The 60,948-nt window shown below is 38.1% G+C and overlaps 1 protein-coding gene across 1 annotated transcript; it reads right to left on the bottom strand.

The window, feature by feature from the left end:
* Positions 1-12,691: 12,691 nt before the first annotated feature.
* On the bottom strand, positions 12,692-50,008 carry LOC145764605 (uncharacterized). Its single transcript, XM_082576235.1, is given in 55 exon segments — positions 12,692-14,085; positions 14,727-14,854; positions 15,216-15,279; positions 15,777-15,950; positions 16,379-16,527; positions 16,917-17,052; positions 17,452-17,632; positions 18,084-18,272; positions 18,584-18,774; positions 19,182-19,310; positions 19,579-19,761; positions 19,838-19,999; positions 20,174-20,266; positions 20,592-20,607; positions 21,021-21,098; positions 21,457-21,636; positions 21,919-22,075; positions 22,481-22,602; positions 22,973-23,112; positions 23,526-23,660; positions 23,852-24,006; positions 24,193-24,307; positions 25,497-25,578; positions 26,234-26,371; positions 26,864-27,054; positions 31,274-31,365; positions 31,662-31,801; positions 31,998-32,134; positions 32,623-32,773; positions 33,496-33,659; positions 34,012-34,152; positions 34,959-35,143; positions 35,681-35,789; positions 36,127-36,273; positions 36,592-36,734; positions 37,229-37,382; positions 38,089-38,220; positions 38,432-38,609; positions 38,910-39,058; positions 40,184-40,366; positions 40,792-40,936; positions 41,148-41,230; positions 41,637-41,801; positions 41,993-42,128; positions 42,279-42,459; positions 42,832-42,967; positions 43,170-43,235; positions 43,351-43,486; positions 44,124-44,341; positions 44,816-44,967; positions 45,892-46,001; positions 46,454-46,611; positions 48,484-48,635; positions 49,507-49,616; positions 49,881-50,008. Coding segments are annotated over 55 exon segments (7,644 nt in total). The 5' UTR covers positions 49,923-50,008; the 3' UTR covers positions 12,692-13,924.
* Between the last annotated feature and the right edge of the window lie 10,940 nt (positions 50,009-60,948).

The following is a 60,948-nucleotide window of genomic DNA, read 5'->3' on the forward strand; positions in this document are numbered from 1 at the left end:
AAGCAGCCTCGTATTGCGACACTTTCACAAACCACTTGCCAATTTGTTTCGCTTTGCTTCAAAAGAATTTATACTGTCTGTGCGCTTACATTTTAATTGTAAAATTTACTCGCGATTGCCGATTGCAGTAAAACAACAAGAGACTTATTGCATGCATTTCATGGCATTGCAATTTGCAACTCTAAAAATTATTGTGTTGTCAGGGCCGTCGCTGCAGAAGGCGTGCCCCCTCCTTTGACAACGACCTGTGCACATACACCTCAGGCACTGAAGAAGAACTGGTTTTAATGTTAGTTTCATTAACTAGGTGGCTAGTAAAAATATCACTTTTCATGGTCTTTCCACTTGTGCGTTGATCCGAAATAAAATTTATCGGCAATAATCAAATATTGCCTTTGGCGATAACGATAAATGAAAAAATAATTGAGCGATAACGATAAGCGATAATAATTTATCGCCGATAATTATCGCCGATAATGCCCATCACTGCATCCATCTAACAAGCTTGCAACTCCACTTTCAAAAGTGGACTTTGATTATGGGACAAAATTGGAGTTCTGTGTGTAACTATGTTGCCACATAATTTCCAGATGCCCGTGAAATGTAATCATTTAAAACAGCTTTACCACAAATACTATCCTGTTTGCTTGAAAAATCTATTCTAACGACTACTCCCGAAGAGAGCTAGACGAAAACGTTCGCTGGACCCCTTTTTTAAAGCTGTTTTCTAGGCTATTCTATGAGACAAAGTCTGCATTTTTTTAAAGTTTTATTGAATATTATTATAGCTAATTAAAGTAACTTGCGCTCTTCTGGTGACTATTTACTAGGTTACTTCCTGATGTTAAAGATGATAACTAGCTTTTTGTATTTCCGACGTTTTCTCAGTCAGCACGACTGACTCTATCAAGGTGACTAAAACAGGTTAACACAACCTGTTCAGCAACGATGGCACAACACAAAAACATACTGATAGAATGAATAAAGTTTAAGCAGCAAGAATCAGAGTTAAAACACGCAACAAGATGACTGCAGGTTTAACTGAATACAGTGAATGCCTAAAACCAGTAGGCTACTTTCCAACAGCGTAAATTTATCTATCTATAGGGCCACCATCAAGAAACGTTGAAAAGACATCAGACAAGACAGAAAAAAGGATTAGCAATTACCATCGTAGAGAAAAAGCTCTGAGCAAAGGAAAAAATGAAGGTAAAGTTAAAGTAATTTTTTGTACACAGAGGGGAAGTTTTGACCATCTTTCTGGTTAAGATTTTAGTTTTGGAGTTATGGCAATTTTTTTGTCTGCAATTTGGGGGGGCCATGCGCGAGTGAAAGGGGGGTTCCTAAACAAAAAAAAAATTTTGGCTGAATTTTTCCTGAAGTGGAACACACTTCTCAATGTTATGAAACCAGTTTAAAAAAAAGCGAGAGACAATGCACCCTACTAAACATCTTAAGAGGTATATAACATTAAACAACAAGTAGAGAACTGGATCGGTAGAACTAAAGTGATCAAAAAAGCCAATGCGCCTGATCATGCAGAAACACGCGTCCATGAACGAGCACTTCTTCGTGTAAAGAACTCTAGGAAATAACAATTTAACTTCAGCGGAAAGGGTGACACTTTCTATTCCCACAAGTCAAACAAGCATAGTTCAGCAATCAGCATGCCCAAACACTTAATAAAAAACAGCGGCAATTGCTGAACAACAGCGGCAAAAGCATACGGCAATTGCCGCCGCAATCCAAGGTTTGTTGATTTGGCGACAGCAATGTTTTTGCCGTAGTAGATAGAAGCTAATTTCGAGGGCTGAAGTTTTTGCTTATTGAAACTATTCTCACTTACGGTAACTACGGTACATTGTGAATGATGTCTTGCAAGCTAGTAGCCTACAAAAGCTCCCAAATTGCATTAAAAAATTAATTGAGTACATTTAAAACAGGTTTAGGGAAAACTTTACAGTTTAATTATTTATACAAAAAGTGTAACAAAACAAAAACACATCAGCCTACTGTGGGCAATTGGGCAACTACGGTCAGTGCTTCCACTTTTGACAATTGATAAATCCTCTTCAGTTTCCTTTTTTATCCTGAAAAATCCCTTTTTTCTCAGTCGGAAATCCTTCAAAATTTCCTTCATAGGCGAGGTTATTTTTGACGTTATTTAAGTTAAAAAAAGTGCCAATACAACTTTAAAGTTATTTTAATCTCACCTAAGTGTTACGGCCAATCTCTGTACAAATCAAACGTCATATAAAACCGTTCAGGTCTACTGAATCTTACGTCATGGAAATTCCTAAAACCTGAGCAGAGATTGCACCATCGTTTGTAAGACCTGATGAAACATTGCATCACCACCTTTGAACACATGTTGAGGATGGCTTCATAATGATTATCATTATTACGTCACAGTATGAAAGTTATGCGTTTGAGATATTGAAATCTATTCTCGTCATTTTAAAATTGTTGATTCGAAGGTGGTCGCATATTTAACTGTTTGCTTAGTGCTTGCCAGCTGGACGAAAGTTCCGTCTTTATCTAAGTGGTTTGGATTGTAGTGACAAGTTTTTAGTGGTGTACCGGTGTTGCATCCCAATTTCGACAGCCAGGTGGCTAATTTTACAGAAATACAATTTTGAATAGACGTTTTCAAAGGAGTGTTTCTTTTCGGTCATTACATACAGACGAACGGATCCGGGAACTTTATGTTACAATTTTCCCACGAAGAGATTATGGTTTACCGCTGTGACCACTAAGTTACGTTTTAACCTGAAAGAACAGAAAATCAGTGAATTGAAGAAGTGGTACAGTATTCAAATCGCTACAAAAAACAAAACCTTGCAGGCAGTAGCATGGCTGATTGAGTTGACAAACCCAATCTGATACCATAAAGTTGCTGAATAAATTACAAAGGTTAGCTTGATTTTTTTCAGTAGGTAGCAACGGTATGTCGAAGCAACGCTGTTTTATTAGAACAGTACCGTAGGCTACACAAAAGCAGCACATATTTTATATACAAAACATGGTTTACTTCCTTTGTTCACTGTCCAGCCAAAAAACTGCTTGTCAGTTAGTCGGTTCTGGGATATTTACCACCTGGAGTCCTGGACATCATTTACCAATTACCACTCTCATCTTTCCCACACGGACTCTTTAACCTATCCCTAACATCAAAAATATACAGGTGGTACGGTATATAAATGTGCAGTAACGAATTATCCATCAATTAACAAATTTATTTTTGTGTTTAGTTCGGTTTTCCTGATACGCTAACTTGTTCAACTCTATAAGGCGAGGCTATCTCTTTTTTCTCCTTGTCAGTAACGTCTTCACAATCATCTGAGACTGATGAAAAACTTTAGGATACTAGGCCTGTTCATGATACTGACTCAGTCTAACTGTGTACACCATACGGTACAATTATACATGTCGTATACACAGCCTAGCTAGCTCTATTATGGGTGCAACCTAATTCGTACCTTGAACACTTGGTACGGTACCCTCATTTCGTACCCTGAAAACTAACTCACTCACGTCAAATTCCCAAAATGGCGAGAATAGAAATCAAGCGACGAAAAGGCGAGAATGGGAAAGAGAGTGAGAGGAGGTTTCGGATGGCGAGTGGCGACGACGGAAACCAGCTGATCATCGTTATTCCAGTCGTTTTTAGAACTTTTGGATGGAAATATTAATAAATTTTCTTTAATATTGCTAAAAACAACAATTCCCTTTTTAAGACAAAATTTCCTTGTAAAATTGTTAAAAATCCCTAAAAAATCCTTCTGATCTTCATCTCCTTTTTTTATCCTTCGAAGCGTTGAAAAATCCCTTTTTCGGGATAAAATCCTTCAAAGTGGAAGCACTGACTACGGTATCGGCTAGAAGAAAAATGGAGAACGCACCTCATTCTGATTTGCTTGGATTCTCAGACAGAGTTGCCAGATTTTTTTCACAAAAAGTAGCAAAATGGATTTGAAAGTAGCCCAATTTCTGCACGATGTTTTTCTTTCAAGAAAAATTGCATTTTGTATGTTGCATAATTTTCCAACATGTCCCAATTGTAAGATTTTGCATAGTATATCAGTTCCTATTGTACAATTAAATTTTACAACCTTAAATTACCTGAACAGAAAAAAGATTATATTTACAGTCAGTAATCGGAAAGATCACAAGAACTATCAAATACAAGAGCAGAAATATATGCAAAATAATGCTTACACCAACAATAAAGATTAACAAGAAAAGTTTAGCGCTGGGTAGCGCTAACCAGAGGAAAACTGGTCACAAAATTAGTTTTATTGTCACTCTATTAGCTTTATTGGTATACTATATATACTTTATTATATAAAGCTGGTATACAAGCCCCCTTGGTAACTCATGACAAAGACAGGACTTGACCAAACATATAGGGTGAAACTACTTTACCTTTGCTTTACTGTTCACACACTTCAATCCACATGTTTTGGTCAATTCCTCTTTGTCATGAGTTACGAGGGGGGGACTTTTATACCCGCTCTCTTTATTGTGCTACCATTGTTGCTGACTTAAAATATTATAAGACTGTCACAGCTAGCCTACATTAGGCTAATAAGATTTGCTACATTACTACCCACTAGCCTACACCTCTAGTCTTTGTTTAATTAAACTATACATATCTTGCCTAATGTTTACTAATTCAAAACTAAACCCAACTCTTAACTACAAAAAATAAGTTTACCACAAAATTCACTCTCTTAATCTAACAGTAGCAACTACTTACAAAAACCCCTGGGAAACTTCTGCACTTTAACAAACGTATAGAACCGGATAGAGGCTACAATACTCGGCCAACTGGGTAACTCAGCAAGTCGCCCATTGGCTAGGAACAGTAGGCTACACCTGGTCACGTGGACGTGGTTATCACGCCATTTTTACCAAAAAAAGAGAGAAGAGAAAAACGTAAAAACGCTCGAAAGTGAGAGACGTGATGCAAGTCGATTGTTCTGTGAATCTTTCCACTTTCATCTTTGTTAGGCATTGGGAAGTAAAAAGTAGCCCAAAAAGTCGCAAATGTCAAAAAATCGCAAACCTTCAAATTCAAGTCGCGAAGCAAATTAAAAGTAGCCCAATCTGGCAACTCTGTTCTCAGATTGAAACCCAATCTGGTGTTGCCAGACTTACTTACAAGAATTTACTCTCATCCGCTTAAAAAAGTTCCGCGATATCATTCACAATTTTTCGTCATCAAAGAGTCCGTAACATTAAAAAAATATACCAGTACCACTAGCTGCAACAGTTGAAATAACAGCACGTCATTGAACAGGAAAAAATGGCAAAACCTTAAAAGGTTTAAGACATGCTTGAATAGGAGTTTATGTAGGCTAATAGGTAATTTATAGATCTGCAGCTAGCACGGCTACAAAACCATCATATCACAGAATTTTTTTATATCTTTTCAAATTTTTTTTAAGTTAACACGATCTTTAAAAACGTTTTTACCTTTTGTAGATGGGATCTTGTACGTTCAAGTTCCAATTACATTCATTTTTCTGTTCAGTTGTTTTTATATCTGACCATCACTGCAAAATTTTTTTTTTCAAAAACCGTTGCTGTGCCTCAGTTAATGTTTGTCAAGGTATTTCAAGCTTTCTAATCACAGGGGTTGTCCACATAGTCGTAAAGATTTCTAAATTGGAAAAACAAATTCCACATCAGGCGAGGTTGTCTCAAACTTGAAGTAGGCTACGGTAGCCGGGGTTTCAGGACATGTAAGTCCACCTCTGATAGAATCCGAGGCTTGGAGCTTTCGCTAATGTCGGAGTAGAGCTGGATTCTGAAGCAAAAAAAAGAAACCGGATTGGAGCAGGAGAGTAATTTTTTTATCAGTTGTTAGCCTACTTTTACTGCAGAAACATTTAGGCTGCGTTGTATTTATCTCAAACTGCTTTCGCAAAGATAGTTTTGTGGATTTTTAATTTGTACTAAAAACGGATTTTTCGTTTCGTGTATTTACTAAAGCAGAAGGGATTATTGTCTACTAAAGAATCCGCTACTTTGCTTGCTAACCAGAAGTTTCAAGGTGATGTGTAGTTAATGCTGGTTGTGAAAGTATGATCAGAGCCACTAGTAATGTAGGCCTACGATATGTAATGAAAATAAGGTGATAAAAATTCGCGACTTTACTATGTCCAGGAATCTATAGGCCTAATTCATCTAATGTAGGCTACTGAAAACCCGAATAACAATCCACAAATTTTATTGATAAAAACAAGGCTGTTGAACAATTGAAAGGCTACTTAAGGAATAAGCGGCGTGTGGATGAGTTTTCCATTGTTAAGACTAGGCCTACAATGCCGAAAGTAAACACAGCAGGCTAACTTTAACTTGCAGAGCTTGTTTTTTGCAAAGTGGGCAAGACACCTTTAAAACACGACCGCAAAACAAAAATTTCGTAGATATAAATATAACCCATTTGTTGTTTTTGTCTTTCTTTTATGTCTCTTCGGGCAGTAAGCTATAAATTTTTCTATTTTAAAATGTGCTTTTTATGTTTTATTTCGGACTACAGCTAAAAGCAAAAAAAATCGTAGCTTAGGCTATTAGCTTACCGGTAGACCTGCTTGTCTTGAATACCATACCAGGGGTCTAAAAAGAGGTAGGCTGCGGTACAAGTGATAAAACGCAAACGTTAAATCGTGTTCGATACTAAAATGATTTTTAATAGGCCTACTATATAGTAGGCTATAGGCTACAAGGGTTTGGCAGGGTCGCAAATCAACATTTTGAGCTGCATCAACACTGTGCACAGGCAACTTTTCTGATAGATCCTCAATCCTCATGTAAAAAAAAAGTAAAGATGGTCTCATACCTACTTGATTAAAGTGTTGGAAGTGAGAAGGTAAAGGTTCTCATTGTACTTCGGCACTAAGGAGAGTAGGGTGGCCAGTTCTTTTCTCTCTGCCGCCTTTACTTCAGCAACAGCAACGCCCACCCAATTTATTACACCCTGGGTAGAGGTGAGCGGTGTTTTTCAACAACCAGCTTTGCCGGGAGTCAAACCAGGTTTGCATAATTGGAAAGCCAACGCCTTATCCGTTGTGCCATCCCATTGCCAGAAATCTTCATGTAACATTCAATAAATCGGTAGCCTACTGTAGCGATCCGTTATTTCATCATATAAATTCCCTTTCTTTAACTAAATGAACCATTTCAAACCATGCGTAATTTCCTAAAGAATTGTAATTTTCCATTGAATCTGCTCCCGAAGTCAATAAGAAAAAGGAAGCTGATGATTATAAAATGACTTGTTCGCATTTGGCGAGAGCTTGATCACATCAAACCAGCTCAATTAGACAAAGAGCTCTATCAAATTGGACCAGCTCTATCAAATCGGACGAGTTCTATCAAATCGGACGAGCTCTATCAAATCGGACCAGCTCACATCAAACCAGCTCAGTTAGACCAGTTCAGCTCTTAGAAAAACATTAAGTTGATTGTTTAATTAAAATGTAATAGCTCGTGATAATGTTTCACTATCCTGTAATTTCATTATTCTGTACTGTTTGAATTCAAATTGTGTTATAGACCTACAACATTATACGAACACCTTCTGATAACTTAAAATTATAATTCGAATAACAATTGTGTGGAAATTAGATAATGGAGTCAGATAGCCAAACTAGATAAATTAGATAGATAGAAATTTCATCAGGCAGTTAGACAGCCTTCATCTTAATTCAATTTATAAACAAACCATTCTCATACTTAAACTTATACTTAAATATAATAATAATAAATGTTACCACATTGGTGACCCCGTACGTCAGTAGGTTTTAAAACAGAGCATTGGTAAGTACTTGTTTTCCTTATTTCTGTATTAAAATTGTCGCAATATCTCTTGTTGTGTATCTTATAATTTAATTGTAGTTTTAGCCTTGTATAATCTATATTATGGCCCCAAGAAAATCTCGACCCGAAAGCGAATATCGCAAACCCTCTGCTCAAAAAATTAAAATCTCTCCTGGCGAAAAGTTTTGCGACACTTTTTGGAGAGATACCCCTAGGTTGTGGTTTACGATTTTAGAAAATAGATTCACCACTTATCAGATTGATTGCCAACGTCTGAAAACAGACAAACTTGTATCGTGTCTGCCTTACGATATTATTGTAAACATACAAGACTTAATCAGCGCCGGGGCAGACTACGATAAATTAAAGGAACGCTTACTTCAGCGTTTCGAACCGACGTTGAACGAACGTATCGCTGACGTCATGTCACTGTCTGAAATCGGCGATCGACTGCCCTCCGAAGTGCTGGCCGAGATGCGAGCAAAACTTCTTTAAAATGTCGCATCGACGGAATTAATTCGGGAATTGTTTGTAAATAAACTCCCGAATCAAATCAAACTTGTTTTGGCCGGCAACCTCGAAATGTCATTAAACGAATTAGCAAAAGCTGCCGATCAAATGTCAAAACTAACAAACGTTTCCCATGCCACAGTAAACGCAGTGCAGCATACCACAGAACAAAATCCCAATGCCCAACTAATGCAACAGATTGATCGCTTACAACATCAAATGGAACACTTGTCGGCAAGTGTGTCTAATCTTCAGTCTGACCGAAGCCGTCAACCTGTTAATTCCTTCCCAAACCGATATCGCACATCATTTCAGACGCCCAAATTAAACGTTCCCCAAAGACAACAACCTACTTGCTTTTATCATCAAAGGTTTGGCCACGCCGCCTTTAAGTGTCAATGGCCATGCTCATGGAACACAGCACGGCCCAACAACCCCCATTCAATGCAAAATAACAGACAGAAACCAAAAAACGAGGTGTCGGCCCTAAGGTAGGTATATCACACTTAGGGCCAGGTTTCAATAACAACATGCTATTTCTTGAAGATCTAAATTCCCAACAGCTATTTCTTTGCGACACCGGTGCTGCTGTGAGCTGCGTGCAACCTACTCGATTAGAAAAAAATTCTATTTCATTTTCCAACGACATCTTGTTTGCAGCCAATAATACTAAAATACCGACTTACGGCAGACGTACCATGGACATCAAAATTGAGTACGATCAAATAAAGACTTGGACATTTATAATCGCCGATGTAAAACAAAATATTATTGGTCTAGATTTTTTACAGCATTTCAATTTGTCAATTAACCCGAAGAATAAATGCATTATTGATGAAACCACGAAACAACGTCACGCACTGCAACATTTACGCAAACAAGCTAGTATCGCACCTATATCACTGACAAAGTACAACGAGTTTTCAGCAATATTGGACAAGTTCCCCGAGCTGACAGCACCACGAACCGCTGAATATGCCGCACGAGTTCCGGTGAAGCACAAAATTGTGACGTCGGGATATCCATGCTTTGCGAAGTGTCGACCGCTACCGCCAGAAAAGTACAATTGGGTGAAGTCAGAAATCAACAAATGGATTACAGATGGAATACTGGAGGTAAGTGAATCAAACTATCGCAGTGCACTTCACCTCGTTGCTAAACCAGCTGGGAGCGCTGATCCTTACAGATTATGCTGTGATCTACGCAATTTAAACAGGCAAACTGTCCCCGATCGCTACCCTATTCCAAAAATAGAAAATCTACTTCACCGTCTTGGAGGTTCAAACTATTTTTCTAAATTAGACTTTTCCAAGGGTTACTGGCAGATCCCACTCGACGAAGAAAGTAAAAAGTACACTGCCATGATTTCACCTTTGGGGTTGCATCAATTTAAAGTTATGTGCATGGGTTTAAAAAATGCTTCGGCCACTTTTCAACGTTTCATGGATTTCATTGTTCAACCTCTACCCCACTGTATGGCCTATTTAGACGACATTATTGTGTTCTCGAAGTCTAAACAAGAACACGCTCATCATTTGCGTGAACTTTTCGCTCGGCTGAGCAAGTATGGTGTTACCCTGAATCAAAGCAAATGTGTCCTAGGCGAGTCTGAAATTCAATTTTTGGGTCATAAAATAACACCAGGCGGCATTTATCCACTGAGTGAGAAAATTGATGCTATAAACAAGTTTCCCTTACCGAAATCCATCAAACAACTTCGAGGTTATTTAGGATTGATCAATTATTATCATGCCCACATACCCAAATTAGCAGAATGCCTTGCTCCATTGACAAAATTTTTAACGAAACAGTTCAGTAAAATCAGAAAAATTTCATGGGATGCCGTATCTATTAAAGCATTCCAAGACAGCAAGCGCATCGCGGCTGATGCTACCAAGCTCAATTTCCCTCAAGCGGGGGCACGACTGATTTTACAAACTGATGCGAGCGATTTTGCTATTGGGAGTTGTCTTTTTCAAGACATCAACGGTGAGTTACAACCACTTGCTTACCACTCAAAAAAATTCGACTTGTGTCAAACTAAAAAGCCCACCTTTGACAAAGAGTTATTTGCTATATTCGATTCCGTAAAAAAATTCAGGCATTATTTGGAACTTCGTGACGTCAGGCCCGGATTTAGGGGGGGGCAGAGGGGGCAGTTGCCCCGGGCCCCCCGACTTTTGAAGGGCCCCCCTATGTGGAAAAAAATGTGATTTTGTGTTATTTTTTTCCTTTTGGCCTTTAAAGTTTCTGCAAAATGCTGTGCAGTACTGGACTGATGCTACTGTAGACGTAGAGATGGTTTTTCGCGCCGTAGGCTTAAAAATTTTTTTTGCACGGGGGCCCCCCGATCTAAAAGTGCCCCGGGCCCCCCATCAGCTAAATCCGGCCCTGCGTGACGTCACCATTTTCACCGATCATAAGCCACTTGTTGCACGTTTTCATTCCCAGCATCAATCTCTCATCCCACGCCGAGCTCGTCAGTTATCCTTCATCAGCGAATTTACCAATGACTTATGGCACATCGACGGCAAAAACAACAGCGTTGCAGACACCCTGTCGCGTATAGACATCAATAATGTACAATACGTACAAGGGTTTGATTATGCTGAGATGGCAAATGCTCAGCGCCACGACGCTGAGATTATCAAGTTGTTCAATTTGCCTGATGAAATTTCTATCTATCTAATTTATCTAGTTTGGCTATCTGACTCCATTATCTAATTTCCACACAATTGTTATTCGAATTATAATTTTAAGTTATCAGAAGGTGTTCGTATAATGTTGTAGGTCTATAACACAATTTGAATTCAAACAGTACAGAATAATGAAATTACAGGATAGTGAAACATTATCACGAGCTATTACATTTTAATTAAACAATCAACTTAATGTTTTTCTAAGAGCTGAACTGGTCTAACTGAGCTGGTTTGATGTGAGCTGGTCCGATTTGATAGAGCTCGTCCGATTTGATAGAACTCGTCCGATTTGATAGAGCTGGTCCAATTTGATAGAGCTCTTTGTCTAATTGAGCTGGTTTGATGTGATCAAGCTCTCGCCAAATGCGAACAAGTCATTTTATAATCATCAGCTTCCTTTTTCTTATTGACTTCGGGAGCAGATTCAATGGAAAATTACAATTCTTTAGGAAATTACGCATGGTTTGAAATGGTTCATTTAGTTAAAGAAAGGGAATTTATATGATGAAATAACGGATCGCTACACTACGCCTGTAGGTTAAATTCACTATTTCAAACAAGCCGTTTGCAATTAAACTCAGATTTATTTTATCCTTGCAAACGTGCCAAATTGCCCACCTCACTATCTTTTTTGGACTTCAAACACGTATTCTCCTTTACGTTTTGTCGTTTCTACTTTATTCTAGACTTCTATTATGTTGGCATGTAGGTAGGTAGGCGAGCCAAACCTATCGTTTTAGCTGTGGTGGTCAGAAATAAAAACAAACTGAACTGAAAACTGATTGATTTGAATCTTTATCCTCAGACTGAGAAAGCTTCTGGCAGAGCTTAATCCTGGCAGTTTCGCATAGCCTAAGTTACTTGTAGCCTAGAGGCTTTGAATCACTGACGCAGGCCCAGTCACCGAGATTGGCAGAGTGAAGTTTCCGATTGTTGAAGTCTTGTTGCCGGGAATTATTCCATCCATTAGGTGCCGCTGAATGGCGTTGCTCAAGCACACACCCCGAGAGTCGAACCAGCGATGCTTGATCATGAAACTTCTTTGTAGGCCTATAGCCTACCAGAAGTCACGCGCTAACCAACTGAGCTATCGGGGTGGGCAAATATAGTGCAAAACCGTAGTTAGACTACTTTAAGTGCAGTAATTCTGAGAACAATTTGCAACAGCAAAACAGAGCTTAGACCTATCACGTGAATACCTGCACCAGATAGGCCAAGCTAAACTGGCTGCCTGTGTTGCCTAGCCTACCTATCTGCGATAGCCTACAAGGATTTATTGAGACTGTTGTAGGTTAGGCTGTATATTTTCTGTCAGGTCTGTTGCATATGAATCGGTATAGTAAGCTACAGTAGTTTGAAAGAAATACAGAAGAAGGGTTATCGGACATTAGTCCACTGGGTCTTCTGGTGATGGTTTTGAATTTAACTCAACGGTTCCCTATCTTTTTGATGCATTCCTTCTTTTGCTGATTTTTGAACTTTTCAAGCTATATCATTCATGCAGTTGCGTTAATTAGACATGTTCTTATTAGAATAACTAGTTTTGCTTTGAAACACAATAGTGAAACAGTAAACGAATATCAAACCTTTCTATTGGGTGCCCAATAAGCTGCATTTGTTGCTTAAGCCTTCCTTTCGTGAAAATTTTGGATAGATTGGAATGTACAGACAACTTTAATGAAAAATTGCACTTTTCGACGAGTACTCTTACAGAACAAACAAAATGATTTAAGCCAAACAAACGGAAAAAAGAACGCGTTCACAGTTTGCAGGTTACAAACCAAATGAGATACACGAATCCATTGTCAGTGTTTCTTTTGGGTTATGGAGTTAAAAGGGTACCATGAGAGTTTGAAGTTGTATCGATTAGTCATCAACATTCATGAAGTTGTTGGCTATAGTGAATTATATAAACTTTTTTCGAAATTACTTGACAAAAACCTTTTGTTTATTAGATTCCGTCGGAAATTAACCACCTAACTCGACAGAAAACATTTTTTCTCTCGTTTTTCTATGTTTTGGCTATTTTCTTTACAATCGTTCATTTACGTTTTGCAGATTTTGTGAAAGCACAAGTGAGTGATCAGAAAGCCACTCAATTTGATTAAAGTGCTTGCAAAGGTGGGCGAAATTTGAATTGAATACATACATTGTCAACGTTCTGCCATTCTGTCCGTTCTGTCATACGTTCTGCCACCCAGATTATAATGAACTTGATTAAGTGCGCTACCAGGTGTCATGTCAATTGACATGGAAAACTAAAAGAAAAATTTACTTTGAAATGAAACAAAATACACAAAGATGGATTGTCACATTTGTGACAACCATATAAAATTAACACAATGCAAAGGAGTAAAATTATAAACAATGACGGGTTTAGTGTCACAATGAAATAACATGACAAATACTGTAGGCTAAATGCAATAAAGCACTGTTCGTGCAGCTAGACAGGGCGCATCTTACAGTAAGTACAAAACACAATCAAGTAAGTAGCCAACGGCTAGAAAAACAAACAAATTTTAAAGAGCATAATGGTTCAGACTTTGCTACACGTGTCCTTTTAGATCTTCCAGTATAACACTCCATTGCATGAAAGAAAAGGCAAGTGGTATGTCTTATCGGCCATTGCTACTATAACTAACGGTTTGATTGTAGCTTCGCAAAGTTAATCCAAAAGTGAAACAAGAAAGCATGAGGCGAGTAGCCAGTTTTTTAAGTTTTTATGTCAACAATGAAATATGCCAATACAAGAAGTTATTCCCAGATAAATTTCTTTTATGCATTGAAAGAAATGTTTTAATCAATCTGTTAAGAACTTTGAAAATATTTCGGTTGCTTCTATTGCTCCATTGGTGCGAGTTTATGGTCTATCGTTGTTCCTCAGATGGTTAGGCCGTGCTGTCTCCCAAGGTAGCGCCAGCGTCCTTCTCAAAGTGGACGTTGTCAAATCCGGCCTGGTTAGATTTCTTTTCACTTGATGTCGCCATGTTACCGGTCACTGAGTAGAGCTTGTTGACGATTCCGGAAGAGAAGTCCGACGCATCATTCGCTGGATGAAGATAAAAACTTTGACAGTACGCGCGAAAGCAAGGTTACCCCATTTTAATTTATTTTCGCTTGTGCTACACTTCCATTTTACTTTTTACGTTTAAGTTAGGAGCAAAGCCGTTAAGAGATAATTTGGGCTCGGTAGCCTATCGATAAGATTCTTGGGCCCCAAATCGAGGCACTTCTAAGAAAAACGCACTATGTCGAAAGAATGCGCGGTGGTTTATTTAAGTTCCTGGATCCCTTGGAAAGAATAAGGACCACTAAAGTCAACTCGGGTTGAAAGGTACCTTCTGGACCCATGTAAACGGTAGGTTTACTGGTTAGCAATGTAGACTAAGAAAAGCTTTGCTAACCCTAACACTATCAGAAAGCTTTGCTTGGATCACTCAAGTACTGGTACTAGTACCACTTGTAGGCCTACAGTAGATAAAGTTGTTTGGTTTCCCTGTCTCTGAGTTTGTAGGTTTAATTTTAAAGTTTTCTTTTATAGAAATCGAGACATTATTATGCTAAAATATCCCGTTAACTGATTCCCCTTCGAGGCTGTAGTTGATGTGGGTTGCTCAAGTTACTAGGCAAGCATTCGATTCTTGCAAACTGTCACCACCAAAGCAATCAAGAGTTTTCATGAAAACTTACTTAGTTTGGACACGCTTGGCCCGTCACCTCTCGTGCAGTAGAACGCCACACCAACGACGACAACTATGAGTACCAAGGAGCCAATCACTGCTCCTGCTATCACGCCCGCGTTGCTGATTTTAGCTGCAAAGTAAAGAATGTAGAAATCAGGCAAGCAATGTTGTTATTTTATGATTGAGAAACGTTAAGCGAAAGTTTTACAATGTATTAGTAAAAATACAGAAAAACTACAATTGGTAGGCTTTTATTTTAAGATTATATTATTAGTATTTTACGAAATCATTTCTTTTTATTTTCTGTATGTAGTTCAAAAACAGGTTTTAAAACAAACTATTTACAAAAATTAGTCAATCTCAGACATTAGTTTGAAAAAAGACGACAACCGTATTTCAGTAAATGTAACGCTGTGATTCGAACAACAGTCTTCTTTGGTGCAAGAGCACCAGCTTTTAACGAATCTTAAATAATCATGTGAAGTTTATCAATTCCTTACTTTGTGTTGGAGCAGGAGAGGTGTAATGGATAATATTCCCGTTTTCGTCGGTTCCGATAACTAAAACAACGAAGCAAAATTGTTGTACAAACGTTGTTTTAAACCAAATAGCTGGTGATATTTAATTAAAAATTTAGCATATGCAACATTCAGTCAAATCATCAACACAGCCAATACAATTGATCTAGACCTGAGATCTAGACCTACGTAGGCTACATGTCAATATTCGTGCGTCTTGATGTGCCACAAGTACTTTCAGTAAGTTCTGTCTTATAATTTTGGCTTAAGCTTTAAGATTTTAATGGTGGTGAGTCCTATGGTTTACGGACATACTTTTCACAACCCGCAGGTGGCCTTGATCTTAAGGTAATATTTTTTCTGCAACACTAACCTTTCTTCTACTTTATTTTTGGGCAAAACTTTCAAAAAAGGAGTGTTATAACCTACTTACAAATGCTATAAAATGAATAAATACAAATACAACAACTGCACAATGATGACAAATGTCTATCCCATTTAATCAGAAAACATTTCACAACAATAAACCCATCACTCACCTTTTGGCACTCTGCACAAGTATCCCTTCTGATTGGCACAGTTGAGATCATTCCACTTCCCAGAGTCGCCATACATCTCTACGCAATCCTCACCTTCTTCTCCCACATCGTTCGGCTCCCCATTTGACCAATACGTGAAACTGACAGGTCGGTAGTCTGTCCACGACCATCCTCCTGAAAATGGTGGAGTAATGTTAAACTATTGATTAAGTTTGTATTCTAACACTGTGTGACGAATTTGCATGCTTGAGCTTGGAACTTTTCCAAAACAAGACTTTAAACAACTGCTTATACTAAGATTTGATTCTTGCAAGTTTAAAAAGTAAATTTGCGATACTTTTGGCGTTCCTTACATAGCGGCCAGAAAACATTACTGGTGTGAAATTAGCAGACAAATATGTTCCTATATTCCTTCGGTTGTCATAGTAGAATGACACTGTGTTGTTTTACGTCAAGGAATCACCAGAAAGTTGCTTTAGGAAGTTTTGAAATATTCATTAGTTGTGTTGTAAAACTTGCAGACCGCCACTCTGCAGTAAAGGTTAAACTACAGAACAAATACGTTTTTAACTGTTCAGGCAAAACTTTGTATTGGCTTTCACCTTGTCCGTTATCTTTCAGGCCGATCCACACGGACTCGGTACTATTGAACCATTCCAGGATCGCCTCCAACTCCAACCTGGAGGTGAAGCTGGCAAGGTTACCGGTCTCCAACTTGCACATTTCTTCAGCATCTGTCCACGTTAATCCTCTGCAGTGAAAGAGTTTGTTGGTTTATTAAATTGAACACTTGAAATAAAACATCGTGCAATAAACTACTTTTGTTGTTTCAATGAAAATAATTTCCAAGTTAATACAGAAAGCTAATATTTTAATACCAGCGATTAGCAATTTATATTTTTAAACGGTTATTTAAGGTCAGCATGTCATGTTTGTTGGTTTATTAAATTGAACACTTGAAATAAAACATCCTGCAACAAATCGCTTTTATTGTTAGAATCAAAACAAAACAATTTCCAAGTTAATACAGTAGGCTAATATTTTAACACTAACGGTTAGCAATGTGAATGTTTAAATGATTGTTAAGGTCAGCATGTCCTGGCGATCTTTTCTAAGTATTAATTTCCTAAAATATCACACGGAAACTGCTTTTCAACTCACAGCTCTGCATCATTTCCATCCGTAAGGAAGGAATAATAACAGTATCCCCCGTACGCGTACCAGGAAGGGTCTCTACAGTCGCCCTCAACGTAACCAGGGGTGGTCGGGATTGACACTGCAAAAGTAAGCCTGTCGTTGCACTTCTAGTAGATTTTTAATGTTTTCTTTCATAAAAACATAATAATAACGACGATCATCCAACCAAGTATCCTACAATGATTCAAAAAACAACTAAAAAGTGGTAAAAGTTTGTAATTTTTTAAGTACATACTGTACGTAGTTGCTAGTTTGATACACAGAAAGTTATTATTCCACAATTAGCGAAGTTGCTTGCTGAAGCCAATGCTAGATATCAATGCAGGCCTGTTATGTTTTGCCATAGTAGGATATTTATAAATTCTTGAAGTGCAAATAAAAAATTGTAAAAAGCGACAAAATCATTGTCATCAATGAAAGCTGCAGCAACAAAAACTACAGTTCTCCTGCTGATAATAATGTACGGATGATCTCCTACCTGTCGATGTCTTGCAAACAGACATGTGTTGCTCTCCACAGTTGGCCGTAATCCATTCCGAACCAAGAACAGAATCTTTATTCAGAACGCAGTTTTTGGTTGTGTCAGCCGACGGATTGCCTTCTCCCCAGTTGGTTATCCACACGGGCCAACCATCCATCCACATCCACTCGTAAGTATCCTGCATCGACAGCATCAGAGCATTCGGTTAAGCATGGAACTATTAGGTTGTTAAATGTTTAAAACAGAATTGTACTGTAAACATCAAATGATGATGGTTCACTTCTTGCGGGTGTATCGCACCTACACACAGGCCTCAATCAGCACTAACCAGGCTGGAATAGCTTACATAAGTAGTGAGCCTTTGATAATTTCAAATTTTCAAGTGTCAATCATGGTGATCTTCCCTTGTGAGTTGATTAAAATCTCTACCTACAATTATGAGAAACTACCAAAAGCACTCGTTTGTAGGAATGGAACCCTGGACATAATCAGGCTAAGTAGTAGATGAAAATGAAAGGTTCGTTGTAATTGGAACCAATAAGAAGTTGCCTACATTAAACGATCAAGAACAATTATTAAATATTTTAGAAATCTCATTACATTACGAGCCTTCAAGGCTCAAAACTCACCGGGTTCAGTTTCATGCCCAGCCAGGCTGTCTGATCAGTGATGTAGCTGGTCAGGAATGCCTGATCGTACATGGATTGGAGGCTCGCCAGGTCTGCACCGTTCTTCTGGCAGTTGGATCGAGCGTCGTCAAAGGTTCGGAGTTGGGTGTCCAGGTAGAAACACATGTAGTCGTTTCCAATTGTGTCGAACTAGACCAAAGGAAAAAAGTTTTATAACGATAGAAAAAAAAGTAAAAAATATATATGTTGCAAATCTCAACTGCAGTTGTTTCAATCATTTTGGAGTAAAATGGTAACCTTCTCTATACGAAGAAGGAAGTTATAATAATAACTGAAGAAAGCTATCTACATCTATATCAATGGCATGCCAATTAAAATAAGCCTAAATCAATAAAACATGGAGTAAGTCTATCTGTTTTTGTGAATTTGCTAGGGTTTGTCAACTTTGAGGTCACCTTTGTTTCTGTTACAACAGCCTACAACAAGAATCTCAGTCTTACCTGCATCCAACCAGACTTGCACTTCTTATTATTGTTTATTTGTTGTCCATCTGCGACGTTGGGATCCTTTCTCATTGAGCAGACAAATGGGATGTTATTTTCACACCGATTATCGTTCCATCGGCCTACAATCGTTTCCTGGCGATACAGCTCAACACAATCTTCATTTCCATCGACAGAGTTTGGTTCCCCTTTAAAACAGAACGTCGTGAGAAGCTGCGAGAAGCAGGCAGCCATAGTGTTCATATCAGGACACACGACAATTAGCCCTTTCCAAAATAAAGCTGAAGTTAGATGATACCATTTGAAATTTATTCAATGCCAGATAAACGTTTTCTGTCAATTCTCAGCCTACTATAATTTGTCGTTTATAAAACTTTTCAGCAACTGTCGTGAAATGTACCTAATCACTATCCCCTTACGGTAATCCTACCCGTCAGCATTTGTACGATGCTAGGTTTTTGATAAGTAGCCTACATTAGTTGGTTAAAAATAGAAAATTATACTGTTTAGTGTTTGATTATAAATACTTTACTTATATCTTAAGTCTTTAAAAGCAAGAAATGCACAAATTGAAATCAGAAATCAAGGATTTCACCTTGATTCCAATTTGTATATGTGACTTCATCTCCGTTTGCCCACACAAATGGCTTGCTGTGCCACATAAAGGAGCTCAGGCCTATCCACATGCTGTTGTAGCTACGGAGGGTTTGGGCGGCGACGAAAGCTGAAACAGAGATGAAAATGTTAATGGATTGAACGGGAAAATAGTTCACATAAGTTGTATGCAGAAATGAAAATTTGATATTAAGTTAAGTTAAAAATGTAACAACCATCCGAGTTTCCTTTTTGTAAAGAGGACCTCTTGACCTTGCATATAGCCAGAAAGAACGCTCCCTTCTTCATAACGAGATCTAGTTGATTGGACGCAAAAGGTAATTTCACTTGTTTCAAAGCTTTTTATAGATCATGTTTTAGAAAACAGTCCAGCTTACCGTTTTCGTATTTGTTATGAATGGTAGCAAGACTCCCTCCCAATTGTGTGCATGTGAGCTGGGCAGTCTTCCAGTCCGCAGAGCAGGATGGGTCATCGGTTACGGTAGGATCGCAAATGTTGACATCTCCATGAACTTGGAAGCAGTAATTGCCATACATGAGCCAATTAGATGGGCAACCACCTGATGAGAACGAGAAGACAGGTTAGATGCCGCAAGGTATGCGATACGTTTTGATGTATGGCGGAATGATCTTTACCTGGAGCTGGTGAAGTGGGTTGGGGATCAATAGGGGGTCCACCTGGATACTTCTTGCAAACGAACCCTCCATACTTCATCCCACAATTTGCGTCATTCCATTTTCCACTGTCTTGGTACATCACCACGCATTGTTCCGATCCCAAAGAGTCGTTAGGCTCTCCTGAAAAAAATGAATAACCGTTAAGTTCTGATTCGAAAAATATTATCTCAAAAGAAATCAAGCAAATAAAAACATTTTTTAAACCTATTTTTTATGCTCTTTCTTCTTTAGATTAAACTGACACAAAACCTGGAATCATCAAAAGATATCAATGTTGAAAAAAAATCTACTCACCTGGATTCCAATAAACAAAGTCCACTGCTGTTCCATCAGTCCACATATACTCTCCATTAAAACCACCCATTTCTTTGAGACCAATCCAAAACCTGTCAGTGTACAGCAACCCGGCGTCGGTCTGAATCAAAAAGTAGAGCATTATTAAGCAGCCATCGACTAATAGCTGAAAGCATGCTTGATAACAATCATACAATAATAAAAATAATAATCGTGTTTTTATTTACGCCCATTGCGATAACATACAGTACACTGCGATCACAGATGCGATACAACAGACTACAAGAAGCAGCGAAGTGACATATAGACTTCGAGTCAGATGCTCCCCTTATTTTGGCTTGCCATGAAGTAGTGTCTTTGCCGAGACACTGCGATTTTGAGCGGTGTCGAACCCACGTCCTTTCGAACGTCGCGCAGACGGTCTCACCACTCGGCTACGCAGCTGGCAATAGGAAAGTCCAGTGGTGTAATGCACAGTAAAATAACCGGCAGCTTCTTTGAAATCGGTTAAGCGTGTTTAAAAAGGCTTTATTGGCCAATTTCAAATATAAGTCTAGCGGTCTCGATGTAATAGTCAATGGCATCATACATCATATCTATTTTGCATAGAGTCACTCTAGTTATATAGAATCCAGTTTCATTTTTCAGACTGCCAGGTTAGATAATTAATCTTTCTTTTGCTGTAAGCCTACGCCTGCCTAAGAAAGTGCCGGTGATAGAAACCATAGAAGCCAAAACAAAAGCCAATACACTTTTACAATGTAAACTAAAAACACACGTTTTTAAAAATCTTATTTGAAAACACATTCCCCTTCCGCAGATAGTCTACTACATTATAGAAAATCACCTTGATCACATTGTTGATGAATGATTGTTCAGTGGGGGAGTGGATTGAAGCGAGTTGTCCCCCATACTGTTGGCAGGTCTGCAAAATAAACGAAGGGTCATAAACAAAAACCCAGGGGACATATATGTTTTTCACGGTTCATACAATAAAATAATAAACGTAAGTAAGCTAAATGTGATTACAATAAAATTAATTAGTTTCGTCTGTCTACACTATAAAAAGAAAATGAAACATACAGGCTAATCATTTCTCGTTTATCTATTCATTTTTTATTTCAAAGGTTATAAGACTCTGTGCAAGCCACAACTATTAATAGCCTACATGTGTTCATAATAAAAAAGAATTAAAAACCTTTGATCTTGCATTGTAGGTATAAATGATGTCACAAAAAATACATGTCATGCAAAAGCAAATATACAATAATTAAGCCTTTTACCCTTTCAGCCACGTAGACGTCCACAGCTGTTTCATTGCTAAAGAAGTAACACATGCTGTTGTACTTCATCCATACTCCTCCGATTGTGCTGCCACAGCTTGGGTCGACTACTCCTGTTGGAGGTGAAGTCGGTTCAGGAACATCCACACCTTTTGGGACTTTGCAAATCCAATCTAACCCCTGCAAACCCAAGGTTTTGCACACTTGAATTGCTTGCCAAATCATCGTAAAGTCAAAAGCTGGACAACTAACTTATCATGTCTTTGAATTAAAAAAGTGCATTAGACTCTTTAATACAATTTGTATATCCACTCTGAAATAGCTACAAATTAGTTTTAAAGCTTACTTGAAAACAAAACACCTCAACAGATTCAATGACATTAATTGAAGTATCCTATAATTGCTTGAAAACGTTTTGGTAAAAGAAAATCATTGGATAAGTCTACATCTGTTTATGCTGACCTGTTGACAATTCAGGTTGTTCCACACACCGGTACGAGTGACTTTATCGTACTTCATGGACACACAATTATTGTCAATGGCTGATGAGGGGTTGCCGAGCCCCCAGTTCAAGTACTCAGTCGGAGACATGTCAGACCACTGCCAACCAGATCCCCCTCTGTAATGAAAGCAATATGAACCATAACAATTATGGTTTATAATAATCAATCAATTTCAACTTCAGAAGTTGAAAGTAAAACAAACCAAGTAAACGATTTGGACCCGGAACGCTGATATTCCAAGTTAATCATGTTTGAACCTCGTTTAACTTTAAAAACATGAATAAACCAATTTAACAACCTTGCGTTTCCATCAATCTCGAAGCTCACTGGAAAGTCTTCGTGATGTAATTCACAAACAGTTATTCCGACGTAATAGACATCAAGCGCAATAGCAAAAAAAAGTATTAACAAGATCTAGTGTGGCCAGATCGATAATGCTCCAAGATAAAAGTGTTGTTTAGTGGATATCCATAATCAGAAAAGTGACCCAGAGATAAGACACCTCTAAAAAAACACTGCACCTGTTACTGAGACCAATCCACACAAACTCTGTGCTCAGGTCCAGTTGGGAAAGTTCATTAATAAGATAAGTTTCTTCATCTCTGTTGTGGATGGATACGAGATCGGAGTTGTAGGAGAGACACTGCAAGAAGGAAAAACGAGTTGGTGTAAAAGCAAGTAACAAAATAACGTGTCATAGGTTTCTTTTCAATGGCATTACTTTAAAAAAAGTTTAGCGGCCTGTTTGAGTTAGTTATAAAAAGTGCTAAGTTTGTTGTACAGCATCTTGGTGACTTCAGAACAAAATTTAAACATCGAGTCCCATAAGAAAATCCTCATAAAAATAGAGTTCAAATAAACTACAATGTTGAAAGTTTTGAGTCCAACCCATGCCCCAAAGCAGTAGCACAAAGGTGTTTGATTTTATTTCGCCTCCAGTTACTTTATTATCAAGCCATCAAGTATAGCTACATGAAAATCAATCAGTAGAAAATGGGTTGTAGCAATTTCACCTGGTGGTAAGCATTGCTCCAAGCTTGTTTTTGGTCATAGTCTCCTTCTGCTGCAGGAGCAAAGATCTTGTAGCAGTAGTTACTCTCTTCATCAGGGGTAGTCCAGTCCCACTGACACCCTCCGCTGGGAGGAGGGGTAGCTGGAAACAGAAAAGGATAAATATGTTAAATAATATATATCGTCACTTTTTGCAGTTCATCACAAAGTGCTATTAGTAGAATACTCATAACATAACACAACTTACCCAACCATTTTGAATAATGCGTTAAACTGTACTGTACTTCCATTATATTCTAAACAATTCAAACAACAGGAAAATAACGATCTGCATAGTCTGGTTGTCGATCAGAATTGTTCATTTTAATAACCTCGCTCATGTAATTATGTAAAAAGTGAAAAGAGAAAATTTTACCTATTTATTAACGTTTGGGGGAATAAAGTCAAAAGAAAGAGAAGTTTATTGGTTTGCAGATTATATCAATATTCACCCTTAGTGCAAATAAGTTCCAACATAACACAGTAGCCTATATACGATGACGACATCCCGCTTACTTGGAGGTGGAGGAGTAAACCCATCCCTAGGGAGCTCGCAGATGGTATAGGCCGTTTTGTCACATGGGTGGCTGTACCACAGACCTGTGCCGTAAGGACCGCCATAGAAGACCACGCACTCTCCCGCATCAATAGCTGAACGGAATAAAATTAAATAAATATTTTGTTTCAGTTTCCATAGACACAAAAGTATGTGTGACACAGCAATATTATCCATATTTATCAATTGTAAGATTAATTAACAGCGGTTAAATTCAACAATATAGTGACGTCCTCTAACGAACAACTGCCAAAAATATTTAAAAATAAATACACGACCCACTTACTCGGGTTGCCTTTTCCCCAGTTATCATATGTTACAGGATCTCCACTCTCCCAATGCCAAGCCACCCCTGTTTCCTGTGACACGGTTGCATGTAGTCCAAGCCACCACCTTTTGTCCTCAGCTCCTATTACTGTGTGGAGGAAGCTTTGGGTATACCTGGAGGTGAACGAATTACATCAATCAAGACCACTTAACAAAAGTATTCATAAAATCTTAGAGTCAAAATTAATTAAATAGGCTTTAAAACAAAACACAATAAGATTAGGATTAAAAATGTAGCAATTATGCCTCTTCGAGTGCACCCTTATTTATTTAGATTGAAAAATAAAACACCCCACTGACTTGTCCATGACGTGAACCGGTTGTCCTCCTTGCTTGGCACAGAAATCCTCGTTTTGAGATTCTGTGACCAGATCCCGTTGAAACCAATAGCACATGTACTCGTATGCGAACCAACCTGATAATGCATGAACATTGGAACAATCAATTTTTCAATTATTACTCTGGTGATCACATTGGGGTCTGCCTTTTAAAGTTATCACCATCAAGTCACCATGTCAGTTAGGAGTGTTAGAATTGGAGGGTCATCTTTGACGAAAAGTTTAGATTTTCTATTTTCGACCTTTCAGCAAACTTACGGAAAGAAATTTAATGTCTTTGTGCGAATCTTTGTTTTCCTCGAGCCGACGATAACTTTCACAAAAAAATTTCTCTCTTTCGCGCCCAGCATCATTTTGAAATGATTTGCTGTTTAATGCGAAACGCCCAGCATCATTTTAAAATGATTTGAGGTTTTATGCTAAACGCCCAGCATCATTTTAAAATGATGCTGTTTGATGCGTGATATAAAAGTTTGTCTTTGTAGCAGAATATCTATAAATTTACTGGTCCCTTGTAAAATGCTTATTTTATTGATATTCTCGTGTTTTTCAAAAAAAAATTTGCTTAAGTTTGACAAAGTGTGGTTACTTTGGCCAACAGTTAAAAGAAAAGTATGTACTAATAGAAACAAGGCATGTTTGATTTTTCCTTGACACTTCATATCATTAGGAAGTCCACTGAAGAAAAAAAATCTTTTTAGGTGCTACAGAAAAGGTGGGAGTATTTTTTTTGTAAGATGCTTCGATTTCACAAAATTTTTAACAAAAAAAAAGGTTAAAAAGTATACATTTTGAAAATACTGCATCTTCAAATATATTGTATTAGGAAAGTAGGTTCTAACATTTATAGTCAGAACTTGAAATTATCTTTCCAATGAGATATTCCATGTCAAAATACACAATCGGTGTCACGCGTGTCAACTCGTTAAAGTTAGAGAAAAAAATAGCAACAATGCCTGGGTTTTGCAGTCAAACCGTGCAAAATCGCTGGGCGCGAAAGAGTTAACTACTGTATCAACCGACAAAGTCCAAAAGCTACATTTGTGAGGCAAAAGCATTCAATTTCTCGAAAAGTGATTGCCTGGTTGTAAAAATTTTGAACCAGGACGATGTCGTATTTAATTTACTACTCCTATCTTCTCTATTTGAAGTTGTTGAGTTATTTTTTAGTTTTTCGATATAGTTTATTTTAATCAAGATATCTAAGCTTGAAATTTTCCTTTCTATTGAACATAGAGCACCAGATTGGGATATAATTCAACGAACCGTCTTTACATCCAGGGGCAGGAGTGGGCACTGCTGCATCATCTTCAGTATAGTAAGCTTTGTATTTTTTGCAAACAAAACCCTAAAAATAGAAAAGGATTGGGATAAATGGATCGAAGATAAAAAGTGATTTATGCAAACTTTAAATGAGTGCTTCACAATGTAGATATTAACGACCTGTTTTAGCCTGATGCTGCGAATTCGCTGTGGTAATAGCGAATTGCACTAGCCTTAAGAACACAGTTTCCTAGTCATGTGTTACGACGAATGGTGTTAAAGTCAGTGAGTCGTTCTTTAATGTGGCTCTTTTGCTTGGCCTGAGGCTGCAGTCTGTTGAGTTTCTCTGTTGTTAGGCGTTATCAATCTATTCAACCGAATGTTCGGTTGGAAACTCATCTACCTTACCTATGACCCAATACAACACATAACCATGTAGATCTACTTAATAATGTGTGGTTTGTGATCCTGCTCATCCGTAAATAGTGAAGTAACATCAATTTTTTTTCATGCAATCGAAAAAAGTCAAAACTTTGAAACTGTGCAATAAATCAAAGTGTGGATCTAGGTATGAAACAAACATGGTAATAAAAAGCATGTAAAGAAGAAATACGGCCCACGTAGGCTACATTCAGTTTTTTTCGTTAGGCACTAAAAACTGTACGACTTTTTATTTCGAACAAGCAAGGTCCACTGGTGACTTGAGACAAGTACCAATATGCATCACAACTCTCAATTACCGATACGTCAGCACAGTCTGCGTCATTCCAAGAACCCGCTATTTTGTAATCTTGTGTGGTTCTGTACATTTCGACACAGTTTTCTGATTTTCCTTCCCAGTTGTTTGGCTCTCTGGACTTCCAGTTTGTGTAGGTCACCTAAAATAATAAAAGTATATTGTTCGCAATTTTTTCAGAGTTTGGGAGAATCCAGTTAACTATGTAAGAATTATACAAACCATAAAACGTAAAATTTTTCTGAACAAATGTTTAGACTAGATGTAGAGTGCTAGACTAAAAATTGAATTTATGAAACCACAAATGGCATTTTAAACTGATGCTACAAATATGACGTAGAAAAGATTCAGGTTTCAAACAATCAAAATTTCTTTTTTCAAAAAACAACAAATAAACAGAACCATATTTTAAAAATTCAAAAATAAAACAAATAAACAGAACCACATTTTAAAAATTCAAAAATAAACAGAAAAAAAATGTTAACATAACATTAATCACAGTTTTCACTTGGCATTGTTGTGAGTTAAAATTTTCATTTTTCTTAAATTGTGTCTGCTGTTTTAAAAGTTATCATTTTCTTATTTTCAACCAATCATTAACACTAAAACTCGCTATAAAGAATAGCCAACATACTGGTTCCCCGTCCGCCCATTCATAAGTGTAGAATGATCTCAGGTCGTTCAGGCCAATCCATAAGTCGGTGTAGTTTGACATGTAAATGGTCTGTATGAGGAAGTCTTGTTCTAGCTGGTCAAATACCGATGCTAGATGGCCTCCCACGTTTACACAGTAAGCTTCACTCTCACTCCAAGTCAAAGCAATGTCTGTGGATGAAAATCAAAAATGCATAATGTTGATAAATCAACAACATACAAATGTGATAGGAACATACAAAAATGAACATACAAATCAACATCACATAAATACCGTGAATTTCTTCTCGACATCACAAAGTCAGTGTACGTTAAGGTTTGTTTAGGCGTTTCATACAGACCAATTCTTTTATTAGATATCGATTGATTCAAGTCAAGAACAAGTACCATTCGAAAGTTTGCATTGGTTAATGTCTAGCTAGTATCAAAGATGATTTTAAAACATAATGAGAGTCAAGGACATACTCAGGAGGGGGGGCAAATATGGTAATTGCAAGGGGGGCAATTGCCCCCAATTAAATAAACAGCTCACACTCCGTTACAGGATCATTTGACAAAGTTTTACTATAAAGTTGAGCTGAAGGTACTCTTAGAATATGCATTAAAGTATTATTTTCAGAATTTTCTGGGGGAGTTTCTTCACATCCCCTTGTAAATGTTCTGCCTTCAGTAAATTTTTGCAGGCTCATTCATATGTGCAAAAATAATTTTGTGCTGCCTACGCCCCTGATGACAGTAAAGTCTTTACATGTCTGAAAGTAATAACTTTACATGCAATTAAGTTGTCGAGTTAGCCTATCGTTTGTTCAACATTGTTAAAACCATGGTGACCTCTAGTAAAAGGTCATGTCAACGCTTGAGAGATTTCTTCGACTGGCGGCTGATTTTAAATCGCGGCTGGAGCTGCAGTGCGAGTATCGTACGTTTAGAGCGTAGTAAACTTGTGAGCAGTGCAAGTACAAGGTATTGTGTAAAGCAAAAGCAGTGTTGCTTACAAAGTATTGCGTCCTAGTGTTGTGTAAAAAAATTTCTGTAGATGATGATTTGCCCCAATAGCCTTGTGTGCAGTCAAGTAGGTTTCACATACTAGCTTACACGAGTATAATGGTAGGTCTAAGTTGCACCCTACTAAAACTGTAGAAAAGCTGGTTTGTTTGGAGTTTTAGATGTGAAATAGGTTGGTTTACACCATAAAATGCACAGAAGCAACTATATGATGTTGTATGGTATTCCTTTCTGCATTGTTCAGTTTTGAATAACTGTCTTGTATGCTAAAATCTAGGTAAATGAGTCTCTCTCCAAAATTTTGTTTGCTACCTACACCTATGTCAGTAGTTGGCCTATAATGACTGTTTTACCTTTAGTTGTAAACCTACAGTGAAACAAATACAGTATAATAAGTTGATAAGAAGAAATGCAATTTAAATTTTCTGTCCCTGGTTGAAATAATGAAGTTAAGCAGGCTCATTCCATTGCCAGAGAAACTTACATCATGTGGGTGAAAAATGGGAAACAACGGAATGGTTATCTGTATGAGTTGATGCAGAATAAACGAAAGGAGTTTAAAAAAGACTTTCGCCGTTGTAAAAATGCCTCTGAACAACATAGAGCTAATGCACTTGCCTCAGCACTCAACTTTGACAGCTCACAAAAGTCATTTTGGCAGAAGGTAAAAAAATCTACTTGCAAAAATAGTTCTCTTCCTGTAAATGTTGGTGGAGCAAAAGGTCCTGAAGCTATTGCTGAGATGTGGAAGCATCATTACAGCTCCTTGCTAAATTCCAGCAAAACCAACACTGAAAAAGAATTTGTTAACTCGTATATTTCTTCTAAGGATAAATATCATAATTTTTTCAATATTTCGTTGCAACATGGACACAGTTGGTCCCTTGCTTGCCAAACTGCCATTAAATCGAGCTGCTGGTGCTGATAAAAAAGTTTCAGCTGAACATCTTGTTTATGCTGATTATTCTATTCGTTTTTATATTAGCGTACTTTTTAATATGTGTCTTAGTCATAGTGTTGTACCAAACTCTTGCTTGGACACTGTTCTAGTCCCAATTGTAAAGAGTTTGAATGGCGACATTCAAGATTCAGGTAACTATAGACCTATTGCTGTAGCTACAGTAATCTCAAAACTGTTTGAACGTTTTATTTTGAATCATCTATTGCCTTTTTTGAATACTAGTGACAATCAATTTGGGTTTAAGTCTGGCCATAGTACTGACATGAGTATTTTCTTATTAAAACAAGCAGTGTCCTCTTATATCAGTCATGACACTCCTGTATATTCTGTTGTTTTTTTTGATGCTTCAAAAGCCTTCGACAAAGTCAATCATCATTTATTGTTTAAAACGCTTATCACACGCAACGTGCCTATGTATTTTGTTCGCGTATTGAAATACTGGTATAGTAAACAAACCATGCAAGTGAGGTGGGGAGGTCACCTGTCCCAATCATTTAATGTGTCCAATGGAGTCAGACAAGGTGGGGTGTTAAGCCCCTATCTTTTTGCGGTATATATTGATCAGCTTTCTTATGAGCTCAATAAAACAAAAGTTGGTTGCTATGTTGGCAACTCTTGTCTAAATCATATTATGTTTGCTGATGACATTTGCTGCATCTCGCCTAGTTTGTGTGGCTTACAAAATTTGTTAGATGTTTGCCACAAGTATGCTGTTGAACCTGAAATTACTTTCAATTCTAAAAAGTCATTTGGTAGGCTATGTTATTTTCCCCAAAAAAACTTTTATCTTTCACGTGCTCCTCTGCTACATCTAGGTAAATCTGAAATTGTGTTCACGGACTCTGTAAAATACCTGGGTGTATTGATTGAGAGTTCTCTCTCAGATGAAAATGATATTTCAAGGCAGGTACGCTCTCAGTACTGTGCTGCAAATAATGCAAAATCTCATTTCGCTAAATGCTCACCCGCTGTAAAAAACATTGTATTTCGCTCTTATTGTATGTCCTTTTACGCATCCCAGTTGTGAAACAAGTTTAGATCTTCTAGTATAAAACGATTACATGTTGCTTACAATGATTCTTTTAGAATATTGCACAACTTGCCTCGTTATGTCAGTGCCCGTGAATATCAAGTAATGAATAATATAACAACGATTGATGCTTTATTGAGGAAAAACATGTTTTCGTTTATCAACCGTTGCATTCACTCCTCAAATCGCTTTATATCAGACCTGATGTCATCTGATTGTTTTTATCGTTCTGAATACTTTCAATTCTTCCAACGCTCATTGTATGTAAATTTGTAACAGTAGATAGCCTAGCTCATTTAGTGAAATCTTAAATCGACGGCATCCAAAGTGGCTCTCTGTGACCTTTGTGCATTTGCAGTTTGTGTATTATTTCGTTGTTTTTGTTTTTAGATATGGACAACTTCGTCTGACGCAAATAAATAATAAAATAATAATAATAATATCCGTTCAGCTAACTACAGTACAGGAGCCTACCACTGTTACAGTTGCTGCTTGTTAGTGTCAAGTTAATCATGCCATTAAAGTGCTGTGTTCCACTGTGTGAAGGAAACTATGATTCAAGCTTATCAAAATTATCAGTCTATAGGTTTCCGAAAAATGAGCAGGAACGTCTTAAATAGATTAAAGTTATCCCACGAGCAAACTTGAATGTGACGAAGCATACAGTTGTGTTGTTAAAGTCTGAAAAGTGTGAAAATATACTAGGAAGCATAATTATACTGTAGCTGCAAGTGCACATACACCGAGTGAGTTGGAAAAATCGAAGTATACGTTGGAGCATATGAGGTAAACTTCACATCTTTGTTGATTTTCAAGCAAGGTAGATTAGATCCAACAATAACGTTATGTTGATGATAATTGTGCCTTGTTAATGAATATTGATGTTTGTGTGCTACCGCTGTCAACAGCATTTATTTTTGGCTGGTTCTCAACTGATAATTATTGTAAAATCATTCAGTTATGAGATGCGTTCTTTTGCCTGATGAAGTGTGCTTTATGTACAAGAAAGCTTAGTAGAAAGGCCACATTACACTTCAGCTTGTGTGCAACTCAGTGCTGCTTGGTTTTGCTTCAAGATATCAAATTATCCGAGATAAACGCCAGACAGCAAAATCCTGACAATCAGCCTCCAGTCCAGACAGCAGTATGAGCGTTGTCAAGACCTCTTATATAGGCCACCATGGTTAAAACGTTGTGTAACACTCGATCAATCGAAACTCGACACTGAAATGTCTCAGTCAGCAAGCAATTAAATTCCTGTTACATTGATTCGGCGTTTGCAGACAATAAATCAGTCTGAAAAGGGACTAATTATCTGGCCAGGGTGAGTTTGCCAGGACGCTTATTTTTGTTGCATTGACGACTTTCTGAATCAGGTCATCGGAGTGACTTACCCGACAGCCAATAGCAGTGACTTTCGTAGGGGATCCAACCTGCTTCACAATTCTTCTCATTGTTTGTGAATGCAAAAGCAAGAGGATAGTAGCTAAAAAGAATGAAACAAAAAATTGAGTTTGATAAATCCAACGCTAATTATATGGTGCTAAAGCGTTTATCCGACAATATAGTATCAAAAACCAACTTTGTTATCAAATCAACGTTTTCAAATATTTAAATCACTGTCTGAGAATATACTACACACAAAATGTTTGAAAGATCGCTTGCATCATTTACCTTTCTCAGATACAAAACTATAAATCAAAAATCAAACAACTTGTAGCAATCATGAAACAAATCGATTGCAGTTGTCTGTAGTGTTTACTTCTACTTCGCAATGCGCACCCGTAGTCTTTTGAAACGATCGTATTCCTTGCTGATCCGCTGTACGTGCTCTGGTCTGGCTTGCGGGTAGCTGTAACCGGACCCCCTAGTCTGTCGATGATCACCCCAGCGTGAACGGCAGCGTTGCAAATTTGAGAGTTCTGCAAAGCAAAACATACAGTAGTTGTTACAGAACGACTTAAGATAAAGTTTGAAAAGCAAAGGAAAGGTAATTAAGGGTCAAAAAGATAACTTCACGGTACCCTCTATAAAATACTAAAATTAAAAAAAGGCAACAAGTTAAGGGAATGATGTCATTGGCTTAAGCGTAATCACAACATTATATCATGCACTTACCCCGGAGTATATTCCTGTTCCATAAACAACTACGTCTTTGACAACGGCAGGGCACAGACCGGGGCAGTCAGCTTGCACAATCGAACCTTCGTCTGTGAGCCCCAAAACGTCTCCGATCTCATTGCAGCTAAGCTCTCCTACAGAAGTAACAGAAAGACGATTAGTGAGTTCTAGTTTACACCTAGGTATTTCCTCAACAACTGCACTGGCGATTCCAAGCTTTGGTGGCAGTGCTTAACTATATTTATCGATGCATATACCGCAATATTAGATCCTTTCATGCACGTCCTAAACCATTATGGTTTTGCCACCTTTTCCTTTTGTTGGTTTTGTTACTGCATTTCTTTATCACAATATCATTTCTTTTGCATTCTGACAAAGAAAAATAAATTGAAATGAATTGAATCAGCTAGCAAGCTGTTAATAATCACAGCTGGAAAGCTTCAAGAATGTTTACCAACCCAAGGCTTTATTCAATTTGCATCAAATAAAGTTACAATCGAAGAAAAAATATTTATTATTTTGACGGTTCTTTTGCAAGTTCACTTATATTTCAAAACTAAACTTTGAAAGATGCTGTCTCCACCCAACGAAAATATATTTCCAATGAAATTTATACACTCACGGATAGGATTGCATCCAGTCAGATCAAACCGGAGGCCAATCATGTCCCCGGCCCAGGTGAGTGGGTAGATTCGTATCCCCTGGGTGAACACATGCTCTGACAACACGACACGCAGAGGGGTGGTTGCATCAGTGTTTCCGTTAAAGGTAACCTGGAGAATTCAATAAAATTTTCCAAAATCACAAAACAATTTAGAGTTATCAAACTTTCACATACCGTGGTATAAATTGGGCAAAATGGTTCTATCATATTTAATAAGTGGGCAACCATGTCTTGCTGGGTTAGGCAGTTACATAGATAAATCGACTAGATTTAAATAATTCGATACTTTGTGCGTGTCCAAATCAGCATATGGCGCTGTTGTGTAAATGAGTGATAAATGATTATATTGACTAAGTGGTAACTGCATCATATTGATTTGCGCAGCTTCATGAAACGATTACTCAGATTCAAGTTAACTTCATATTTTATTGCTGCCCAAACGAACATGATATTATTGTAAATAAACAAAATTAATAAGAAGTTCATATTTTTGTTACAATAAAATGCAACAGCACTTGATGTAAGTGCGCCATATACAAACTCTACAGTAACATATTTTGTGCAACATTAATTTTCAACGCAATTCAGCTTTACGGATTGTTATTAAGCAACTTTGTACACAAATTACAGCATTGTAAGCCTACTTGTTTGCCAAACTTTGCGACTTTTGTAACAACAGGGGATGGAAAATGCCTTCTCCCTCCAGCTCTCATGCCTCGTAAACCTATGCTGATGGCAAAGAAAGTTGCATGTGACAATTACTGCATTATTTTACCATTCCAAACAACTCGCCGATTGGTGGAATTCCACTCATTTCGATTTTCAACTTACAACATTCCCATCAAAATCCGTGTAATCCGTCCACTGCTGAAAAGTCTCGTCGTTGGCAATAGCAACTTTGAAGGTTGTCACGTATCTCTCCACGTCTTTCGATCCTTGGAGGATTATTCCACTGATGCGCATGTTACGTGAAAAAGTGACTTGAATCCACGCTCCTAGTAATGAAAGGTGGTACTGAAGGTTTAGGTTTGGTTCAATTATTATACCTAGGTTATAAATTGCTAAACATTTTACCAATGGAGTCTTGCTACTGTCAGATAAAGGCCATGAAGTCGTGATTCTATAAGATAAACGTTGCATCATCTACAGTCTACATTTAGTAGCAAATGTTATTTTTATTGGCAGTTTACTCTAGTAAACTAAACACAGCTATAGGTTCAGTCTTCTGAGGCATGTTGGCATTTCACTGGCTACAAGTGGCCGACCACCATTGTTGCCGACCAAGATTGTAAAAGCAACTCGGTTGTGATGTTCAAGGAAGTTGAACTTGCAGAATCGACTACTCACCAACTCCTTCGTCGGTGGCCCAACCCCTTTCTCCATTCAATCTGCCATCAGTGCCCTTGTGGTTGTTGTCCACAGCGCTGGACTGGTAGATCTGGGAATCTGTGATGGTTCCATTCTCAACGCCCAGTGGTTGGTAGCAAGCTGTGAGAAAATAATTGAAAGATATAAAATAGGTTACTCATATGAAATCTTCTAATTTGATTAAGCAGAAATAATAATATCTGTTCTCTTAAAAATAAGGTTGTTTATACACATGAGTTTTCAGGGATATCTAAAGAAGGGGATACGAAGGCTTTTATTACGTCTGACAATAGAAGGGCTTTTGTTTATCGTAAATAATCTGTGTTTATCGTAAAATGACAATTGGCACCGATAGTAGTTTAATAAATCTTGTTATGATAACTTGCATTGCGTTATTAGCATCAGGCCTGGATATTCACAACATGCTCATGGTTGCTTGTATTCAACTACCCATATACTTGCTTTACATCTAGCCTACTATAAAGGCTTTATTAAAAAAAAACAGCTTACTGGTAACTTTTCAACTGTCTTTGTAAACAAGTATTCTTTAAATATGCTCTAGGTAACATTTGCTAACTGTCTTCTGTAACTCATTGTACCAGCTGCACTACAAAACTTTCTACGATTTTAAAAAGAACCACATGTTAAAAGTACTACAAACTACCGCCCTGGGAGTGTCATGAGAATAAGGCAATCGCTGCGAGCCTTCATATCCCCTTCTCTAGATATCCCTGATGACTTTTTTTTCTTTAGTTGTACTACCGGTAGCTTACATCAATTTTTTAAACATTGTTTATTCGCTTCTTATGATCAAGTCCTATTAACGTCTGTTTTCCTTTGTAATTTGTCATATCGATTGTCCAAGACTAATTTCGATACACCTAACGATCAATGCCTTTTTTTTGAGTTATTACTCTGGTCATTACCTTTCTTTTCGCACGAGTATATGACGCTGAGGTATTTGTAAATCTGGTAACAAGGGTCGCCATATACGTCATTGGTGGCATCGAGGGTGCACAAGTCCCGGTTGTCGCACTTTGCTGCAGTAATGTCGAGAGCGTCTATCGATAAGCAACCCCCTTCTGGAATAATGGACCCACCATCAGCGCATCTGAAAAAAATACAACAATGGATGTGTGTGGTTGATGTCAATTCCAGAACAAGAAAGTTTTATTTGCTTCAATGATTGGCAAACACCATTTGATTTTACGACATTTGAACTGTGTTTTTTCGTGGGTGCGAAATCTTACAAGTTAGGCTTCAGCTTTTCGTCACAATTTGTAAATATGAGCAGTGAAGAAGTTCTGTTTTAACACTCATCTTTTTTCTAACCAGTTTGGTTTATATTTCTTGAGTCTGTACCCAATTTTTACATTTAGTAAGTAATCTACAGTATAATATGTTATTCATTATAACTTGTTGCAGAAAATGTGGTAATGAAGCCGCATGTGTGATGAAAGATATGAAATAAAACTAAATTTTAGCGAGATACTTTCTTCTAAATCTATAGTGACATTAATTTTTAAAAGCAGTGCATGTAAGATACTGTAATACTTTGCATCTTAAGTTTAGAAAAATTTTTGGTGATTTAAAAAGTGCATAGTCTAGTAATCTAAAAAAACGGGAAACACAGCGATGCTGAACTCACGTTTTGCTGTCGCTCCTTCCGTACGCGGCATGGTGGACGACGATGACGCTGTTGTCTGTGCAAACCAAGGTCCCGCTCTCTCCCTCGCAAATGTCTACTTTGATGTTTCCTAGAGGAGAACAATTTAGCCTATGAAGTGATTTGCTTCAATCAAATTGTCGGACACATTGTTTAGAAGTTACGGCTAAACGTTGCACGAAATTGAATCACGCTATGACGTTAAAACGTTTGCTATAGTCCATTTTCCAAGGAATGTTGGCAGTTAATGAAAGCAACCTCTTAAAAGTCAAGTGTGGCCTTCAATCGTATAACAGTTGTACTCCATGGTAGCATACGCTTCCGAATGTAACAACATAATCCAGTTTTTAGCTACCGCACATCAAACTACCGGTCTCTGCTGGTGTGATCGACTTTAAGATAGTAACTTGCTGCATCTCTTTACAAACCTGATGCGTCTGGCTGGATTGGGGCGATTTTGGCCAGTTTCTTGCACGCAATTCCCTTCTCATTGCCGCAATTGATGTCATTCCAAGTTCCGTCCGAAGTGTAGACCTCGACGCACTGCTCGTTGTTCTCGTAGCCGTTTGGCTCGCCTGAAAAAAAAAGTTAGGGAATTAAAGATGTAATAATTTTTTATAGTTTTGAAAAATCAGTCACTCCCTGATGTCTTGCCTGTACAGACGTTTACAAAACGCCTGTTAACTTCATAGCATCAACAAGAGCTTACCCTATAAACTTCTTGTGAATTGAACCAACTGGTAAACGACCAGTATAGCCTAGCGGTCAAAAACTTTTCATAGTTTTGTTAAATTTTTGTTGTTCACTTATGCTGTTTAAGACGTAAACCCTTCATTCACGTCCCACCGAACCTGGCTTATGAAAACGTTCATGAGCAGATCTGATCTACTCACCGTTTCTCCAAGCAAAAAAGTTGAACGGGGCACCGTCCGACCACTGCCACCCAGTAGATGTGTCCAAGTTGTTTGCTCCAATCCACATGGAGTCGGTCAAGATGATTGTGGAGAGCTGTCCTACGATGTAGCCTTGCTCTCTCCTAGGGAATGATTACAAATTAATTTCATAAAAAAAAAGATAATTAGGTCAAACAATAGGCCACTATAGCCAAAGTGCATAGATTTTAACGACTACCGGCTTACGTATTGCATCTCAAGGTGTAAATATAAACGACTTATTTCTCATCAAATAAGCTCAAACGTAAAAAGATGATAGTTCATAATGATGTATCATGACGTGCATGTAACATGATCTTTCATAATGTGTAGTCGTTGATTTCACTTGTGGGAAACGTTTATCGTTTTCTAATCATATCCAGGTTTTCGCCTGACATTTGAAGATTTATATTGAATGGGCATGGGGAGTTAAAGAAGATAATCTTATTGTTCACCTTCAAGTATGCCATTTGTGTCTTGACAAAATAATGAGTCAGTGACGAGTGCTCTGGACATTTTTTCGAACGTTCGAGCAAGCACTTTCACCACACGGCCGTTTTTTTAACCTCTGCAGCTCACCACACCACGTTCAACTTACTGTGAGTTGATGCTGAGTAGCTCTCCTCCCAAAGAGATACAATACTCCCTCGCCTGAGACCAGGTTCGCTTCTTGTAATCGTTGAAGTGATAGCAGTTGTACTCTCCGCTAGGGTCAAACGTCCAGTCCTTCCCACACCGTGTGTCGTAGTCGCCTACCCAATCATGGACAGTAATTATGACATATCAATACCATAATTTATCAAAGAAGCGTGACAGCATGAAGATTTTGTAATATTATGCCACATTTCACGTAGAAATAACATAAAAAAATTAACCGAAACATCTACTTTTAAGAAAAGCAGCTTTTGATTTTGGAAAGAAAATGTCTATTTTATTGTAGAAAAACTGCTTAAACTCATGGCACCTTCTCCAAGTACAATGGCCAAAGTCAAATTGAAGACTTCCCTAATTTTGTAACTAGGTCTGTGCAAAATCAGGCTTTCGGGCAGTCACTTAGCTTTTTGATACTTAGAACTACTTTAAGAGTAATGTTATGCGAACGAACTATTTGAAACAAACTTAAACACATGGTCACAGAATAAAATTCACAATTTAGAAGCAGTTTTAGAAGTTAGTACTTAGTTGGGCTATTTTTAGAACATAAGCCGGCGACGCATGCAGTCCTTATGGATGATCAGGTTCCAGTTGTGATAGAGTTAGCTACCGTTAATTTACAGCTACTATACTATACAGTTGTGCATTACAAAGGACAAACAAAAGCAAGCTGTGAGCGACAATACAGAGACACATTAGGTGGGATGCACTTGTCGACCTACAAGTTGAACATCATAGTCAGCAGAAAGAGAGAGAGAGTAAGATATGAACGTAACTCTTTAATGCTTTCTCAGAGTTGTCTACCTTTCTTGTAAAAACACCATGGCACGTTTGACACAGTGCTATCCCAACAGCAGCCCTTGTTGATGCATTCGAATCCATCTATTCCTGCATATCCGCAGTCCAAGCGCTCCTCTATGGAGACAGAAACGCACTCTAGAAAAAAGAATACAAAAAAAGTCTTAGAATTATGAAATTAGTGCTAAAAGGCGACACATTTTGCAAACATGAAAAATGAGTGAAAGCTGAAGCTTAACATGCCAACAAAATGAGCAGATCATTAATCAACTTGAAATTTAAAAAAAAAATTAAATATTAGCTACTCTTTCAGTATCGGTTTCATTGCATAAAATACTGCACCGCCTACCCAGGTCAGGAGAGGGAGTAGAAAGGTCGGCTCCATCGCTGTTGCATCCCAAGACTTCCATTCGAAGTGTTGGCGACTGGTTCCACGTCATCGGGTAGAGACGTATGTATGACGTCACAATTTGGCTGGGGAGCCGATTAGTGATCGGCGTGTAAGTGTTTGAGTTGGCTGTAAATGTCTGTAACAAACATATTTTGTACAAAACGTATTTTTCTACATTTCCATGCATTCGGAACGTTTTGATGATCTTACTTCTTCTAAAAATGCGCATCGTGTTTACCCTCAAGATATCGGGGGGAAGCATAAACCTTTTGTTTCATTATTAATTGCACTTCTAGTAGCAATGTATGTAAATTTTGAAAAAATCTAAAAATTATCCAACTTAAGTATTCTTCAGTAAGTGGAGCGTGATATAGAACCAAGTAAACAAACACTGGAGTAACCCACTTGGAAAATTATTACTCATAGAAGAACCCACTTGGGAAATCTTTTGGAAGGTAACTCCATCGTTTGAGTAGCCAATCTGGTAGCTGGTGACATATTGATCATAGTTGGCTGGTCGACCCTGAGTGGTAATTCCAGTCACTGTGCGCTCAGGGACCAGGTGAACTTGAATCCAATCGCTTCCTCCGGGAGCAAAGTCGTCTGAAAATGAAATAATGTGCTTAAACTTATATATATCTGGCAAGAGTAGCCTAAAACGAATAGTATCGAACATATCATACTTTTTTTAAAGTTAATTTCAGGGTTGCATATTCGTGCTTAGCATTGAGCATCAATAGAATCAAGTTAGTTCAAGTTATAATGGTCTTGTTTGAAACGAACTGTTTAGTAAAGCGTAAGAACAATAAAAAAAATCACTCAAAATCAACCCTATAACTTACATGGGGAGTTGAAACACATTATTCCTCCTTGTGTGTTGTCATAGCAACAGTCTTGGGCCTCACATTCGGGTTTGGCCAACCCGACTGTCCCGCATTGGACGCGCGACTCAACCGCCACTATGCTGCAGTCTGACGATAGAAATTAGTCATTGTAAGTCATATCAAGCAACAGTTCCAATGCTTATTCTGAAAACATCGCTGGAATCGATGACACTGTCATCAGTGACATCACTTTGTTCAAAATCAATCACGCCCAAGAACTAGTGTAGAATAAAACAAGGGGGGATGAATGCACATCAGCTGTAAACAGCTTTAAAAACATAGTCTTGTATGGCCAATCTGAGATGTGTAAATCATTGAAAGCAAACAACTAAAACAAACAAAAACGATTGACTTGGCAGACAAAAAGTAATTTTGGAAAGATAGAAACAGCTCTCATGTTGTTTAGGCCTAACCAGCAATGGCAAGGATAAGACTTGGGCCAATTACTGTTCAACATAGAAGTACCATGCACAAAAAGTAGCCACAAACTTCTGGCTAATTTGAAAACAAAAGCGTTGCTGCACATGAAGTCGATACCGATCAAAATTCATACAGCAAGGAAATGCAAAAAAAAAAATTATAGAAAGTGTAAATTTGGAATCAGGCTTGAAAGTGTATGACGAGAACAACAGATCAACTATCCGCAGACCTGAAAGGCATTATCCCTTCAAACTGAGCAACAGTATTAAACATACCCCGATGAGGATTTTGTAAGTTTCGATAATATTTTTGTCGAGTTATAACCGATCATTGGTAAAAAGCATCCTCATGTCAAGAGAGGTCTACGTTCACTTTGCTTTAAATCTTTTTTTTTTGCGACCAAAACCCAATAAATAGTTGAAGTCACCTTGTTTAACCTGGGCGGGAACCCAAGCTCCCACAATATCACCTTCGGCTTGATTGTTCAACCTGGCCCGATATGGAGCATGGTTTTCGTTCCACTGAGAGTTGGCGGTGATTTCGGAATCCAAAATTCGGTGGTCTTCCATCCCGAGAGCCTGATCACAATCTAGACCATGTGACGTCATAAAAGTAAGTATTAAAAGCCGCAAATACAAGACCGCAACAAAAAGATTCCAATGGTTTTGAAAACTATTTTCTTTAAAAAGCTAGGTGTCATCAACATCAGGAGGAAACCTAGTAGCCTATAGTCACCAGAAGAAGGCAAGTCAATTTATTTATGAAATGCCTGGTGAACAGTTTCACTCTGTTTTTACTATTTTCTTTTTTAGCATGAACATTGAACATTCAACAGTTTCTTGTCACTTTTCGAGAGTAAATGTTTGCATTCCCCACACAAATCTTGATATTATGAATAATTGTTTTTATATGGAATTTATAGCCTACTTTGCTACTAAAGTTTCCTGTGTATCATTAAATCTTTGATTGCTCTAAAAATTTATCTCAAAGTAAAATTGGCAAAATCAAACCAACCGTGAGGCAGCATCTTGCAGATGTACGGTTTTAAGCCATCACATGCTACGTCGTCCCATTGGTACCCAGCATCCATCCATAACTGGACACAATCTCCTTCGCCGTTGTTATTGTTAGGCTCTCCTGGATACCAATTTGTAAAGGACTAGAAAAAATAAAAAATAAATAAATTGTCGAAACAAAAACAAGGACATTAAAAATCTATCTTTTTTTATGCCTGCATTCATTAATCAGTTATAACTTATGTAGGTTACGATATAATTGATTTGCTCTAATATGCTGCAGCTAAATCTTCAGAAAAGTAAGTCAAGCTGGTGTTTGATGGCTGTGATCCCACAATTAAGCAACAACCTCACCCAGGGAGAACTATCCGACCAGACAAACTTTCCCTCTCCCTCGTTGTCATGGGCACCTATCCACGAAGATCCAGACGCGTGACCTGCAATTGTGATTGGAATAAAAAATTACGTTTAAAGGAAAAAAACCAAAGATGGAGGTCTAAACTTACAGAATAGAGTAATCAACTAATCAATGATAAAAATGGTTAATATTATAACTATTGCCGTGTTTCTTTTGCCTACTAAAGTTTTGAATATGAACATGAATCACGTGTGCGGCTGTGCCTAAAGTAGATGGACGGTAGTCTCTTAAAACTCCTCTTCTTTAAATTTTTTTTAACTCAGAAATAACATACAAAGCGAAAACGGCAATTTGTAAACCATCATGAAGATAAGAATGAGAATCACACCCCAAACGGTCAATATCATTTCTGTATTACTGAGTGGGACGCGCCATTGTCACTATTGCCCATGATGATTAAAATCATGCTAGTCTAAACCTCTCACCCACTACAAAAGCATTTTCCTCGCCGGTAACGATGCTGACCAAGTCCCCTCCCTTACTCTGACAGTCTGACCTCCCAACAAACCAGGTGGATAACTTCTCATACTCAAAGTAGAAACAGTTTCCTGAGAAGAATAACCATCCAGGGTCGCAACCGGTGGCCGTTGCTGTGATAAAACAAAAATAACATAAGAATTTAACAAAAAAGGCTCGTTTATACAAATTTTTGTTGTCACAATTGCATAACAATTTATCGTCACAAGTTATATAACTCACAAAAGAATGTTTATGATGCAGTAAATGCAAACAACTCAAGCTTAATTGACGCTTACGAACACAAATCAATTACATAACTCACGCGCAACAGAGACAGAAGGTTTGACATCTTGTCCGGGTGGTATCTCACACATAAAAGCCTGTTTCTTAAAACAATCATCTACTTCCCAGCCTCCCCAGGACGATCCAGTATATATCTGCCCACAGTCCCACGCCCCCTGATTAGAAAAAGAAAAAAAAGTTAACAAAACACCAGCAAGTAAAAAATTAACATTTTTATATGATAGACTTTGAAACAAAACAAGTGAAGATGTTGCTAAACTCAACATTATCATTCATTAAAATTTATCTTCACCACTCTAACTCACAACTCGATCTCGAGGTTGGTTTTGTTGCCAGTAAGTATAGTCGCCGGATGTAGCTGACGAACCGTCTAACCAAACAAACGTTCCATCGTTTTCTGAGTCAGAGATTCCGATCCAAACGTCAGTTGATCCGCTATCCTCCAATGCTGGGAGCCGAGAGTTGATGTAAACTTGCTCTTCATATCTTATACAGGAAAAATTATGTTAAAACGACCTGAAAATATTCTTAGGTTGCATTTTCGAATTGATTGTTGATCTGGATATTCATTTTTATCCATGACCAACCGAAAAGGTTTGTTTTCTCCAGATGCGCCAGAGTGCTTGCTCCCATGCAGGAAAGTTGTGAGCACTCAGCATGCTAGCAGGCCACGTGGACGTGGACGCAAAGGTATCTTACCAACTTCACGATGAAAGTTTGTTTCTTTCAAACGAACCACGCTTTGCAGGGATCGAACAACAAACCACATTGTTTGTAGCAAGAAACACGCAATAACGTACGAGATGAAACACCAGACAACACTTTCTCAATGACACAAAATGGAAATAACCAACATACGTTTCAATCTGAACCAGGGTTGCTCCCATTGTTGCGCACAGATCCTTGGCTCCAACCCAAGTGGCCCACAATTCCTGGGATGTGGCTTCAAAGTAGCACCTGTTCTTATACAAATACCAGCCTGGAGCACAAGAACCTGGAAAGTTTTGTTCGTCAGAAATTTAGTTTTTTGCTTTTTATTGGTAAATTTAAGACTTCTTACACGAACCAATCTCGACGAGCATTGTGTCAATGCGATACTGAATTGGAATGCATTGTTTTCATAACAAAGTAAATTTGCACAAGTCTTTATCAAATACAAATCTTTTGATTTTGAATTAAAAAGATTGGTAACTCACCGGTGAAGCCAGTTTCACACATGTACGCGTGAGACTCCCCACACCTGTCGACTCCCCAGGGACCATCTGCAAGCGGAATGACATCATTAACCAGTAATGTCACCTTGTGAACAGATCGTAAAATCTAAAGTTGGTAGAAATTGATTTGGTTTTCAACAAACTTGGATTTTCACAAACTTACTTGAAGCAACGCTAGGATCAATTTCCACGCAATTGCTTGCTGTAGCGTCCAGAGAAGGTTGTCCGGTCCCCCAATTGCTGTACCCGGGGTAAGTGTCCACTCCGTTACTCCAGTACAACGAGTTTGATGGATTGTTCTACAACATGAGAATGACCGCTAGGTTTAAAAAATTTGGAACAAAGATTAGCTTGAAACCAAGTTTCGTTGGACGAAATCAAATCTAGAATGAATTGAAAAAATTACATGAAAAGTTGGATTTATAAACGTTGATCTGACAAATGCACATATTATATTTTTTAAATCAAATATAGTTATTACTATCTGAATCCTTAACAGCCTGTTTCACCTACACGGATCATCGGAAGGTTCTTATTTAAATAGAATATTATTCTATATTCTATTTAATATTATTCTATTTGAATAAGAACCTTCTGATGGTCCGTGTAGGTGAAACAGGCTGTTAAGCATTCAGATAGTAATAACTATATTTGATTTAGTTCGCTCTGCTTTGCTTTTTTGCTTAGCATTGAGCACTTTTTGTAGTATTAATAGTTTTCATTGTTTTATTATATTTTTATATTATTTTAATTACCTAAAACTAAATTATACTTTGTGGCCATTTTGAGGATGTTGGACTGTACAGGAAGCATCATTCAGGTATTGTTCTTACAAATAGCACTACTCGTGCTCCTTGTAGCCTGCTGACAGTTGTCTTGAACCTACGACGTCTTAGCTTACGACCTGTGGATCCGATAGCTTACGATCCTACTCACCACGCTTGACAATCCAATCCACATGTGCTGGTCCCATTCGTTGACCTCATTGGAAACGTAATATTGCTCATTGTCGCTCGTTACAGCGACTAGATTAGCTCCTAAAGCGGAGCATGACGCCTCTGCAGAAGACCATGGAACTTTGTCTCCATAAACCTTATAGCACCGATTGTTATATTCTTCCCAACCGTCGGATTCTTGGCAGCTAGGATAAGGTTCTAAAAGAAAAGTTAAAGAGCTGAAAACAACCGGTACTTATGCAGTTTAATCATGAAATTATGTTTTAAATAAAAAAATAAAATGCAACTTTTTGATGTTGTGATACAAATACCCGCAATATCGTACGATACTAAATTTGCTCCAGTTTTGTAAAACATTAGGTTTTTATTCGTTTTCGCGACAGTTTATATGCTGTCAATAGTTCTTACATTCAGCTCTTTATATCAGATTGCTAATTCTTGTAACCTTTCAAAGCTATTACAAATGCAAGAGTTAATTATAACTAATAATCATAAAGATCGTCTTAATTGTGTATGTTGTGGTGTTGCCGTAAAGGTCAATTTTAACCAATTGAAACTGTCACTATGCTTAATAGCGGAAGATAAATTGAGAGGACAAAAGCTTTTTCACAGTTCGACAGTATTCTACTGTTGGCTAACTTCCTTCTTTAATGTTCAAAATGACCCACTCACCTAAGTTGGCGTCTCTCTCGCAAATGAATGGATGACGCAATGAACATGGAATATCATTCCATGCTCCATTCTGGTTTTGCAATATTTCCACGCAGTCTTCTTGGCCTCCTACCCCCTGGTCCCAATTGTCTGGTTGACCCTGGCCCCAAATCCTGAAAATTTGCATTGTAATGTAGAAGTAGGTACCGAAGCTTGAATCAAGAAGTTTAATTTTAGGTGAAAATTTACCGCTGCAACCGGACAACTTTGCTGCTAACAAAATAGCTTCCGACTGTAAACCAATTAGATTCTTTGACTGATATATTAAATATATTGAAAAAATGCCACAGTAACCGCAAACCATTTGCGGAAAAGTTGGCACACTCACACATTGGAACAATAAATGGCCAGCAGTAAGGTTAAGGTCCCCAGGATGGTAAGGGTAAGAGTCAAACGCTAATTTGAGAAATGTGTACAACAATTGGATCAGTCATAATGAATATTATTACTATTGATCTAATAGTCGCAACAACATGTACGTATCTGAGGGCTACACTACCACTAATATTGGAAAGTTGGGCTTGCTTAGATTCAAAATATAACAAGCAACTTTTAACTGGCAACAAAGTTTGAAGTGAAACAAGGGGAAAATCTAAACTATTTTTAAAAAAGTATCAGGGAATATAAAAGTTTGACGTCGTTGAATTGTCTCGTAGTCTGAATGGATTTTTTGTTTTGTTTGATAATAATTCAATTTAGGTTACTCAAAAACTTATTGACTACTGTGGATGTCGGAATTCGGATCGTCGGATCTCCTTTGCTTACGCATATAGCCTAGGTATTTTTCTGTACTGTAGAAGCAATAAAACAAAGAAAGCAAAAATTTTTAATTAAGCCTCATTATATCGAGCCATTTTGAACACTAGGTCAAAAGTTTTACCAAAAAGACAAAATAAAATTGCGTTGTCGTGTGATATGTTAAACTTTTTTACGTTTACAAATTACAAGGCAGTTTTACAATGTTTTTTTTTTGTAATTTGCCATGATACCTAGTGAACAGAACAACAAGAAACTTAATATGCTAATGTTTAGCTTACACAAAATCAGCTAATGACCCGTCGACCCACTCCCACTGATTCTCCGCGTTGAGGTCGTGCAAGCCGATGTACAGCGCTTGGTCGGCCGATAACTGGTTGTAAAGGAATGTCTGGAAAACAAATAAGATACAAAATAAAAGAAAGCATTAAAAAAAAACTGTCGTCGTATCCAGGCTTACACCCGGTGGTTGAAGATTTAGATTAAGTGAACGGGAAGGCAAGGAAGCCAATCTTCGTGTCCACCTTCAGGCATGCCTTTGAGTGTCCTGCCACAGACACAGCCGCATGCTCGAGCGGTGTCGAACCGGCGCCCTTTCGATTGCCGTTCCAGGGTTCTCACCACTCGGCTATGCAAACTAAAAAAAACTGTGTAAAACGTTAACTGTGCTAGACCGTATTGCTTCGATTGATCACTTCTATTTCTATGAAGAAAGCATCGATGATTGATCATCGATGGCATAGAACTGAAAATGTAATATCGGATAAATCCCTATAGGTTTTCTCTCGCTCTTCTTTGTTGTGAATTGGAAACGCTTGATATTGATAAAACGAAGGAACTCACGTTCTCTGGTTCGGTTTCTATAACAACCAGACTTCCCCTCATAGTTTCGCACTTGGATTGTGCCTCGTGCCACGACAGGGAGATGGAAGAGACCGTAGAAAAGAAATAACACTTTCCGTTGTTTTCGATCCAATCGCTGGGGCAGGAAGAGCTTGACGCTAAAAACAATAAAAGGGGTAAAAGTATTATGACCCCAAAACACATAGTGCATTGAAACTAGTCACTAGCATGCAGAGTGGTTGTGAAGTCTCACGTTAACAATTCACAATTTTCAGAGCTTTTTGTGGCATTCAAAAATTGATCATTTTAAAATTATGGTTCGTATACTGTCAGCTAATATAGCTTGAATTTTTTTTACATACGCGCTTAAAATGTGTAAGGGTGGTAGCCTACTCTCTTAGCACCCTTATATTTTCAATTTTCTATCACAGTTGTCGTGTTATGTAATTAATTTTTTTCCGTTTTTTGTTGGTGCTTTTCACAAGAAAGAAATACAATTAACATTAGACCTATTTTGAAAGTCATTGGCTTGGCCCGACTGTGAAACAATCTAAGGGTTGCCAGTTGCTGAAGTGAGAACGTATTTGATTCATTCAAACACAAGCCTAGTGGCGATGTGCAGGTTTAGCGTTTCTTTTGTACTATTTATTGACTTCATTACAAGTTTAATTAAAAACAGGACGCCCCAGTGTTTACTATTTGTAAAACGATAGGATTGCTCAACAGCATGTTATAACCGATGTCGTCTCTTGGGGCAATTTGTAGTTGAGAAAAATAAATTCCACCTACGGAATAAATGAAAAACGCTCAAGCAATGATTAACCAAGCGGACACTAAGCGACACGATCAGAGTTTCTATTTACAAACGAATTAAAATAACAGAATAAAAATAACAATCAGTAGCGGGGAGACGGTGGAGTCACTGCGCTTGTATTGTTTGCTGATCGTTGCATAACAATCCTGTTCGCGTCAGAAGCCGACCATGTTGGTAGGTATTGAAATTTTGTTAAATCTACAATCAACATACAGGCTTGAGACTTGCATAAACAGAAGGTGGCCTGTTAGATGAAGCACTCCATTGGAATCTAATCAACCTCGGTCACTTTTTCTCTAGTTGCATAGAACATCGGCTTGAGCGCTGGTAAACTTTTGACTATTTTAGCTTTTCACAACTTTTGCTCCAAATGTACACACGGTTATAACAGGGTAATGCAGTGTTTCTCAACCTTTTTCGGCCCAACGTCCCCTTCATGAACTGGCAAAATTTTACCGCCCCCAGGCCCCCAATAAAAACGATTAATTACGAAAAGCGAATACAAAAGAATAAATACTATTAATACTACAAAAAGTTCTCAATGCCAGGCAAAAAGCCAAGCAGAGCGATGCAATTACATCAAATATAGGCTAGTTAGGCTACCAGTCTCTAAAAACCTTCTTACAGCCTGTTTTACCCTAAAAGGGGGATCATCAGAAGGTCCTTATTCAAATTCTATTTCAATAGAATTCTATTTCTATTAGAATAAGGACCTTTTGATGATCCCCCTTTTAGGGTGAAACAGGCTGTTAGGGTTTTAGAGACTAGTAACTATATGTGATGAAAAGCAAATATATATTTGCGAGCACGAAAACAGTAGGCTATAGGCCTACTGGTAGTCAGTGTGAACCTTGAGCTTGGTGAGAAAGTGCTAGTTTCTTCACATCCAGTGTAAAGCCAGTGAGAAACATTCGAAAATCATCTCTTATGGGTATGTCAAGTAGGTTTCGCTGTTTGGTATGTAGCAAAACAACACAGCTGAATCCCTTTTCCACCAGGTATGAGGTAGGAAATGCTGCCACGAAGATACGAGCTCTTTGACGAAATCGTTACGCTGGGCGGTAGATGGGTTAAACCAGAATGCCCCCTAATAATCAAAACCCCCCCTTAAGCCGAGTAATCATACCGCCCCCTGAAAAATCAAAACGCCCCCCGGGGGGCGGTACCACCCCCGTTGAGAACCACTGAGGTAATGTAATCAATCAAATATACTCACGAGCGTCTCGCTTTTTCTCGCAAATGAATGGCGCAAGCATCGAACAGGGAACGTCATTCCAAGCTCCATTTTGGTTTTCTAAGATGTCCACACAATCTTCTTGTCCATCGAGCCCCTCTGGCCAATTGTCAGGCTGATTCTTACCCCAAATGCTAAAAAAAGGTTTTTCTTTTGTTAATTTAAAAAATTTTGAAAAGTATTTCAGACTATGGCCTAGCAGTGAAGCATCAACGCGGGACGCAAAATAAAAGATTAGGCCTAATTCGACACCCAGCTTAAACGGGAAGGTGTTTTGTATTATCTCCGATGATTAAATCTTGTCACAAAACAATACTAAGCAGAAAGGAGAAACTATCTGCTTTGTAAAGCAGTGAGAAGCAACGCATTTTGTGATGGATACAGCGCTATGTAAAAACAAGCATTATTATTATTAGGCCTACTATTAATTTCAAAAAATATCAGCTTTGAGGAAATAGATGGATTCAGTGCAACACTTAATTGCAGTTTACCTTAAGGGTTTGATGCACCAACAAAGGACCTGTTAATCGACCGATTAAGCTAATAGTCTGATTAATTATTCAAAAATACGCTTGTGCAAAGTTAATCTGTAGATCAGCAAGCGGCGCTTCTAATCAGCAGATTACGGCTGGTACGTCAAAACAAAAAATATTCTACAAATTAATTGTCCTAATCGGTTGATTTGCTAATCCGTAAATAATCTACTATAGATGCAGCCAATCCTAAACGTGCAAGCCTCATTTCCTTCTTGTTTGCCCAATATGATGCACGTTGAAATATATTTGGTTTGGTAAAATAAACGCATAAAAACATTCATTTTTGTTAATATTGTCCAGTAGCGGATCGAATGAAAAGCTGGTCAAGTGCCAGTTTGACAAAATTATAATCAGCTTATTTTTTATTCTAAATATGTCGCTTCGGTAGCACACTCCTTCATTTAGGCTACATGTATTAGTATTGTGTAAGCCTGTGTAGTAGATGTCCTAATCCAAAAGGTTAACTTACATGTACGTCGCTGGTGTCCCGTCGACCCATTGCCACTGATTCTCCACATTTAGGTCGTGCAGGCCGATAAACAGCGCCTGGTTCGGCGATAGTTGACTTTTCAAAAACATCTAATAGTGAAGACACACATGTCAGGTCAGTTAAGACCATCGTTCGTTCATGCAAGTAGTAGCATTTGAAAATCATGGCTCCAGCCTCCAGGAAGGACTAAGCAACTTATATAACGCAACTTTTTATTGTCTGATAGTTGCACTCATAAAAGCAAGCTATTGAGTTTTGATTTGGCATTTTATAAGGGCTTATATTTTCATGAAAAATTTAAGATACTTTTGCGCAGCAGTGCACATCACTTACAAATTTAGGCACAAGCTTACATTTTCTGCTTCGGTTTCTATGACGACGAGGTTAGCATCCATGGATTCGCAGTTTTTCCTTGCGTCATGCCAAGATAAGCTTAGGCCCGATGAGGTTGAGAAATAATAACACTGGCCATCGTTTTCAATCCACCCGCTGGGGCAGGCCCCCCAGGTAGCTGTGGATAAATAAAAAGTTTTTTTTTAAATACCAAGAATAAAAATTGCTAGGTTCTTTTTCAGAACATTACATGAGCTAGCCTACATTAGAATAAAAATATTTCTTGATTGTATGTTTATTATTTCAAAACATAAGAAACTGGAAGCTTAACATTCTCAATATCAGGCGTTTAAGTTCTTTTTAAGAAATGACATTATAAACATTTTGTCTATTAGCAGAAGCCTGCTCTATTTTTGTAACAGTTAGTTTTCGGTTTGTTGCCAAACTTAATATAAAGTTGAAGATATGGTTTGTTATACAGAAGCATGTCATGATAGATTCTGTGCTCAGCTGAGTCTTTAAAATGTTGAGAGTAATAATTAATATAATTCTCTATACATAAGTTAGGTTGCATCACAGAGCTTCTCTTACCTGTTGAAAGCAGCAGGAAAATAGCAAATTGAAAAATGTTTGACATTTTAATGTCAGTGAGAAAAACTAAATGTCATCTATCGATTTGTGCAAAATGATTTTGTGTTTATTACGCTGTAAATAAATTTGCTATATTCGAAAATAAGCCCTTTCATTTCAAGAGAACAGGAAGTTTTAATATTCCTTTTTTAATTAACTGTGCTCTGATTGAAAAAATTTGTTTTTCTGGAAGTAAAACGCTTCGCTAATACCGCATGTGACAATGAATAAAACTAACTTATGTTGGTTCTTCGATATGGTCAATATATTGAATATTGTCATGAGCTCGTCTTTGTAAAAAGAACTCTGTGATTCTTGTATTAGTTGTTTTCAGATAGCAAAATTACTGCATATTTATTAAATAAGTTGAAAACAATTTATAATACTCTATCCCAGTAAAGATAACAATAAATACTTCAAATAGTAGTTATAGTATATGCATCAAAATAAAATCATTTTGATGTGGGCCTAATAAGTTTTACAAACAAGGTGTCTTTAAAGCGTTACTTCATTTATTTGTGAAATGTCAAGACCTTTCTCTGAGCAATGTAGTTGCAAAGATATTATATTTTTTTAGTTTTGCGAATACAATATTTAAACAAGTTGTCTTCAATTTATATCGATTCCTACTCGACAAATTGAGCTGGTCGCGCAACCTCTGTTCTGTTCTATTGCAGTTGATGTTCTACGCTTGGGAGCTGAAGCGACAAGCATTAAGAGCAACAAATCATTAACTACAATGATAGCGCTTGGCACGAAACAACTCTGTTTGCTGACAAATTACAACAAATCAAAAACATCAAATAGAAAGCACACAAAGCATATGGGCTGCTTAACGCAGTATTTACTCAGCTTATTGTTGGGCCACAATTGACGAGAACCTTAATCGCCTCATTACGCGACAGGATTTTACATACGTGTGAGATTTTGAAAAATGGATTAAAGCAGGAGTTCCATTTAATTTTTTATTGTTCGGTATCATTGAAACAAGCTTAGCCCTTTATAAAAATTAAAAAAAAAAAAAAACTGCAATTACCATCGCAGGAAATGGGGATTCATAAAACGGAGTCAAACCCAGTCCTTTCAGCACATACCAGGTTCTTCTTTCTCGGTGATCTTGGCTATGTAAATAACCATATCATCATAATGTTAATAGCCAACCCACGTGAACACATCGCTTGCCAGAGCAATTCCCATATTCAAATACAATTCCGCAATGCATTCCCAAAAGTTCCTATATTATGATGAACCGATCAGACTCCTAGCGTCACAGAAAAATTAGCACTCAATGGAAATCCTTGTCTTGGTTATAAAGGCTTTGGATCACTCGCTTTTAAATCAGCATGGACAGTAGCGTTGACAGGACTTTTGGACTCGAGCCCGGGATAATCTGAAGGGCCAGGAACTTTGGAACCCAAAGATATCATTCGTATCGTACCCAAAATATCTTCTCAACGGTCCTGAGCAGGGGACATTGCTCCATGCTCTTTGTACGGATACAGCTATGTGTCATTTGCAATCTATTCTTATTTAAATATTTTGTCAGATAAGCTTAGTAGGCTCTTTTTGGAAGGCTCTTTTTAGTAGGCTCTTTTTAGCGCTCTTTTTGGAAACGCCAAGATTTTAATTTTGTTACAATATTTTACGAATCAATATTTGTTTAAAATAGGCTATAGCCCAATTGCAGGAAATAAAATCGAAGGTTTTTCAAAGATATAAAATCTTCGCAAAACTGGTGCCTGGTGAACAACCTCATTTAATCTTGACTAATTTGGAAACAATTTAAGTGAAAACTTCTAGATTTATTAAGTGTTTCCCGAATCCTAACATTTTTTGCAGTCACGTGGCCTACTCTTTCTTGGGGATAGAAGTCTCCGAACACTTAAATTTTTTAGAATGACCATGGATAAAATTTTTGCAAAATTACGTCTAAATAAATGAATCTCAATATTTAAATATGATTAGGCTCATCATCAGTCGTTATCTCCGCCTGCGGCAGATTGCGCATCAACATGGCTAATTTGCTTCCAAGAGTGGCGATTTTGAGCCAACTCGCCCAGTGTCGTCAAGTGGAGTCCGGTCCATGATTGAATGTTGTCTTGCCATCGTTTTGGTTGTCTGCCACGTTTTCTTTTTCCTTCTACTTTGCCTTCGGTGCAAACTTTGCTGATTCCGAATTGTGCACTAGCACTAGCACTGTAGTGTAAAGGCATAATACATGTTATGCCCTGAGACGCCACGCAATGGTAATTACGCAGCACTGTGCGCGTACCTGCCGTTGGGCGACGCAAGGACTGCTACGTGAGCGATGACTGAGGTTTTTGTGGTCATTCGAGACTAACGACATTCTAGAGTTTTCAAGCTAGAGGAAGGTTGTGAGATTTCCTCTAGTAAGCATAGCCGATTTTTTGGTTGCGAGTTGCCCAGAGAAGCAAGTGTTTTGCGCGGTGCAAAACAAGAAGGAAAGTGCAGTCTGAAATACAAACTTGAGCTTTCAATTTTAAATCAACTCAACCAAACTGGAGACAGACGACCCAGAAAACAAGAAGGAGACGCCGTCTCTAAAAAGAAAACGAATGCATTCCGAAGAGGAGTACCAAACGGAATACAACCCAGACGAAAATGGCAACAATACTACTACAGTCATATTGAAATTGAACCAGCCGGGAGAGCAAAAAAAAACATTAAAAATGTACTCGCCGATACTGATCGACCGATGTCTGCAATATCTAATAGGCGAATACAAATCCTGCTCAGCAAGACAAGATGGAGGACTTCAGATAAATGCAAACCCAAGCCAGATAGAGGTTATCCTCAAAACCAAGACACTGACGGATGGAAACACCATCAACATTCCGATCACCGCCTACGCCAAAAGACCACCTGGAGCAAGTGGAGTAATATATAATGTTCCTCTCGGCATGGAGGATGGAGATATTCTTGCGGCGCTGAAGGATGCGAACATAAGGTCGGTTAAAAGGTTTAATAAAAGAAATTCTGACTCGTCTGAACTAATTGCATCTACCACTGTATTATTAATAGGGGTGGGCAAATAAAGGCATTTTGATAATAGTATTCCCAGGACCCAATTTTTTTATGGCCATTTTTCTCTCTGAATAAGAATCCGATGAGTTCTTTTGTCTATGACGTCATTTTAGGTTGGTTCAGCGGCCATTTTTAAAATGGCCGCTGAAAAATTGATATTTTCTATCAATCAGATGAAGATTTGATCATATGGGTCATGTAATATGTCTAAATATAGGTTGTTTGGGGCGTAGATTCTAAAAATTAACTCAGTTTTGCGATTCACTGCATTGCTGTGGCGATATCATCTGAAAGTACGAAAAAAACGCTTTTTACATGAAAAATTAAAATTTTTTAGTGTGTTTCACCATCTAACAGAAAATAATCATACGAATATCTCATTGACAATCATTCTCGCATAATTACACATGCCAGTTCACATAATTCTGCTCAAAAGAGAGTCCACAGTCGTCGTAATGTTGGATACTGGCTTTAGTACATTTTTAATGGAGGACTTCAGTTCTGCTGCACCAAATTTTTCAACCCGGTATCGTCCGTCAGCCGCCTTAACTCGTCTCATTTGTCGAATTTCGGGTGCTATAGTTAGTCGAAGATGGCTAACTTCGGCTAAAAGTTGTTTTCCACTCAAACATTCCAATAAATCAAGCGATGTACTTGGAACTGGACCGCCATGCAACTTGCACAAGTCGATCTGACGTAAGGTCTTCTGTGTCTTCTTGTTCTTTAGATCTGCTTTTTTAATCAGTGAAAGTTTTTTTGTTGCCTCGACAGTAGCCAGAAAGTCCGATTCCAGTTTTTTCACGCTGTTAACTTCTTCTGAGCATCTTGCCCATTTCCAGCGTGCTTTCTTTTCCAATACAGATTTTTGTTCAAAGCTGGAGTCCACCAGTAAGCCATTTGTGAAAACCACATTTTTCCGCGAGTGTGTAGTAACAGACGTACTCCCACCTGTAACTCTTATACGATTGTCAAATTTTGCAAACTGTGACTCGCAGCCCAAATTTGTCAGTGGTGCCTGCTTCAGTGCTTCTCTATTTACGCCCACGTTTACATCTTGCCACAGGAGTTCGACTGCCGAAAGTTGCCTCTCCACAGAATCAATAACTTCCCCCATCACTGCAGCTTCCAACTTATCCAGACCACTTGGTTCGCCTTCTCGCTTGGCCTCCATCACTTCTTTCATCACATTCAATTTTTGATAAAAAAAAAACCCTTCACTCCATTCCAATTTCTGTCGTCATGCCGCACCTTGTTGTCAGTCTCATCAATGCCCAAAAATTGCATCAGAGGGAATATGATTACATTTCCCATTTTGGTGTAGATTTCTGAGCATCGAGTGAACCATTTATTCTGAACGTATGCGGCAACTGCAAGCACCAACTTATTGCTGTTGATGTCTACCACTTGGTTAAAGAACGCATCTATGTGCACACGATGTTGTAAATACAACCGCGCTAAATCTGCGATACGCCCAAATCGGTTAGATACAAATCCTCTGAATCCTCGGTGATCAATTTTATTATCTTCCATCCACTGTGTATAGTCATTGTAAAGTGAAACACTGTGAGACGCATGACTTGGCGAAAACAACTTAGCGAGTGCTATGAGTCCTAAGGTATGAACTGATGTGCCATGGGAGCCGAAGACTTTCTCACCAACAGTTAGTGGTAAGAGATTTTGCAATCCAATTTTCTGCTCAGCATTTTTGTACACTTTATCTATGCCGTGGTCAACACACAGTATTATGTGAGCACAACATTTTAATCGCTTGTTGGTGTCTATGTCCAGTTTGTCCAGTAAAACATTACAATCAGCCGCGCGGTCAGACATCCAAAAGTCAATTTGACTCTTGATATCCTCCACAGTGCAGTTCGCGAGGACAGCTAAGGTTTTCAATTTGAAACTGTGCGCTTTCGCTCCGTCTTCACCGGAATGACTCAAATTTTCCACGTAACCAGTAGTAAATGACCTTTTATCACCAGCATTTCCAACGATTGTAATGTGATCTGTTTTAACATCGTAATGACGGTGACCGGCAGCTTTCTGTGTGTCATCGAGGCCTGTAGTGATAACTTTATCATCTTTATGCAGCAGCTGTCGCGCGACGCACTCGAGATTCAAATACTATGCGTCTTCCAGATAACGCGATATCGTACGTCTACTTGGGAGTACGTAAGTCAGATCACGTACTGTTTGATCAGGTTCATCACCATTATCGTCATCGCTATTCATTCCATCATCATATTTGTTCCCGGCATTGCAGTTTTCCTCGTTCTCGGTTCGCCATTGTTGACCAAATATCATATTAGCTACGTTGACGATTAGTTTGCATATTTCATTGGGCGATGCGGCCGTTTCTGAGAAACACTGGACCAAGCAACGTATGACTGTCTCATTGAAAGATTTTCGGCCAGTCCTCACCTTCACTGACGGGAACTTTATTTCTTCTGATGTTACGGTTTGTTTCTCAGCTGACTCTTTTGACAAACGAAGCTTTCTGTTGGGAAATGTTATTTGGGATGTCGATGGTTCAAAAGCCTCGTAGCTGACATCCTTGTTTGTGTCGACTGCACAATTCATTGCTTCTATGCTCTCTAGATTATCCAGTTCTCGCTGTTCTCTCTTCCTTTCCTCAATCGCAAGATGCTTCCTTTTCAGCGAAATTTCTCTATTTTCCTTCCTCTTTTTTGATCTAAGCCAATCTTTTGGCACAGTATTACTACACACAGCTCTGTATGGGCCAAAACAGTTATCTTCATAGAACTTCTGATCTTCTGCTGTCATTTTTACTTGATATTTATTTTCTAACTTTTTCTGGTAGTCTATGTTTCTGCAGCGGATGTCATATCCATAATTAGTAAGCCTGTCATTGAATTCAGATGCTTTTTTGAACCAAGCATCACTTTTAGGTTTGCTTGTACATTTCTCGGCCTTTCGCAACTCATTGAATTTTTCATAATCTTCCTTAATTTTGGCAGCAACAAATTTTTTCTTCATAGGATACACATTTTTTGTATGTATCCAATCACATCTCATTTCTCTAGCTACAACTTTACTCACTTCAGTCCTGCTTAAGGCTTGCTTCCCCTTCTGTCGTTTGCATAGCTGTAGCATTCGTCCAATTACAACAGTCCCATTAGCTAGTTTTCCTGTGGGTTTATATTCCTGTATTTCAGTGTAGTTGAATCCAAAAAGTTCTTTCCTGCTTTCACTTCTTACTCGTCGTTCAGTTTTCATAGTTGATTAACTATATTGCATTACTTAGTGCAACAACTAATCAACCTGGATGTAGACAAAGGAGCCTAAGGTCAGTAAATATGCATATAACAAGAAGCTCAAAAGATCATTGGCGTAATAAATACACAAATAATAACCTAAAAATGATCTTTTCTGCAGAAAAATACAAGAAGGTGTCATACCAGGTACCTAAAAGTGCTTTTATTGTAATCTTTGACCCTCAAAACATATGTTTAGACATATTGCACAGGTATATTCGTCTCACTCGTATGTCCTGAGAGCAAAATAGCCATTTTTGGCCGCCATTTTGAAAATTGCCACTGAACCAACCTATTATGACGTCATAGATCAAAAAAATCAACGGATTCATATTTACCAGCCCAAATGGCATTAGAAAAAATGGGTCCTGAAAAATCGACCTGGATTTGCCCACCCCTATTATTAATCTTCAATAGCAAATCACTACCAGACTCAATAAAAATAGGTTACCAACGTTTTAGAGTCTCGCAATACATTCCAAAACCCTTAAGATGTTACAACTGCAATCGATTTGGACACATAGCAAAATTGTGCAGATCTAAAACCAAATGTCTCCGATGCGGTGAACAACACAGGCATGATGAATGCCCAAGTATAGCAGTAAAATGCTCAAATTGTGGTGGAAATCACGTCGCTATTTCTAAAAACTGCCCCAAGTACTTGAAAGAAAAAGCCATTCAGAAAATGAAAACCACTAAGAACCTAACATACGCTGAAGCCTGCAAGCAGCAAAGAGCTGTAAATACAGAAATGCCAAGTTATGATCTGGACTTCCCTCCTCTTGTAGCAAGCACAACTCAAACAAACCAATTGAATAAAAATCTATCCTCTAACCAAACTAATGACGGTATAAATATAACTCCAGTCACAATGGAAAAACCCGGACCCTCTAAACCAACCAATGTAGGAGACGAGGGCGGCCACTTTATAAATAACCCAATCTTATTTCTTGCCTTTTTAGCAGAAGTGATTACCAAGACAACGTACGCTCAAAGCCAAAATAAAGAAATTGACATTTTTCAAATTATCGCCGATGCAGCAGGTTCTAGAATGGGATTTCTAACAAACTCGGACATGTTAAAATCAGTAATAATTTAATGTTCCTCACAGTGTGGCAGTGGAACTGTCGGTCAATTTATAGGAAAATCCCGGAATTGAATCAACTAATAGCAAGCTCACAAACCCCACCGGATATCATTTGCTTACAAGAAACACACCTAACTCCTAAATACTCCCCTAATATTATTGGATATCATCTCTACAGAAAAGACAGACCTGCTTACTTGGGAAAAGGAGGTGGTGTCGGAATCTGCATTAAAAGAAATATCTCCTTTACAGAGCTACCCATCCCGGATGCAGACCCACGGCTGGAAATTATTGCAATTAAAATCGAACACCTAACTGTATGCAGTATATATAACCCACCCACCAACGCATTTGCAGGTGACCAAATAAACTGTATTTTCAATAACCATAATAAATTATTAATTTGCGGTGATTTCAATGCCCACCATGTCATGTGGGGGTGCAACAACAATAATAATAGAGGGTATGCTCTACTTGAACAAATTGAAAATCATGATGCAGTAATCCTCAACACCACTGTTCCCACCCATATGTCTTTAAATAAGCCGGAAACCCGATGGAACACTCTAGACCTCACTATTGTTTCTACTTCCCTTGGGCACAAATGCATCACCGATGTCACCAATGAATTTGTGGGTAGTGACCACTGCATAGTCGCTACTACAGTCAATGTTTCTTCCCCAGATAATGCAGAGTTTGTACCATCATGGGCATTCCAAAGAGCTGATTGGGCAAAGTATTCCAAATTATGCCAAGAAAATCTAAATTCTTCTGTTGTCTCAAATGATATAAATACATTTAACCAAAACCTCTCCGAAACTATCCAACTCTGCGCGTCTATAGCAATTCCTAAAACCAAACCATTCAAATTAAATGGCGTTCCATGGTGGAATGACGATTGTAAACGAGCAGTAAGGAACAAAAAAATAGCACTACAACGTCTTCATCGTACCAGACACCCAACAGACATCCAAGCCTTTAAACGCCTCCGAGCAATTGCCAGAAAAACCATCATCCAAGCAAAAAAAGAAAGCTGGAACAATTTCTGCTGTTCCCTCGATAGTAAAACAAAGCTTGACAAAGCGTGGAAAATTATTAAAAAATTTTCAGGCATAAAGGAAACCAAAAGAATTCCCACTCTTGCCACTAAAGCAGAAAGTGATACCAACAAAGCCAACATCCTTGCAGATCAATTTCTCTCAGTTAGCAGCTCAACCAACTATTCAAAAACATTCCGTGAAAATTCCAGTCTTTCAATTTCGAACAATCTACAATCAAAACTGGCAACCCATTTCTACAATAAATCTTACAATTCACCCCTGCAAATGAACGAGTTGAAGACAGTCCTAAAAGGTAATAAAAACACTGCCGCAGGAGCGGACGGCATTTATTATCAAATGTTATGTCATCTACCCCCTTGCAGTTTGAATATCCTCCTCGACTTCTTTAACTACGTCTGGTCAACAGGTACACTGCCACTCAAATGGAAACATTCAATCATCATCCCAATTCATAAGCCAAACAAACCAACGGGTATACCCTCCTCCTACAGACCAATTTCTTTAACCAGCACCCTTTGCAAAACTATGGAGAAAATAGTAACTAATCGCCTCAGATGGTATCTAGAACAAAACAATCTACTTCATCTTCAACAGTCTGGATTCAGAAAAAGACGTCGAACGACAGATCATATTATCAGACTCCACGACACCATCCAAAAATCCTTATCTTGCGGTGAATCAGTACAAACAGTATTTCTAGACCTTGAGAAAGCTTATGATATGGTCTATCACGACGCAGTCCTCCTAAAACTATATGACTTAGGGATTAAAGGAGCCATGCTATCTTGGATCAAATCTTTCCTGTCAAATCGTACTTTTCAAGTCAAGGTTGTCAAAGCTTTATCTACCACAAGAAAACTAGAAAACGGAATTCCTCAAGGCAGCGTTATTAGTCCATTACTATTCAACGTAGCGATCAACGATTTACCAAACTTAATTACCTCTTCTACAGCACTTTTTGCAGATGACTTCTGTTTTTGGAAAACAGGTGAAGACATCTCATCTCTGTCTAATATAATCAAATCTGACTTTTCAAAAACCAAAGACTGGTGTGATAAATGGGGCTTCAAGATCTCCGCAAACAAATCAGCGGTTGTGCTCTTTACAAACAAACGTAAATATGATCCGTGTACACTCGAAATAAAAAAATCGTTAATCCCCATCAAAAAAGACTACAAATACCTTGGAATCACATTTCAGTCAAATGGAAAGTATAGCATCCATGCTAAACATGTTGCAGAAAAATCCAAATCAAGACTAAATGTTCTTCGTGTACTGAAGGGCACAAACTGGGGAGCAGGAAAATCAGCACTGCTTCGCATCTACAAAGCCATAATACGATCGATTATTGAATATGGTATGGAAGCATATTTTGCCACAAACAAAACCACACTCCAACCAATTCTGACATTACAAAATGAAGCTCTAAGAATATGCTCCAGAGCAATGAAAAGTACCCCAATTTCAAACCTACAACACTACTGCAATGAATTACCCTTGTCACTTAGATACGAGCAACTTTGTCTAAACTACAAAGCCCACATTCTGACATTTTTACGCCACCCAGCACATGACATCCTCGAGGAAAGTTTGCCAAGAAATTTGATCAACACAAGTAACTACCAACCATTCCATTCCCTCACCGAGACAATAGACACGAATATTACCGTAAACCTCATCCAAGAACCATCTATCCCACCCTGGGAAGTCTATATACCCACAACTGACTACACCCTTGTAACTGAAACCTCCCAGCTTGACCATCCAAATGCCATCTCTGGAATAGTCGCTGAGCACCTCACAAAAAATTACTCAGAATTTCTCAACATATATACAGACGGATCCAAGACCAACACGAAAACCGGATCTTCCTTTTTTGTAAACCGCCATGGAATAAAACGCTGTTTCACAATTAATAGATCCCCATCTGTGTTCAGTGCCGAACTGTTTGCAATAAAGGCTGCACTTATATGGATAAAAGAGACCAAAC

This window comes from Aplidium turbinatum, chromosome 2, assembly GCF_918807975.1.
Source record: "Aplidium turbinatum chromosome 2, kaAplTurb1.1, whole genome shotgun sequence".
Classification (NCBI taxonomy): Eukaryota; Metazoa; Chordata; class Ascidiacea; order Aplousobranchia; family Polyclinidae; genus Aplidium; species Aplidium turbinatum.